The sequence below is a fragment of the Triticum urartu genome, chromosome 4A (assembly GCF_056163025.1).
Source record: "Triticum urartu cultivar PI428250 chromosome 4A, HENAU_Tu73, whole genome shotgun sequence".
NCBI lineage: Eukaryota > Viridiplantae > Streptophyta > Magnoliopsida > Poales > Poaceae > Triticum > Triticum urartu.
Window position 1 is genome coordinate 447475927 of NC_141876.1, and position 72089 is coordinate 447548015.

A 72089-nucleotide genomic window follows, 5' to 3' on the forward strand; every position below is an offset into this window, starting at 1 on the left:
ACCTTAGGTCATCCACTTGAGGGAAAATTGCTACTGTCCTACAAAACTCTGCGCTTGGAGGCCCAACACGTGTCTACAAGAGTAACGTTGCGTAGTAGACATCAAGCTCTTTTCTGGCGCCGTTGCCGGGGAGGTGAGTGCTTGAAGGTATATCTTTAGATCTTGCAATCAAATCTTTTAGTTTCTTGTTTTATCACTAGTTTGGTTTATAAAAGAAAACTACTTGCATCATATTATTGATCATCTTTATAATGTATTTCTTGAAAATGATGGTCCGGAAAATTGTGCTCAATTGTTAGAAGAAGAAATCAATGAAATGTTTGGCACAAAATATTTGAATGATGAGCATGATTGCAATGTTGATAGTATGAATTCTTTGAATATCCATGATGCTAATAATATGCAAAGCCATAAGCTTGGGGATGCTATATTTGATGGATATGATATTTTTGGTCCCCCAAGTTTTGATGAGAAAATTTATTATGATGAAAGCATGCCTCCTATGTATGATGATTATGGTGATGACATGTATGCTATAAGGAATAGTGATAACCATGAAACTTGTCATCATGATTTTAATTTTCAATCACATGATAGTTATTTTGTTGAGTTCGCTCCCACTAATATTCATGAGAATAAATTTTCTTATGTGGAGAGTAACAAAATTTCTATGCTTATGTATCATGATTTTTTTTATGTGATGGTCATATTGTTGAATTCATTCATGATGCTACTGAAAATTACCATGAGAGGGGAACATATGCTTTTACATATTGCAATAATATCAAGTTTCCTCTCTATGTGTTGAAAATTTTGAAGTTGCACTTGTTTAGCCTTCCTATGCTAGTTGATTATTGTTGTCATAAATTACTTGCTCACAAAATCCCTATGCATAGGAAGTGGGTTAGACTTAAGTTTGCTTGCCATGTGATTCATGATGCTCTCTTTATGTTTCAACTCTTATCTTTTATGTGAGCATCATCGAAATCATCATGCCTAGCTTAAAACGCATAAAAGAAAAGCGCTTGTTGGGAGACAACCCAACACTTTTGCCTACTGTTTTTGTGTGTTCACATGATTAGGCTACTTTAGTAATCATGTTTTATTGCTTTCGTTTCAATAAAGTGTCAAGTAAGACCTTTGGGGTGGCTTACAGTGATAGTTGATTTGATCTTGTTGAAAAACAGAAATTTTTGCACTCAGGAAAACAATTCTCATTTTTAACTGAAGCATGATAAAATGCTGATTCTTTATGCAGAAGACCAATAGACAAATTTCTCAGTTGTCCTAATTTTTTAGAATTTTTTGAGTAGCAGAAGTATGGTTGGAGTACAGATTACAGCACACTTTACAGAATGTTCAAAAAGAATGTGATAAAATTCTGAAACTTTTTGCAAAATGAGCTCTGATAAATTTTATTCAGTGTGGTAAATTTTCATAATGTTTGGAGTTAGGGAAGCATTATACTCTTGCATTCTTTACAGAATGTACTGTTTTGGCAGATTGCTGTTATGTTTGCATTGTTCGCATATATTTGCTTGTTTAATGATTATATTTGAGGACATGAGTATTAAATATGCAGAGGCATTTAGTATGCAATGTTGAATAATAATTTTAGTGATTTTCTATAGTAGAGAATGATAAGGTTTTTGCATTAGTTTATACTAACTTATCTCATGAGTTCTTGTTGAATTTTTTGTGGAAGAAGCTTTTTGAGATTTAGGAAAACCGTGATATGAGCAGAATTAAGGAGACACAAAAGCTCAAGCTTGGGGATGCCCAAGGCATCCCAAGATAATATTTCAAGAAGTCTCAAGCATCTAAGCTTGGGGATGCCCCGGTAGGCATCCCACCTTTCTTCTTCAACAATTATTGGTTAGTATCGGTTGAGCCTAAGTGTTTGCTTCTTCACTAGATGTGTGCTCTTCTTAGAATGTCATTTTATATTGCTTTGCTTGTTGTTTTAATAAAGTACTTAGATATGAAAGTTTTTAAATAAAATAGAGTCGTCAAATAGTTGCCAGAGAAGCTAGGTAAGCGGCATTCACATCCCGTCAACAAAGTTCTTTTCTATGTCATTTACTCTTGTGCTTTACTTATTCCCTCTGAGTAAATTGTTGAATAAATTGAATGTCATGAAGTTGAAATCATATCATGCCTAGTGGTAGCTTCACATTGGGTTTAGAAAGTGAAATCTTTTGAGGCTTGACAATCACAATATTGGTCGTACAAGCAATTCACGAATAATTAGTATAAGGAAGAGAACTTACATATAAATACACTATCATGGAAATCATTTGTCATTGTGAGCCCCCATCAAAATATTATATGCCAATTTTTAACGTTGGACAAGGAAGACAACATAATGGTTTATGTTTGTTCATATTCACACAGAAGTTATATTGTCATAGATCCTTCAACATGTGGTGCTTGCCCCCCATCTTTGCTAGCCAAAAATTCTGCACCAAGTAGAGACATCAAGGGCCTCGTGATCCGGTTCGGTGTCGCCAACCGCATCATCACCGAAAACGGTTCCCAGTTTACAAGCAACCTCTACAGGTTATATTGTGCTAACTTGTACGCCTCCAACGTATCTATAATTTTTGATTGTTCCATGCTATTATATTATCTATTTAGGATGTTTAATGGGCTTTAATATACCTTTTCATATTATTTTTGGTACTAACCTACTAACCAAAGGCCCGGTGCAAATTGCAGCTTTTTTTTGCCTATTTCCGTGTTTCGCAGAAAAGGAATATCAAACGGAATCCAAACGGAATGAAACCTTCGGGAGAGTTATTTTTGGAACAGACGTGATCTAGGAGACTTGGAGTTTAAGTCAATAAATAAGTGAGGAAGCCACGCGGTAGGGAGGCGCGCCCAGGGGAACTTTTTAGGTGACTCCGTTAACGATAACTCTACCTGTTTTCCAGGATCCATATGTAGCTCTCCCCTGGTTTCGGCATGTTAAATAGCCTATTGCTTATTGCATTATTTGTATCAATGCGCCTTGACGTACTAATTACATTACAATGAAAAAAGTTTGTAGATGGAGCTTTAGGACCCCAGCTTTTTACCTTTACGTCTTGTCTGTTTTCTTTCTCTCTTTTCTTTTTGACATTCCCTGTCGATAACCCCATCAGGTAGCACCCGTACACTTTGGTATGTCTGATGTTTACCAGGGGCTTTATAGGACCTTACACTACGACAACAAAAGTCCGAACACTTCCTATAAGTATAGTTCGGCACCCCAAATTTAGCATTCTATGCATTGGCTCCGAATCATGTCTTTGGTCATTAGTTGGGTTGCCCGGCTCCTGTGCTTGCTACCCTACGTTCCGCTACATCGTCTAGGGTAGTAAATGGAGAACTACTGCGATTGTGTCCTGGTCTAAACCAGATGAGCAGATCAGTAGAGAATACTGAAAACTGACTGTCATGAGGCGGTGAGAGCTGGTGAGCTGTTCGAAAGTCTCAAATCGTTGGAGATTTTTCTGCATTTTGTGAAGGATCAGTACTTCCCGATCAGACGCTGACAACACTTTGGTTCGTATACCAGGGGCTGCGCCTACGTTTTATTATAAAACTCCTATGGCTAAGTGAGGGCGTTCAAGCCGCATAGTGTGGTTGCCTGGTTCGTTGCGCTAAACAACTCCTTCAAGGACCATATAATTGGATCAAGATTGTTTAGATCCCATCTCGAACACCTCCGTACTACCCACGCGAGGGCAAAAGCCGACGACTGGTTAACCCTCAGATTTCATACAACACGACCGCACAGGAGGAAACAATCAAAACATAATAAAAATTATATATTACAAAGCGGATTTGTTTATACAAGGCAAAACCTGGATGTATTCATTCAAGAATAACATCCTGCCCGCACTGTGTTGCTATAAGTCGAGACCCCTCCAGAACATCTTCAAAATATTGCTCGGGTGTGCGGTGCTCCTTGCCCTCCGGCGGCCCCCTGGCCACCTCGACGACATCCATCTTTGCCCACCACATCTTGCAACGAGCGAAGGCCATGCGGGCATGCTCGATGCAGACGGATCGCTTGATGATGTCTAGCGGCGGACAAGCCTCCACCACCTGCTTCACAAGGCCGAAATAACTACTAGGTATAGCTTCGGCCGGCCATAATCAGATTATGAAATCCTTCATGGCCAGTTCGGCCACCCTATGCAGCTCGACCAACTGCTTCAGCTGATCAGAAAAGGCCACCAGTTGTTCTGGCATAGCATACTGCGACCAGAATAGCTTCTCTGAAGAATCCCATTCCCTGGCTCGGAAGAACTCCGCAGCATCGGATACACTGCGCGGAAGATCCACAAAAGTCCCTGGGCAACTCCAAATCCGTGTTAGTAAAAGGTACTTCCTCTCCACATACTTGCTTTGCATGTTAAATGCCTTGCTTGCTACGATCTTCTTCGCCTCCTGGATCTCATGGAGAGCATCCCGGGCCTCATTCCGTGCAGCCTCTGCGCTCTGACGAGCCTTGGTAAGTTTGGCCTCTCGGGCGGACGCCTCGTGCTCCAAAGCTTCAAACTTCTTCACCACGTCTTGGAGCTCCTGCTGGACCTCCCTGACCCGAGCCTTAAACTTCTTACGGGCGGCTTGCTATTGGACAGCCTTCCCCTCGGCTTCGGCCAGGGCCTTTCTCAGGGCCTTGACCTCGGTCGTCGCTTCTGTACAAATCATGGCATTCTGGTCATCACATACAATTTTCTTCTTTTCGAATATATAACAGGTTATTGCTTACCTTGTTTCTCCTGGAGATGCCTATTCGCTTGGCCCAGCTCCTCCTCGGCCTCCGCTAGTTTCTGCTTCAATCCAGAAACTTCGGCAGTATGCGAGGCCGCGGCTAGCAATGACGCCTGCATTTCAGAAAAATTAAGTCAGTTTCCTGTTAAAACGAGATTGATCCTCCGTCCGGCTTTTTCTTTCCGAACACCGGACAGTGTCTCAGGGGAAACTAGTCTACACTAGGATTTTCTCCTTGTTCGGCGTCTCTTACCTCAAAACCTGTCAGCAAGCTGCTGCAGGCTTCGGTTAATCCGCTCTTGGTGGACTGAACCTTTTCAATCACCATGCCCATAAGGGCATGGTGGTCATCCATAATGGAAGCGCCTCATAGCGCCTCCAGCAGGTTATCCGGTGCCCCTGGTTGGACAGGGGCCACTGGCGCAACAGGCATCCCCCTTATTTCGAAGGAGGGTGCGTACTGGATTCCGGAGCCGCCTCGGTCTCCGGAATTGAGTCCGGTTGAGGGTTGAACTATGTACGGCCCTCCCCGCCAGTCTCATTGGGGATTGAGTCCCCTTGGTGTTCAGCGATGGAGGTTTCGCCTTCAGGCGCCGCCTGAGCCTCTCCCCCACCTAAGACAGTCCTCCAGGACAGCACCTCCACATCCTCCTTGGTCTTGGGGGAGTGTGCGTCTGGCAGGGAGTCGCTGGCCATCGCCTTGGAATCCAGCGAGCCTCCCGACGAAGATCGCTGGGAGCTGTTATGGGCCGGACAACAATAACATTTGCCAATCGTTTCAATACAATGAGGAGGAGCTTTATGGGCGGATAAGGTATTAGTACTTATGATGCGGCCAGAGGCTTATCGCGGGGGCGTCTCTCTGGACTGTCATCCACATCTCATGTGGAGTTACCCGCTAGGGAGCCCTTCCCCTTTTTGGGCGCCTCCGCCTCCAGAGTTGTGGAGGCCGCCTTCTTCTTCCTCCCCCCATCGGCGGGAGAGTCGCTCTCCTCCTCCTCATCCACGTCGTCTTCGGCAGTGGGGGAATGGGCCTTGTCTTCGGACACCGCGTCCGAAGTGCCCTTGCGGCGGGGGCCACTCCGGACCCCCTTGGCCTTTCCCGTGGCCTTCTTCTCTAGTGCCTTGTAAGGCGCCGGCTCCAGCATCTTTTCTAAGCGCGGGGTGACTGGCTCCTCGGGCAGGGGATCCGGACACCGAATCTTCTTCTCTTGCTTCAACCAGTACTGAAAAAGCAATGGTAATGAAAGCATTAGATACCACCCTTGAAACAAGCAAGTAAGGGATGTGTTAAAAATAACATACCTCGTTGGGGAGGTTATTTATGTCGTGGCCACAATTCGAATCGGTGGCCGGCGGTATCTTGTTGCCCTTCAAAAGCAACTTCCAGGCATCTTCATGAGTCGTTTCGAAGAACCTCACCAAGGTATGGTGTTTCTTCGGGTTGAAGTCCCATAGAGGACGGCTTCGGCTCTGGCAGGGGAGGATCCGGCGCACCAGCATCACCTGGATTATGTCGACGATCTTGATATCCCTATCGATCATGCTTTGGATGCACGTTTGCAGCGCAATCAGCTGATCCAACGGACACCAGTTTGGGCTCTTCTCGACCCAAGAGGCGAGCCGCACGGGAGCGCCGGAGTTGAATTCGGCAGCTGCGGCCCAGGTGGCATCGCGGGGTTCGGTGATGTAGAACCATAGCTTCTGCCATTCCTTGACAGATTCCATGAATGTGCCTTTTGGCGAAGAAACATTGGTGAGCTTGCTCACCATTTCTCCCCCGCACTTTGCATGCTGTACGTCCACCACCTTGGGCTTCACGTTGAAGGTTTTGATCTATAACCCGAAGTGGGGGTGGATGCGGAGGAAGGCCTCACACACGATGATGTACGCCGAGATATTGAGGAAGGAGTTCGGGGATAGATTGTGGAAATCTATCCCGTAGTAGAACATAATCCCGCAGACCAAGTGGTGGAGTGGAAACCCTAGCCCGCGGAGGAAGTGTGGGATGAACACTACCCTCTCATTGGGCTTCGGTGTGGGGATGATCTGTCCCCGGGCTGGAAGACGGTGTGCGATTTCCTTCGCCAGGTACCCAGCCGCCCGAAGCTCGGCGACGTTCTCCTCCTTAACGGAGGAGGCCATCCACTTGCCTTGACCTCCGGATCTGGACATGGTTGAGTGCTTTCTCGAGACTAGGGGAATGAGAACTTGGGTGCTAGAGCTCAAGGACGGAGATGCAGGAGGAAAGTGTGGGGGAAGAAGGAGGAATCTTATCTCCTTATAAGGGTGGTGAATATCGAACGCCCCCCATTCTCCTTAAAATTTGCCTGCTCCCAAGGCTGTGTAAACGACACGGTTGGGTTACCCACGCCCATATTGATGAGAATCCCGTGATAAGGGGACATGTTCTCTACTTTGACAAGATGTGCTAATGACAACCACGTCTCGAAACGTGGGGTGAAAAATGGTTCGAAATTATAACCGGACAGGCGTGACATCACATTACTAAAGTTGTTAGTGGATGGGACTCGTGTGTTATTATATTCTCCCTACGATTGTGTGCGGTGTGTGTTATAGGTCCGGACACAATCAATTTGTCCGAAGACTATTCAGGAGTTCGGAAGGAGGAACCCGCCTTGCAATGCCGAAGACAGCACTACGCGCCGGATACCTTGTCATTTAAGCCAGGTTCAGGGGCTACTGAGGGAGTCCTGGACTAAGGGGTCCTCGGGCGTCCGACCTGTTATCTATGGGCCGGACTGATGGGCTGTGAAGATATGAAGACCGAAGACTGTACCCGTGTCCAGATGGGACTATCCTTGGCGTGGAAGGTAAGCTTGGCGAACAACTATGAGGACTCCATATTATGTAACCGACTCTATGTAACCCTAAATCCCCCCAGTGTCTATATAAACCGGAGGACTTAGTCTGGATAGGGGATACTCAATACCTTAGTCATATAGGCTAGACTTCTAGGGTTTAGCCATTATGATCTCGTGGTAGATCAACTCTTGTAATACTCATATTCATCTATATCAATCAAGCAGGACGTAGGGTATTACCTCCATCAAGAGGGCCCGAACCTGGGTAAAACTTCGTGTCCCTTGTATCCTGTTACCATCAACCTTAGACACACAGTTCGGGACCCCCTACCCGAGATCCGCCGGTTTTGACAACGATACTAATCTACTAACCAAACGCCCAGTGCAAATTGCTGTCTTTTTTTCGTATTTCTGTGTTTCACAAAAAAGGAATATAAAATGGAATCCAAACGGAATGAAGCCTTCGGGAGAGTTATTTTTGGAACAAACGTGATCCAGGGGACTTGGAGTTTCCGTCAAGAAAGAAGAGAGGAGGCCATGAGGCAGGGAGGCGTGCCCAGGGGGTAGGCATGCCCCCCACCCTCATGGGCCCCTCGTAGCTCCACCGACGTACTTCTTCCGCCTATATATACCCATACACCTTGAAAACATCTAGGAGCACCACGAAACCCTATTTCCACCGCCGCAACCTTCTGTACCCGTGAGATCCCATCTTGGGGCCTTTTTCGGCGCTCCTCCGGAGGGGGAATCGATCACGGAGGGCTTCTATATCAACACCATAGCCTCTCCGATGATGTGTGAGTAGTTTACCATAGACCTTCGTGTCTATAGTTATTAGCTAGATGGCTTCTTCTCTCTCTTTGGATCTCAATACAAAGTTCTCGTCGATTCTCTTGGAGATCTATTCGATGTATTTCTTTTTGCGGTGTGTTTGTCTAGATCCGATGAATTGTGGGTTTATGATCAAGATTATCTATGAACAATATTTGATTCTTCTCTGAAATATTTTATGCATGATTTTAATATCTTTGCAAGTCTCTTCGAATTATCAGTTTGGTTTGGCCTACTAGATTGATCTTTCTTGCAATGGGAGAAGTTCTTAGCTTTGGGTTCAATCTTGTGGTGTCCTTTCCTAGTGACAGTAGGGGCAGCAAGGCACGTATTGTATTGTTGCCATCGAGGATAAAAAGATGGGGTTTATATCATATTGCTTGAGTTTATCCCTCTACATCATGTCATCTTGCCTAATGCGTTACTCTGTTCTTATGAACATAATACTCCAGATGCATGCTGGATAATGGTCGATGTGTGGAGTAATAGTAGTAGATGCAGAATCACCTCGGTCTACTTGTCGCGGACGTGATGCCTATATACATGATCATGCCTAGATATGCTCATAACTATGCGCTTTTCTATCAATTGCTTGACAGTAATTCGTTCATCCACCGTAGAATTTGCTATCTTGAGAGAAGCCACTAGTGAAACCTATAGCCCCCGGGTCTATCTTCTGTCATATTATTTTCCTATCAATTTGCTATTTCTATTTTGCAATCTTTATTTTCCAATCTATACAACAAAAATACCAAAAATATTTATCTTATTATCTCTATCAGATCTCACTTTCGTAAGTGATCGTGAAGGGATTGACAACCCCTTTATTGCGTTGGTTGCGAGGTTCTTGTTTGTTTGTGCAGGTACTAGGGGACTTGTGTGTTACCTCCTAATAGATTGATACCTTGGTTCTCAAAATTGAGGGAAATACTTACGCTACTATTCTGCATCACCCTTACCTCTTCAAGGGAAAACCAACACAAGCTCAAGAGGTAGCACTAACCTTCAAATGCAGATATGCTACATTTTGCTGGTGCACCCACGGAGCAACGGCCAGGTCGAGCGTGACAACACGGAGGTCCTTAGGGGCCTCAAGGCTAGAAGCTTCAATAAGAAGCTTGAGGCCAGTGCCAGGGGCTGGCTGGATGAGATGCAGCCCGTGTTGTGGTCCATCTGCACCATTGCAACTAAGCCCACCGATGAACCTCCATTCTTCCTCGTCTACAGGGCTGAGGTGGTGCTTCCAGTTGAGATCAAGCTTGGTTCCCCATGGGTCTTAGCATTCGATGTGGCGCACTAGGATGTCGCAAGGGGAACCGATCTCGTGCTCGGCGAGGAGGCTCGTTGCCTAGCCTCCCGCAATGCTGCGAGGTACCAGTAGGCCCTGCGGCGTTACCACGGCCGCAACATCCACTCCCGGACTCTCGAAGTCGGAGACCTCGTCCTGAGGCGGGTCCTCTCCAGGGAGGGCCTTCACAAGCTCTCGCCCATGTTGGAGGGCCCATTCAGGGTTGCCCGCGTCTCCAGGCCTGGCACCGCTTGCCTGTAGACAGAGGACGGGGTCCCCGTGCCAAACGCTTGGAACATCCAGCAACTCCAGAAGTTCTACCCAAGGAACTCTCACATAATAACGAGTTGGGATGTACACGCCCCGGAGTCTCCCGGTGCGCCGTTCCACGCCCAATTGGAAGCCCCATGCTCCGCGTTGGCGAAACAGTCAAACAACGACTATGCCCTCCGGCTTCATGATGGTCTTCATGGCCATCAGGGATGAACTGCGCGATCATATCATCCAGATGGTCCTCAACCCAATCCCCCAGGGCCTCGAAGTCGAAATCAATGTCGGAGCGAAGGAGGTTACTGAAAATGTGCATCGACACCCGTGCCAGGAGATCACGGCTCTCCTTCTCCATGAGTCTGCGCACCCTCTCCGCGCCTCCTTCTAGCCGCTTCACAATCCTGGTGAAGAAGGCAAGGTAACCGGCGTCGTTGGGCACAAGCGGGCTGGAGACGCTATCCCTCTTAGCGTAGTTCAATGCGCGACGAGCCCTTTGCTCGAGGTCGCAGAACATCTCGGAGTGCATGTGTTACAGGCACCGACCTCGGCTAGCCTCGTCCGCTGCTCGTTCTGTGAGGGTGGTGACATCACCCACCTGCTGATAAAGGGATGCTAGCTCGGCTTCGGCCGCGGCCTGGGCGTCTAGCGCGGCCTTCTGGCGCCTCTCTGCCTCGGCCAGCTTCCCCTTGAGGTTGTCAATCTTGCCCCTCAATTCTTCGTGCCGTGCACAGAAACAGGTCTCCTGAAGCTTCAATTTCTGACGATGGTCCTTGATGAGGGCCCGATGGGCTGCCGCGACCCCCTCGTTGATCTCGATCTGAACCTCCGCCTCCCAGGAGGCCTGAGAAGCCTCCGTGGCCATTACTTGGAGCCGCATCACCTCCAGCCACTCATGCTCCAGGCTTTGCTCAGACGCCTCTAGCGCCAGCTGTCCTCGAGAGCACGAAGCCCTACTTCGTGCATCGGTGGCTCTTCTATTGAAGCGCTCAAGCTGGCTCCACGCGCCTGGGCTTGCCGCTCGAGGACGGCGAGTGAAGCCAGAAGTTCCCGCTCGCGATTTTGTACGGCTTCGCACCGTCGTTCTGCGGCCTCGAGCAAAGGTTGACGGCGACCTCGAGCCGGTGCTACTCGCGCGCCAGGCGCTGATCCTCGTCCTCAAGATGCTGGTCAACATGGCGAACCTCCACTTCGAGCCGGTTCAGCACACCCGTCGCGTCCTCAAGGATGCCATGCCAAATGAAGCCACGGCTACGCGCAAGCTCCGATGCCTGACCGGGGCTTTGCTCTATGCTCCAATCCATGGTGGAGGCAAGGGACGGCCCGGGGTCAGCCGCCTCCCCGTCCGACTCTCCTGCCCAGGGCGTGGCCCTACGCGAGATTGACGACCAGTTCGTTGGGGTCGTCGACTCACGAAAGACCGGGCCACTGGCAAGAATTCGTGAGGGGAGCCTCGGGGCCATCCTCGCAAGCCTGATGTTGTGTCTGATGAAGGGAGCTAAAGACGCGGAGCCGAGGCCCGCTAGGAGTCGCCTCAGGAGGGGCTTGACTTCCCCGGCACGCGCGGGCTCGGCCTCGCGACCCACGGGACGCTCTACAACCACGAGCCTTGCACCCACCGGAGTAGGCAGCGGGGATGCCCCCATCTTTTCGCCTAGAGGATACCTGAGAAGCAAGAGATTAAGGGGGTCTTGCTGCATGAAAATCAAGGAGACCAAGGTGCTTACTTGTCCGCAGCGATCCACTTCCTCCTCTTCAAGGGCTGCGAGGCTGGCCGGTGCTGTCTTCGAGCCGACCCCTCCTCCGGGGGACACGTGAATCAGGGGTCGGTGCACCGGAGCTTGGCGTGCAGATCCCCACCCTTGGACTATGGACCGCACCCCCGAGGGAGGTGACGCCGATGGTGTTCAGAGGCGTGGATATGGGCTACCGCGCGACAGGCTGGTCGGTGCGCCCCTCCGCGATCGTTAGTGGTTCCCTGGCTTCAGAGCCCTTAGAGCTTGGGGTCGCCAGGAAGTGGTTGTGTCGAGGTCCCTCATGGCCCTCGGGGACCAACCCCCACTCGTTGAAGCACGGTATTGCCCTCGCGAAGTCTCTCCCATTCGTGTAGTTGTACAGGGGGAGCCCACCCCGAGGGAGCGCAATTGCTTCCTCACCAGTCAAGAGGCGTCGGATACCGTTCAGCATGTTTGGGGGTAGGGAGGCGGCCTGGAGCCTCATGGTGTCATCATGGCTGGTATAGGCCCAGATTGGGTGAGAATGACACTGAAGGGGAGCGATCCGCCAATGGATAAACTCCCTCACCACCATCGTCATTGTTACACCCACCACCCTCAGGCCGGCCAACCACGCCGTGACTCGTGAGAGCCTCGGGTCGATGATGACCCACAATATAGGGGATCAATCATAGTCCTTTCAATAAGAGTGTTGAACCCAACAAGGAGCAGAAGGAAATGACATGTGGTTTTCAGCAAGGTAATTTCCGCAAGCACTGAAATTGTTGGTAATGAGTAGTTTGATAGCAAGGTAATTTGTAACGAGCAAGTGACGGTAACGGTAAATAAAGTTAAGCAAGGTAGCCCAATCCTTTTGTGGTGAAGGACAGGCCAAAACGGTTTCTTATAGTAAGCATAGCGTTCTTGAGGGTACACGGGAATTTCATCTAATCACTTTCATCATGTTGGTTTGATTCATGTACGCTACTTTCACTATAGGAATCACATGATTTGCCATTTTTCATGGCAGACGACAAAGGACAAGAAAGCTGACGGAAAAGGTCTTTGCCATCAGCCGCAAACGGGAAACATTCTAGCACTGTAAGTTATGGTAAAGAGCTTCTCTATCGTATGTTTTTGCACATCAAACAACAAAAAGGTTTGCCATCAGCTTTCCTAGGCAAGCAGACAACAAATAATGTGGACGACAACAAATGGACATTAGCCACATTAGGTGGCTAACGCGATGCTTTGCCGTCTGCCAACTGACGGCAAATGTGTCCTCCCCTTTGCCGTATGCCTTCTGACGTCAGTAGAGGCGTCACTCCTCCCCGCTCTTTGTCGTCTGGCACAGACCGCAAACCCCCGCTATTTGTCGTCTGCCATAGACGACAAACAACACCATCCTTTGTCATGAGCCACCGATGACAAAGTGACCAAATGGGTCAACTCCCAGGTTGCACAGGTTGCTGCCACGTGGCCACTTTACTGTCTGTGGCAGACGACAAAGGGTCGGTGGCAGACAACAAAGAGCCTGCATTGCCTCTTTTTTTGTTTTTCTTATATCCAAGCATTTTCACAACAAATATATGATATATATATTCCACAGGGCAAGTTTCATAGCAAATATATGAAATATCCAACACATAAGTTTCATCCATACATTCATAGTTCCATCCATAAATACATATCAAGTTCCACATACATAGTTCCATCCATATATATTACAATAGTTTCATCCATATAGCAAGTTCCACATTGTTCATCGATAGAAAATCAAAACAGAAAGTAAAAAACCAACTCTCCATCAATGCAAGCTTCCGTGAAGTGAATGAAATCTACAAAATGGGAAATAATAAAGTTAGAGGAAGAAGACTAGAAGAAGAGGAAGACTAGAAGAAGGAGAAAATGAATAAGAAGAAGAAGCATATGACATTTATGAGCTTACCAAGGTTATCATGCCATTTATGAGCTAAGTAAGTTAAGTATATGACATTTATGAGCTTACCAAGGTTATCATGCCATTTTTGACCTATGTAAGCTAGGTATATGACATTTATTGGCATACGAAGGTTATGATGCCATTTATGAGCTAAGTAAGCTAATTATGTCATAAATGAACTAAATAAGCTAAGTATAGGTCATTATTGAGCTAACCTAGGTAATTATGCCATTTTTAGTTAGCTAACCATATTATGCCATTTTTGACATAAGTAAGCTAAGTATAGGTCATTATTGAGCTAACCTAGGTAACTAAGCATATTAGAGCTAACTTAGGTAAAATAGAACATTTTGGAGCGAAGTAAGCTTATTATATCATTTTGGAGGAAAATAAGCTAAGTATATGACATTTATGAGCACTACAAAAAACCCACTTCCGTGATGATACGTGTTTGTCATAGTAGGTCATGTTTTCTGTCATGCATGTACATCCATGACAATTTTATGACAGAATCAAGATAGTCATACTTGTGATGTCGTAGAAGTGTTCCATGACATTACCAAAATTATCATCACAGAAGTGTCCACTTCCATGACGATAAATCACGCATCATAGAAGTGCTTTCGTAAGGGTAACCGATACGTGGCATCCATTGTAACGGGTCGTCGTTAAGCTATAGGGTTCCGGTTTTGATCCAATAACCTGTTAACAGCCCGAACCAATGGTGATTTTCCACATGTAAAATTCTCATTCTCCGGCAGATCCACGTGTCGGCCCGGCGTTCGGACAGGTGTCATCCAGCGAATGGACGGGACGCGCCTATGATATGTCGACACATGTCTCGACCCAACAGTGGCCCATTCAGGTTAAAAGGCCGGGCCTGTCAAAGTAAGCGGGCTGGTCCTTTAGCGGCCTACTTGAGTCAGGCCCATTCACAAGCATGGCCCATACAAGTTACACAGAATCGGCCCATCAAAGGCCCATTTTAGATTTGACAATTTCCAGCCCATCGTTAGTTTTAGCCCGTTAACGGCATGCTATGTCTTTGGGCCCAATTACAACCTGAGCTTCTTTCGGCCTGTTAGCAGCCCATTGCTAGTTCTAGCCCGTTAACAGCCCGGAACGTCTTTCGGCCTTTTCTCAATCCATTCTTCAGTTGGGTCAACTTCTAGCCTGTTGTGACTTTAGGCCTGTCCTCGACCCATTTGGTAAATGGGCCAATTCCTAACCCATTTTGTCTTTTGGCCTGTTAACGACCCACACAACAGTTGGGCATTTGACTATGCAACCTAATTTTGGGTCCATTAGGGGCCCACATTCCGCAGGGCAAAATTTCAGCCCGATGCGACTTTTGGCCTGTTAAAAGCCTAGTTTGCAAATTGGGCCTCCTCTGGCCCATAACACTTTTGGCCTCTTACTGGCCCATAAAGTAAAAGGTCCGAGACAAAATCGACATTTATTTCGGCCTACTAGAGGCATGCGGGCCATTTCCATTTATACGGCCCTATCAAGCTTTCGGCCTATTAACGGCCTGCTAAGAGCCGTTGTTACGGTGGGCCACATCATTTGGGATCCACTAAATATTATTTTCACCAACCCAATTAAGGCCCCCTTTGACTACCCATGTTTGTTTGTTCGTACGACGTCCCGGAAATGTTTGCGAGTGTTGGCCCCCATTTCAACAATATGGCATATTCAAAGAATTATCCTACTCTATACTATCGCCTCTAAAAAACATACACTATACAATAAAAAGACTAAGACATAGAAATGTAGAATAATCCTACACCATACACTACTTCAGGATGGTCCAAACGTGACACTACGATCAGAGACCCTTCGACGAAACTGTGTGTGATGCCATAATCGCAAACAGTGGTGTAAAAAACCCGTCAAAAAAGGTGCAAAACATTTGCGATTACGGATGCATCAAACACGGTTCAGATTTTAGTTGTGTGTGCGATGTAAGGCATACGGTTCAGTTCAATTAAATGTTTGGGATGAGGAGGAACAAAAGTAATGGGCAGCCAGATGAAGGCGTGTGCAATATATAGCATACGATTCACTAGGATGAACTGTGTGTGATTAGGCAACAAAATGGAAACGGTTCAACTGAACAAGATGTGTGTGATACGCGGCAAACAGGTCCGTAATCACAAATGTGTGTGAAGACCAATAATAACACAGACGATTGTTGCTAATAAGCCATGTGATTTGATCTGTCTACAGCAGAATAACATGTATATATATATAACTGAAATAAACATCCAATTACATAAGTGACTATACAGATCATTCGCACACACCTCAATAAACAATTGCATGCATTCTAAAGTAGGAGAAACGATCGTCTAGTCATCTACTTCTTGTGACGCTCCCGCCACTGCTATGTGACTCGATCCCTTGTCTAGGTCAGGAACAAGACAGTTCCTCATGTCAACAATCCGCCTGTACATCTCGTAGCTCGTGTACGTGTCCATGGCCGCGTACTTGACATGTTGATCATCCATTCTCTCACGCCACACACTGTGCCAGGCGTTCCTATCCTTATTGCTGTCATTCTTCATCTTCATGTAGTAGGAGTCGATGATGGCCGAGGCGAGGTCAACCAGGGAGTTCTGTTTGTTTTTGTTGCTACCCAGACCTTCTAGTGGCGCTAGATGTTGACAAGATTCGGGCATTTCAAGCCCGAAACCTTGAGCGCTTTTAGATCATTTGTGGTGTCCACCTCAGCGAAACTGAAGTCGAAGCTGTTGATAAACCTGGAGAAACGCTCGCAAGCCATTGTGGCTAGGTGGTAGTGGAAGACAAGGATGTCATGTCGCACGCACAACTGGGGAACGACAACCTTTTGATCGTGCCCGGCACGACCGATGTTGTACTCGAGGTTGAAGCCGACCACTTTGTACTTATCCTCAGCAAGGAACTGCTCCATAGTTTGGATGGACCTCTCCACTGTAACTGGATCGTTCGTGTACACCACCGAGAGAGCCTTCCCCCTCACGTGGGTGTCCACGACGTGTTGTGTGGTGAACTGCTTGCCGTTGTCGTCGTCGGCCGTTGGGAGCGCCATTGGAGCCATGGGGAGCGCCATTGGAACCGCTAGATGTCCTCTCTGTATGTGTCCTCGTGCATGTGATTATTGTGTCGTGTGAGACGATAGATGAAGGTAAGTGGCCGCAGGAATAAAAGGAGGCCGGGCAGCGTGGATTCTCGGTGCGTCCGCATGGCAGTTTTTGTAGCGGGTAAGTGCATCATCACGCCACGCTCGGCGCAACCGCATGCACACCAATGTGCGTGATCATGCGCCAGCCCCAAACACTAGTAGAGCGCATGGTGGGACGAGGGCAGAGCACCCGAAGGGACGCGAGATCAGAGCACGCGTGGCGGGACGCGAGCAGAGCGCGCCGCGGCCGCCTGAACTAATAGAGGAGTTGAACACGCAGGAAATGGTCGCCTACAAGCCGGCCGACAGTTGCGTCACTGCGTAGAGAGTGGCCGTTTGCTACCACCTCCGTCTAGTCTATAGTCCCTGTCGGTGTCAAAACTGGCGGATCTCGGGTAGGGGGTCCCGAACTGTGCGTCTAAGGCGGATGGTAACAGGACGCAGGGGACACGATGTTTTACCCAGGTTCGGGCCCTCTTGATGGATGTAAAACCCTACGTCCTGCTTGATTTATTCTTGATAATATGAGTATTACAAGAGTTGATCTACTACGAGATCGGAGAGGCTAAACCCTAGAAGCTAGCCTATGGTATGATTGTATGTTGTCCTACGGACTAAAACCCTCCAGTTTATATAGACACAGGAGGGGGCTAGGGTTACACAAGGTCGGTTACAAAGGAGGAGATATACATATCCGTATTGCCTAGCTTGCCTTCCACGCCAATTAGAGTCCCATCCGGACACGGGACGAAGTCTTCAATCTTGTATCTTCATAGTCCAACAGTCCGGTTGTCCGGAGACCCCCTAATCCAGGACTCCCTCAGTAGCCCCTGAACCAGGCTTCAATGATGATGTGTCCGGCGCGCAGTGTTGTCTTCGGCATTGCAAGGCGGGTTCCTCCTCCGGATACACCACAGAAGCGTTTGAATAAAAGGATTGTGTCCGACCCTGGTTTGATGTTCTATTACGGGCTTGATTTCCACGATCTAGCCCCGGATTCCTTCCTCCACATCTCGGCATTTATTATCGTATGTCAGGCCTTCCTCCGCATTACCCCTCACTTCGGCCTGTGGCTCAAGACCTTTGATGTGAAGCTGAAGACGGTTGATGGGCAGTATGCAGCGTGCGGAGGTGCATTAATAAGTAAGATTGCTGGAGCTCTGTGGCCAAAGGGTTCCTTTCCGGAGGTGTCCAGATTATGGCAACGGGAGTGGTTCTACATCACCGCCCCCAGAAGTGCCAAGTAGGTAGCTTCCCCTGCCTTTCGCTCGGGCCCTCCACCACAACTGATGTCATGGATCAGCAGGGGGCTGAGCTGGGGTCCAGCCAAGGATGTGCCCATACTGCAGAGCCGCATACAAGATCTCTTCGAGGGAGATTTTAGTTTGGTTATGGTAGTGCAAGTCATGCTGGTTCGTCAAGTCCAGCCTTGCAAATGCCGGCCCCTCCGCTTGTGGGAATTCAACCCAGAAGGACTGCGCGCTATTCAGAATTTCCTCGGCCTGACGCACGAGGAGATGTACAAGTCGTTCTTCGGACCCCAAATAGAGTGTCCGGACACCTCCAAGGACGTGGGCCTAAGCATCAACCGCACCACGGCCCAAGTAAGTAATCCTAGTCGAACACACTATCTTTCATTTATCACGACGTCATTCTGAAGAATCGCTTTTTTACCAGGACTGGATAACAAAAGCGAAGATGATATGGTGTTCGGCCCCCCTTCTCGAAGGCTTGGACAACCCGGTGCTGGAAAAGATGCTCGAGCCAGCACCTTGCCCGATGCCCTCAAATGAAGATGAAGGGGGAATAAAGAGAGCGAAAGCGGGCCTCCACCACTACCTATTCCAACCGAGGGAACGAGCGCATCCATGAGGGAGGATAACCAAGGGAAGGAATCCGACATTCCCTCGCCCCGGGGGAGGAAGAGGACTACCTCTGATGATCCGGAAACCAAGGTTTCCAAACGGGAGAAGAAAACTCCACCAGAGGATCCCGCCTCGGAGGGTGCTCTTGCCGCACAAAGTCCGTGCGGGGATCAGCCCTCTAACGAGCTGTAAGTAATCAAAAAGTACTTAATAGTGAAGATATACTACCTTACTTCTGAGAAAGATAACCGAAGCATTTATCTTGTAGTTCGGATCTGGGCCCTTCTCAATTGAGCTCGTCTTCGGGGGATCTTCTTCCGGAGATGATGGAGAGCCAAACGCCTCCCCCGGACTCCCCAGCTCAAGAAGTGGGCGACCTTGAAATGTCATCACGGAGAGTTTCTCTGGATCCGGCAAGGCTTGAAGGTAATCCCATGGTCACCCGAAGCCCTCAGTATCCAGCTCTTGAAGAGAGCAATCAAAAGAGTCCGGCACCATCTGGGACGCGGTCGGACGTACTGAAGGGTCTGCTAGAGTGAGCGACTATCTCAGAAGAGCACCGTACATTAATGTGTACGGTCATTGAAAGGATTTCGTCCGCCGAAAACGGGTTTCATGAAGCCTTTATGAGTCTACCGACGGGCTTTGAGGTGCGTGAAATGATATACATTTGTGATGGTACCGCACATTTTAGGTGTGCCCTGTGTAGATAGTAGCCCCTGAGACTCTGGTTGTCGTCGACAACGGCGGCGAACAGAGGATCATTGTTCCAGGTAATAACCAGACCACCTTTATGTGCAGGTGTCTGAAGCTCCGGTGGCCAGCCGGACTGGTGGGGTTGCCGAACTAAAGCGGCGACTGGATGCGGCGGATGCCGACATCGAGCTTGTTAACAAGAGGCTTGATGAGGCACATGGTAGGTGATGTTTATAATGAATGTCACATAGGAAGAGCAGCGTGATGCCAGTATCTTTAATATATTGTGACTGCAGATGGAGCTACCACCATGGAGGCCCTGCGGGCGGAGCTTGCCCGAGCCAAGGAGCAAGCAAGGAGTAGTAATGCGGCCGCTTTGAAGGCGGCCGAAGAGTTGAGAGCCGACAAGGCCGCGCATAGCGAGAGCAAAGAGAAAATGGCCAAAATGGCGGTGAAGTTAAAAGACACTGCCGACCGCTGCCAGTTTCTTGAAGAAGAAAACCGAGCGAAGGCTACTGACCTTGAAAAGGCCACCATGGAGACCAAAGACACCCGCTCTGCAATTACAGCGAAGAAGGAGGAACTGCGTGAAGCCGGGGACATTGTGGCAGGGAAGCCCTTTATGCTACGGAGGAAGTTCGGTGATCCGCGGTATGCCCCTCTGGATCGGCTGTGGAGTTCGGCCGACGCATATCTGGACCTAGCGGCGAGCACCGTCGATGCGGCCGAATACTTCCGAGATCAAACAAACTGTGAAGCGGACAAGCTGTTCTGGTTGCAATTTAACGTTCCAGAGCGTCCGCTTCCATTGACTAATCAGCTTGCCGAATGGGCCGAACTCAATAGATTGTCCGGACTCGCCATGATTGTCCGAACATCTATTTTAGCTTGGTGCAGCAGTTCCTTGGTGCGGTGCCACGCATTAATGCGATGAAGAGGTCGGCATGCATAGAAGGCTCGGGGATGGCCCTTGCCTGTGTCAAAACATACTGGGCAGAGATGGATGCCACCACTATCGCGGCGCAGGGTTCGGCCATAGGCCGAGTGGCTGCCGGGCACTATTTTGAAGAAGTTCTTGAGGGCGCTCGTTTGATAGAGGCCCAGTGCTCGAAGAATGTTATGTTTGAGTGACATGTATTCCTATTGCAAAAACGACGTTTTATTGAATTTATCAAGGCTGTATTTATACTTTTGCCCGAAAGTATTGTGATGCCTCCTGTGCGGCTGTTTATGTATACCTGTATATAACCTGAAAGATTGCAGTCGTCGGCTTCTGCCCCCACGCATATAATGTGGGGGTGTTCGCAGAAGACGCATATTCACACTTAATCCAACGTCTTGGTCCTATTAAGGAGGTGATAGCGCAGCGAACTAGGCAACCAGATTATAATGCTTTAAGACTTTCACTTAGCCATAGGAGTTTGACGGTGGGGCTACTATATAGCCCCTGGTGGCTCCGCACTCATCCGGATCCGGGGAGCGTACATGCCTGGCCGGGAAACGCCCTTCGTTAATGGGGAGGAATCCCGAAGATTCCAATAGGTCATCGAGTGGTTGACCAGTTTCACGCTATATCATGACAGTCAGTTTTCGGCTTTCTCTACTGAGGTGCTCGTCCGGATGAACTAGGGCACAATCGCAGTAGTTCTCCTGGTGCCGCCATAGCTGATAGAGCAGAATGTAAGGCAGCAAAACACAGGAGCCGGGCAAACCCAACATTTGACCAAAGACATGATTCGGAGCTGATGCATATAAGGCCAAACTCGCGACGCCGAACACTCCCCAAGGTATTCGGTCTTTATGGTGTAAACCGGGTCTAAACAGTACCCTTTGTAAGAAGCCCCTGGCGTCTAGGTAGGTGCATTATTCTGGCATGGCCACATTCCAAGACGTCAGCATCCTTCTCGATTATACTGAGAATCCAAGGGATGTAAATCAACAAGAGACAGTAAAAGAGGTTTACACATGGTCTTAATCTACAAAGAATCCTTGGAACGGGTCCCTGCTCCACGTCTGCGCCTGTGTCTCCATTGTGCCGTATCCTGGACGGGTGTAGCACGATGGTCATCTGAAAAAGAGAGGAACTTAATTGCCGTGCAAAAGTTAAGTTATACTAGATAAACAATATATAGTTGAAATTGAGTAAAGGTGAGCCTTATTGCCACTTTTGCGCGCGCGTTGAGCCCCTTGTATTGTAATAGGGGTATGGCCATCAAACCTGTATTAATTACGTATAGCTGCACCAGACTTGTCTAACCGCGTCCGCGGTCTTAATGATCTATCAAATGCTTGAGTTGGTGAGGCCGTTTAGTGTGCGGCGGCCAAGGCGGCTGCACCGTCTTCGGCGCGCAAGGAGCGCTCAATATTTCCATTTACTGTAATGATGCCGCGTGGACCGGGCATCTTGAGCTTGAGGGAAGCGTAATGTGGTATTGCGTTAAAGCGAGCGAAAGCTTCACGTCCGAGTAGTGCTTGATAGCCACTTTGGAACGGAGCGACGTGGAAAGTTAAATTTTCGCTGCGGAAGTTATGAGGGAAGCCGAATATAACCTCTAGTAGCAGGGAGCCCCTGCAATGAGCCTCCGGGCCTGGCGTCACTCCTTTAAAGGTAGCATTGCTATGACAAAATTTTGTTGGGTCTATCCCCATTTTGCGGACTGTGTCCTGATATATCAGATTTAAACTACTGCCGCCGTCCATCAGGACTCGTGTGAAGTGGTATCTGTCAATTTTTGGATCTAATACCAAGGCAGCCCATCCTGCACGCCGGATACTTGCCGAGTAATCCCGATGGTCGAAGGTGATCGGCTGGGGCATGTTTCTCTAAAGGTGCCGCTTTGTTTCTCCCTTTTATCACGTGTAACACATTGACTGTTTTGACTTCTGGTGGGAATTTCTTCTGTTCCCCTGTGCTTTGCTTGCGAGGCTCGTCCTTGTCTTCACTTGGTGTATCCTACCCCTTGTGTTCGGCGTTGAGCTTGCCGGACTGTTTGAAGACCCAACATTCTTTGTGGGTATGATTTGCAGGTTTATCAAGGGAGCTATGGATCTGACATATTTGGTCCAGAATTTTGTTTAGGGTGGACAGTTCGTCTCTGTTTCCTTTGGAGGGCGGCTTCTGCTGCCTTGGCCGAGAGCTTCTAAATCCGGCGTTTACCGCCATGCTCTTCGGGCTGTCTTCTTTATTCCGGCTCTTATTCTTGCTGCGTCGTGATTTCCCGTTTCCATCCCTGACTTCGGATGTACTTGGGTCGCTGGTGCTGCATCGGGCTAACTAGCTGTCCCCGCCCGCGCAAAAACAAGTCATGAGGCTTGTTAATGCTGCCATTGTTCTCGACTTTTCTTGACCGAGGTGTCTGGCAAGCCATTCGTCTCGAACGCTATGCTTGAAAGCTGCTAAGGCTTCGGCATCCGGACAGTCGACTATTTGGTTCTTTTTAGTGAGGAACCTGTTCCAAAGTTTTTGGGCTGACTCACCGGGCTGTTGAGTTATATGACTTAAATCATCTGCATCCGGTGGTCGGACATATGTCCCTTGAAAATTTGCCCGAAAGGCGTCTTCGAGCTCTTTCCAGCTTCTGATGGAGTTTTCGGGGAGGCTTTTAAGCCAGTGTCGGGCTAGCCCTTTGAGCTTGAGGGGTAAGTACTTGATGGCGTGGAGATCATCTCCTCGAGCCATATGGATATGGAGGATGTAGTCCTCAATCCAGACCCCAGGGTCTGTTGTTCCGTCGTATGCGTCTATGTTTACGGGTTTGAATCCCTCTAGAAATTCATGATCCAGCACCTCGTCGGTGAAACATAGAGGGTGTGCAGCACCCCTGTATTTGGGTGTACCATGGTGTTCGGATGTTTGTTGTGTTGCATTGTATGTTGGAGCGCGCTTGCGTGGTCCATAGATGGATCTAGTTGCGCCATCCTTTTGATGCGATCCCTGACGCGGATCGTGTATTGGTTTGTGTGCGGCGTCGTTTGCCGCTTTATGTTGGCTATGCGGTCGTCTATCCGACCGGATGACCATTTTATTTTTTAATTGTGGAGGATCTAAGGCCTCCTCATCAAATTTAGGTAGCAACTTTCGCTTCGGATAGCTCTTGGTGTGGCGGTTACTGCCGTACTTCGTTGCAGTGTTGAGTACTTCACTCCATTTGATTTTGACTCTGTCTCGTGCAGCCTTGAGCCTTTGCTTCAGTTTTTTCAGGATCCTCGCCGTGGCAACAAGCCTTTGGTGGGCGTTATGTTGCTCCTCGCGCCTGTCCGGTGTGGTTTCGTCCGGACTGTTATCTTCGACAGAGTTGGGTTGTTCGGTTTGATTCCCCGTGTTGCCCTGGTCGGGCAATGGTTCACCCTGCTCTATTGCTGGGTCTATATGATCGTTATTTCTGCCGAGGCGGGATTTGGAGCAGCACTTACGCCGCCGCTTTGACTGCTTCTCGAGGGAACAACCCTTTGCTGCGTCCTTCCGTTCCTCGTCGTTGTTTTCTTTGGGTGTGTCCACCATGTATACGTCATATGATGAAGTGGGCGTCCAGTGCCCTGTGGGCAGTGGTCCATACCGTCGATGTCTTCGGAGTCGAAGTCGAGCATGTCGGTTAAGTCATCCACAGTGGCTACTAAGTGGGTGGTGGGTGGGCGGTGAATTTCTTCATCATCCGCATCCCAATCCTGCCGAACATAGTTCGGCTAGGACCCTCCTAAGGAGAGAGACCTTAGTGAGTTCAGTATGTCGCCGAACGGCGAGTGCTGAAAAATATCCGCGGAGGTAAACTCCATGATCGGCGACCAATCGGATTCGACAGGAACGGGCGCACAAGGTAGGGGCTTGAATCTGTCGAAGATAAAGTCTCTATGGATATCGGCCGTGTAGTTTAAGCTTCCAAACCTGACCTGGTGGCCAGGGGCGTAACTTTCCATCTGCTCCAGATGGCCAAGCGAGTTGGCCCGCAGTGGGAAGCCGCCGAACACAAAGATCTGTCCGGGGAGAAAAGTCTCACCCTGGACTGCATCGCTATCGATGATCGTAGGAGCCATCAAGCCTAACGGCGACGACACAGAGGAACTCTCAATGAAAGCACCAATGTCGGTGTCAAAACCGACGGATCTCGGGTAGGGGGTCCCGAACTGTGCGTCTAAGGCGGATGGTAACAGGAGGCAGGGGACACGATGTTTTACCCAGGTTCGGGCCCTCTTGATGGAGGTAAAACCCTACGTCCTACTTGATTTATTCTTGATGATATGAGTATTACAAGAGTTGATCTACCACGAGACCGGAGAGGCTAAACCCTAGAAGCTAGCCTATGGTATGATTGTATGTTGTCCTACGGACTAAAACCCTCCGGTTTATATAGACACCAGAGGGGGCTAGGGTTACACAAGGTCGGTTACAAAGGAGGACATATACATATCCGTATTACCTAGCTTGCCTTCCACGCCAAGTAGAGTCCCATCCGAACATAGGACGAAGTCTTCAATCTTGTATCTTCATAGTCCAACAGTCCGGCCAAAGGATATAGTCCGACTGTCCGGAGACCCCCTAATCCAGGACTCCCTCAGTCCCCTTTATATTATCTACCATACTTTGCCCTCATATTTAACTAACAAAATGTTAATGCATGTTATAAAAATTATATAATTGGAAACTATGTTCAAATATGAATCCAACTATATAATCTTTGGCGACATGCATTCGTATTTTATTAGTTAAATCATACTTATAAACCAGGATGTGGGTATAGTAGGTATTTAAATCGCAAATGTTTTTTTATTAACCGTGTGTGTACGTGGCATTTCGTCCTCCTCTCGCACGTCTTGTCACCCCGCTGCCGCAGACAGCTTAGAGCGCAAGCTTACACAGCACACGGGGGCGTTCTTTTGGCCAAACGGTGGCGCCAATGAATCGTCGATGAGCCCGTTCCCGCGCAACCTCGTAGGTTCCCGCGCAAGCTTCCCGCCCGACTTGCTGAAATCCCCCAAAATCCCAATGCTTACCGGCCTGCTATAAAAATCCTCACGGCCGGTGAGTCATGCGTCGCATTTTCCCCTCCCTCCCTGTAGCTTAACTTGTTTGCTTCTCCCACAATCGCCAATGGCACCGGTCCGTCGTTGTCGCTCAGCCACTCTGCCGTCATCAGAGGACAGCTCTAGCTGGGAGGCTACCGCGGTGGTGACACAGTCCCCGGTGTAGTGTAGTGCGCGTGGCGTCCCTGTTGGGTGTGCGCGTAACACCCACCTCACGCTCCTCCGCCGGTGCCCGTCGGCAACTCTTGCCGGCCTGCGGTGCCGCCACACCACCGTCGAAAGCTAGGGCCATCGGCCGCTCCGCCGCCGCTGCCCGAAGGCGGGAGGTGGCCGTCGTGGCCGGCAGTGCGCGTGGCCATCACCCGCTCTGCCACCGCGGCCCGAAGGCGGGAGGTGGTGGTCATGGCCGCCACCCCATCGTCGCCCGCTGTGGCCACCAGCCACCGTCGACCGCGGGGGTCATCACCCGCTCCGCCACCGCCACCTGAAGGCGGGAGGCGGAGGTTGATGCCCGCACGTGCGTCAGCGACCTTGCACGCTACAGCGAGTTCCTGCAGGAGGAGGAGGAGCGCCTCGTCGAGCACGCAAAGAGCCTTACTGCCGCCGTGGCCGCGGCACACTCTGCCTCCGAGGTGAGGAATCAAGAGATCTACGAGGAGAACCACCGCTTCGAGAGGGGTTGTCTGGAGCGGCAGAGGGCGTTCGAGGTGAGCATCACTGAAGCTGCAACGGTAGAGGAGAGGGAGCCAGAAGTAGTACAAAGCCCCTCTGAAGTAGTAGTAGTATTTAGGGGCTATTTTGTTCAGTTCATCTGACTATAGATGTGGTGGAACTATATAATGTACTTAAAATTAGCTAGTATATATAGTTGAACTAGCTATTTCAGTACGTGGTTGGCAACAATTGGGGAAAAAGTTTGGTCGGTTCAGCTATCGAGTTGAACTGTTTATATAAATTAAGAATGACAGCTTAATCTATGAATGAAATCTATGCTTAATTACTGAATTTTAGTTGCAAAAATTAGATATTGCTAGTGTTTTTTAGCTTCATATTTTGAAAAATCGCAGTGTTACAAGGTTGACAAATGGCAATGTTACTAGATCAACAAATGTCAATCTTTCCTGTTTGACAAATGGTAACATACCCAATATGGTAGATGCAAATCGCACCAAATTGTTTATAAGTGGTTGCACACGGGTCATCCGAAAGAACCATTTGCGTTGAAGAGATGCACAAATCCTGCTCCCACTTAGCATCATGTCGTCCCGGGGTCGACGGGCGGGGGACGGGAGGACGGCAACTGGCGGCGCTGAGAGGTAGCATTCGATGCTGGCGTCCCATGCCGCTGTGGGGGCATGCGCACGGAGAGGAAGGCGGGCGGCCATGGAAGTCAAAGGGCTCGCTTCCTAGTGAGCCTGCGCAGCGTATAGCTCGCATGCTTCCTGATGAGCCCGCGCATTCGAGGACAGCTTGCACGCCTCTCGGTCTGCCTACACACTGGACTGCGCTCACACGCCTCCTGTTCAATCAAGGTCAAGCAGCTGTCCGCACGACACCTCCTACAACCATTAAAACCAAGACACATGGCGTCACGTGAATGGTTAACAGAACGCACATGGTTTGAATTATACAAACGTTTGAGATATTAAAGTGGCAACTATTTTTCAAAATGCATTTATTGGCTGTCATTATTCGAGTGCGCCTTCTCTCAAAATGGACACGAAAAATACCACAGCATGTCGGGTGCCATTCCATGATAGCATGCCAAGTTTCATGAATTTCAGACGAGTTTTGCATTTACTAGAATTTAAAAATAAAGTATCTCAACGTTTTGCCGGCAATCAGCGGTGCCTTGGTGTTTGAAATTCATTCCCATTCTTGCATGGGACCTAAGCATGCACCCAAGGACACATATTTGATTTTTCAACCAATTTATATGCACTGGAGCATGTGCATGTATTTCAAATTTGAATTATGCACATAAATGCATTGAAAACTCAGTTAATGCATAAAAATGTCCAAACGAACCCCGAAAAATCACAAAAATTGACACAACACTCCTGTTGTTCTATGTTGACACGAGAAAAAATTTGAAAGCAATAAGAGGCAACGGATATCGTTTCGTCCCCAAAGGTACTGTAACACCCACAATGCGGCTATATCTCCCATGTGTCGGGGCATGACTTAGAGGCATAGCCGCATGGTAGGAATGTCGCAAGATGGGTAATCTTTACACATCCCATGTACAGAATAAGAAAGGGATAAAGAGTCGACTTACAATCGCCACTTCACACAATACACAAATAGTCATACATCATCCAGAATACAAACAAGGTCCGACTATGGAACCAAAATAAAGAAAGACAACCCCAAATGCTAGATCACCGATCATCCCAACTGGGCTCCACTACTGATCATCGGGAAATGAAACATAGTAACGGCCCGAATCCTTGTTGAACTCCCACTTGAGTTCGGTAGCATCCCCTGCACTGGCATCATCGGCACCTGCATCTGTTTGGAAGTATCTGTGAGTCATGGGGACTCAGTAATCTCACACACACGAGATCAAGACTATTTAAGCTTAAGGGGTAGGAAAAGGAAGTTAGGTGGAGCTGCAGCAAGCACTAGCTTATATGGTGGCTAACATATGAAAATGAGAGCGAGAAGAGAAGAAACGAACGGTCGAGAAGCTATAAGTGATCAAGAAATGATCCTGAAGCTACTTATGTTCAAGCATAACACAAGACCGTGTTCTCTTTCCGGACTCTATCGAAAAGAGACCATCACGGCTACACACGCGGTTGATTCATTTTAATTAAGTTAAGTGTCAAGTTTTCTACAACCGGATACCAACAAATTCCCATCTGCCCATAACCGCGGGCACGGCTTTTGAAAGTTCAAAACCCTGCAGGGGTGTCCCAACTTAGCCCATCACAAGCTCTCACGGTCAACGAAGGGTATTCCTTCTCCCGGGAAGACCCCATCAGTCTCGGAATGCCGATTACAAGACATTTTGACAATGGTAAAACAAGACCAGCAAAGCCTCCCGATGTGCCGACAAATCCCGATAGGAGCTGCACATATCTCGTTCTCAAGGCACACCGGATGAACACTACGTACAAATAAAACCAACACTCAAGTTTCCCCGAGGTAGCGCTGCAAGTGGCTCTGTTTTGGACCAACACTCAAAGGAGCACTGGCCTGGGGATTTAAAATAAAGATGACCCTTGAGTCCACGGAACCCAAGGGAAAATGCTTAGATGGAAAATGGTAAAACCAAGGTTGGGGCTTGCTGGAGGAGTTTTATTCAAGGCGAACTGTCAAGGGGTTCCCATAACACCCAACCGCGTAAGGAACGCAAAATCAAGGAACATAGCGCCGGTATGACGGAAAACTAGGGCGGCAAGAGTGCAGCAAAATACCAAGCATAAGGCCGAGCCTTCCACCCTTTACCAAGTATATAGATGCATTAACGTAAATAAGAGATAATAATGATATCCCAACAATATCCATGTTCCAACATGGAACAAGCTTCATCTTCACCTGCAACTAGCAACGCTATAAGAGGGGCTGAGCAAAAGCGGTAACATTGCCAAAGAACGGTTTGCTAGGAAAGGTGGGTTAGAGGCTTGACATGGCAATATGGGAGGCATGATATAGCAAGTGGTAGGTAGCGCGACATAGCAAAAGAGCGAACAACTAGCAAGCAAAGATAGAAGTTATTTTGAGGGTATGGTCATCTTGCCTGCAAAGTTCTCAGAGTTGTCAAAAGCTTGATCCTCGTAAGCATTCTCAACAGGTTCCTCGGTCACATACTCATCTCCTGGCTCTACCCAAAGCAAGAACACAAGAAAAGGATCAAAAATCAATCACGGTGCAATGCCCAAGCATCATGATGCAATACATGACATGATATGCGAGATGGGACATGCAATGCATATGCATGCTCCGGAAGAGAGGGAATGATCAAGGCATCAACTTGGCAAACCAAGTGTGCCGCTGGAAAGATGAGATGATTTTGGTCAAAATCAATATAAAGATCACCGGAAACGGATGCATGGTTTGCAAATGGCAAGCAAAACAAGGATGGCACAATTCTGCGATTAACAGCACGATGCCATCTAGACTGCAACAAGAAACTAATCTACTGCACTCGAACATAGCAACAAAGTATATGGTAGTGATGTACTCAAAATGCTTGACAAAACATGAACACTGAGCTACGGCTAAAACACACAAGAGCTGGTTCAAACAAGCATGGCAAAAGTGCAAAAGTGAAAATACTAACATGCCAGAAATAACATCAGGAAGCCATGTTTAGAGCAAGCAAACAACATGCTACAGGAACATATCAAAGCAGACAAAGGCATGGCATGAACCTACTAAATGCATAGATCAAAAGTCCCTTACTGATCATGAGACAAAAAGGCACAGAAGATATGATGGCACCCATGTAAACATAGCAAGTTTTATTAAGAGTTTAAGACTTAGCAGAAAACAGAGCATGGCAAAAACAGAATTTTGAAGGCATCTTTGCGAGCTCAAATCACTCATCACGAAGCCTTGCATGAGAAAACAAGCATACCAACAGCAAGATGACATGTTCATTAAGCCAACCATGGCAAGATCAAGGTCATAGCATGTATGGATCAATAGAAACAACCATGGCAAAATTGATTAACATGTAAACATCTGCCAGGAAAATTTTATAGCAAAAGCAGAGCAAGAACAAGACATGCTAGTGCACTCTATAATTGCAAACAGGGGCATGGATGGATAGAGCATAACCATATGTTGCAAAGACCCTTATTGAAGATACTCAAAACAAGCATAGATCTCACTGTAGCATCATGTTTACATCGTAAGTCCCTGAAAACAGCAATATTACGAAGACTATTTTGCATGCTTGTGCTAGTCACCACATTGAACAAAAAAATACATGGCAAGCACCACTTTAAAGATGGCATGGCATATCTCAAAACACATGTAGAGCTCATGCCCATGTGAAGCAAACATCAAATGTGACAAAAATGACAAATCATCATAATCTGCTAAGTAACAAGAGTAAACATATTATAGCACTCTTGCATCAATGATTAGGGTATCAAGATGAACTCAAACAAGCCTGCCACAATCGAGTGAAATGAAGAGCATCTCCCAATGAACATTTGATATCTCATGCGCATGAAAGAGAGCTACGGTCACGGAGATATGGCATGATGAACAGAGGCATAAAAATTTACAGGGAAAAGACAGACGAAAATCAACCTCCGGATCTCGGATCTAGGGTTTGGGGCACGCTGTACGAGGTTCGCCAGAAGTGGCCGGAGTTCGAGGAGATGGACGCCAGCGGGTCATGCTCGCCGGATCCGGCCCTCCTGCGGCCGGATCTGGCCGGAGGTGGAGGAGGAAGGCGCGGGGCGGCGACCTCGGGCAACAGGGAGGCGCGGGGCGACGTGGCGGACGCTGGCGCCGGCTGGAGCGGCAGCGAGCTCGGCCGCTGGCAGCAGCGAGGCGGAGAGCGGAGCGCCAGCGCGCGGGCGCTCGGGGCGGCGGCGGCGGATGGGCCGGATGGGCCCCTCCTGGGCCCGGCGGGCCTACGCGGAAAGAGCGGTGAAGTGGGCGCGGATCGCCACTTTTCTCCCCCTGATTCGTCTATTGGCGGCGCGGACACATCCGTCCTTGGCGGGGAAGGTGTCCGGCGGAGCGAGGTGTATTTCTAGGGTTTCAATCGTGAATTTGGAGGGAGAGATGCATTTATATAGGTAGATGGAGTTTGGAGTGTCCAAATGAGGTGTAGTTTTCGCCCACATGATCATGATCCGACAACGGAGGAAATGGAAGTGGTTTGGTTGGTTATTGGGCCGTTTTGGAGGGGTGTTGGGCTGCAACACACAAGAGGCCTTCCCGAATACCCGGTTAACCGTTGGAGTATCAAACGGACTCCAAATGGAATGAAATTTGACAGGCGGTCTACCGGTGGTGTACCGAGGACACTTGGAAAATCTCGGTCCATTCCGAGAACGTTGAGCACCCGCTCACGAAAAGAGACAAGAGGGGTGCGCCGGTGCACGTAGGAGTGTCGGATTGCAAAACGGACAACGGGGAAAATGCTCGGATGCATGAGACGAGCACGTATGCAAATGCGATGCACATGATGACATGATATGAAATGCATGACATGAACAAAATGAAAAACGAAGAAAAAACCCAACCACGAAGGGAATCTCATAACTTAAATCCGAAAATGGCAAGATTCGGAGTTACAAATATGCCAAGTTACATCTGGGGTGTTACAACACTCCACCACTACGAAAGGATCTTGTCCCGAGATCTATGACTAAAAGAACTCTGGATATTCAGAATGGAGATGGTCCTCGCGTTCCCAGGTGGCTTCTCGGTCGGAATGATGTGACCACTTTACTTTCAGGAATTTGATAGACTTGTTGCGAGTCTTGCACTCAGTTTCTTCAATAATAGCAACGGGATGCTCATGGTAAGACAAATATTCTTGGAGACCAATCCCTTCGAAGTTGATGGTGCGCTTAGGAGTCTTGAAGCACTTGCGAAGCTGTGACACGTGAAACACATCATGCACATTTGCGAAGTTGGACGGAAGCTCAAGTTGATAGGCGAGATCGCCTCTTTTTCCAATGATCTTGAAAGGACCCATGTATCTAGGGGCAAGCTTCCCTTTGATACCGAAGCGATGAGTGCCTTTCATTGGAGAGACGCGGAGGTAGACATGGTCTCCGATCTCGAAAGCCAAGTAACGGTGCTTGCTATCATAGTAACTCTTCTGGCGCGATTGCGCGGCTTTGAGATTTTCACGGATGACTTTACACATTTCTTCAGCCTCTGTGATTAAGTCATTGCCAAGAAGTTGGCGTTCACTAGTCTCTGACCAATTGAGAGGAGTACGACACTTTCTACCATAGAGAATTCCGAATGGGGCCTTGCCCGAACTCACTTGGAAACTGTTGTTGTAGGAGAACTCGGCATATGGAAGACGATCTTCCCACTTCATACCGAAGGAAATGACACAAGCCCTGAGCATATCTTCAAGGATTTTATTGACTGGCTCGACTTGGCCACTAGTTTGAGGATGGAAGGCTCTGCTGAAGGGAATGTTGGTGCCCATGGCCTTCTGAAAGGAGTCCCAAAACTTGGAAGTGAAGATGCTTCCATGATCTGAAGATATCAACTGTGGAATGCCATGCAAAGAGACAATCCTGGAGGTGTATAGCTCTGCCAGCTGAGCTGCTGTGATAGATTCTTTGATTGGAAGGAAATGAGCCACTTTAGTAAGCTTGTCAATGACAACAAAGATAACATCATTTCCGCTCTTGGACTTGGCAAATCCAGTCACGAAGTCCATTTCAATATGGTCAAATTTCCATTATGGAATAGCAAGAGGTTGGAGGAGACCAGCTGGCCGTTGGTGTTCTGCTTTCACCCTTCTGGAGACATCACATTCATTCACGAATTGAGCAACTTCTCGCTTCATTCAAGTCCACCAATACGACTGCTTGAGGTCATGGTACATCTTTGTACTTCTAGGATGAATGGATAGGAGAGAATTGTGCACCTCGTTCATAATGACTTTCCTTAGATCACCTTTAGGAACCACAATCCGATCCTCGAAGAATAGAGTGTCTTTGTCATCAATGCGATAGCACTTGTACTTGGGTTGGCTCTTGGCAATCCAATTTTTCACCTTCTTCACCATGGAATCAAGAAGTTGTGGCTCACGAATTTGAACTTCCAAGTAGGAGGGACTATGAGGTTGGCAAGAAAGCCTTGAGGAACAACTTGGAGATTCAGTTTGCGGAAAGCTTCACAAAGGTCCAGTTGGAAGGGTCTGAGAATTAAGCTGTTGCAGTAAGCCTTCCTGCTCAAAGCATCTGCAATGACATTGGCCTTGCCTGGAGTATATTCAATACTTAGATTGTATTCTTGAATCATTTTGACCCAATGAGTCTGCCTGAGGTTGAGGTTGGGCTGAGTGAAGATGTACTTGAGGCTCTTATGATCTGTGAAGATGTCCACCTTCCTTCCCAACAAGAGATGTCTTCACGTTAATAATGCATGGACAACTGCCGCCAACTCGAGGTCGTGAGTGGGGTAGTTCCTTTCGTTGGGCTTCAACTGGCGAGAGGTATAAGCCACAACTTTCTTCTCTTGCATTAACACAACACCGAGACCTTGCAGGGAGGCATCACAGAAAACTTCAAATGGTTTGGATTCATGAGGAGGAGTCAAGACAGGAGCTGTGGCCAGCTTCTCTTTGAGGGTGTTGAAAGCAACGTCACACTCAGGCGTCCAGACATACTTGACATGCTTCTGGAGGTGGTTGGAAAAAGGCTTTGCAATCTTAGAGAAATTCTGAACGAATCTTTGACAATAGCTTGCAAACCCAAGAAAACTGCGGAGCTGCTTGACATTCTGAGGAGGTTCCCAATTCACAATTGCGGACACCTTCTCGGGATTAACAGTGATGCCCTTGGCTGAGATGATATGACCAAGGTAAAGAACTTTGTCAAGCCAGAACTCACACTTGGAAAACTTCGCATAGAATTGATGATCTCTGAGTTTGTCGAGTACCAATCTCAAATGCTTGGCATGATCCTCCTTATTCTTGGAACAGACCAAGATATCATCAAGATATACCAGGACGAAATCATTTGTGTAAGGGTTGAAGATGAAGTTCATCATGCGAGAGAACATTGGAGGAGCATTGACAAGGCCGAAAGACATGATAGTATATTCATAAGAACTATAGCTTGTTCTGAATGCTGTCTTGGGGATATCTTGTTCACGAATGCGAATCTGATGATAACCCAGATGGAGGTCAAGCTTGGAGAATACTTTGGCACCCTTAAGTTTCTCGAAAAGCTCATTGATGTTGGGAAGTGGATACTTGTTCTTTATTGTCTTCTTGTTCAATGGACGGTAATCGACACAGAGTCATTTAGTTCCATCCTTCTTCTTGACAAAAAGAACACCACAACCCCATGGAGATGAACTCGGTCTGATCAGACCCATACGCTCTTGTTCATCGAGTTGTTTCTTCAACTCCTCTGGTCCAAGCTTGTAAGGACGTTTGCAAAAAGGTTTCATGCCAGGCTCAAGATCGATAATGAATTCAACTGGCCGGTGAGGAGGCATTCCTGGAAGCTCTTCTGGAAAGATGTCTTGATATTCATAAACAACTGGAATCTCAGAGATGGCATTCAACTCGCCCTTCTCATTGAGAGAAAACAGTCGAATGGTATCATCCCGAGCGGCATAGATGATCACATCCTTAGACGAGTGTGTTAATTGAATCTGCCTGACAGCATAATCAAGATGAGCCTTGTGCTTAGAAAGCCAGTCCATGCCGAGAATTAGATCAATATACGAGTCAACAAGAACAATTGGAGAAGACAGAAACTTATAGTCGCCCATCTCGATAGACACATCTGAGATGCAATTATTAGATGCCATTTTCTTACCTAGGGACACAATCTTTAACAGGAAAGGAATCTTTTCGGTCACAAACTCATGCTTGGCAACAAAAGGTCTTGAAATGAAAGAAAGCGATGCACTAGTATCAAACAATACTTTTGCAGGAAAGGAGTTAACTGGAAGGTTACCCATGATCACTTCTGAAGAATCCTCTGCCTGAGATGTGTTCATCGTGTTGACCTTAGCATGGGATTATGCTTGACCACTGCATTACTTGAAGATCTCACAGGAGGGGGAGGCGGAAGGCGCCTTTGGTTGAAGCATTTGTTTGCATAGTGCCCTTTCTGCTGACACTTGTTGCAAGTAACCTCTGAGAGCGGAAGGTGCTAAGGAGCACTTGAACTTGGAGCTTGAGACTGAGCTTTGTTCTGATAGACTGGGTTGGGTGGGTGGGAAGATCCATTGCCACCTTTGCTCTTCTGCTGATAAGGCTAACGAAACGGAGGAGGAGGAGGCAACCAGAACTTCTGTTGCTTAGCTTCCACTTGTGATGAAGAAGATTGAACTGCATCCCTGACTCTCTTCTTAGATGCCTCACACTTGAGCTGAGCAGCTTCTTGCTTTTGTGCCATGTTGTAGAATTCATCAAACTTAGTCGGCTCAAGAAGCACGAGTGCTAATTGCAGATCTTCCCTTAGGCCACCTTTGAATTAATAAATCATACTCTTTTCATCAGGGACGTCTTGTTTAGCGAAGCGAGCAAGTTTCTGAAACTGGATATTGTATTGACACACAGACATGCTGCCTTGCTTGAGATTGTGGAACTCCTCATGCTTACTCTCAGCAACACTTTGTGGAATGTGATGAGCTTTGAAGTCTCGGCGGAAATCATCCTAGGTAATCACACAACCTCCCCTGGAATCCCTGTATTGTTGATACCACTCAGCAGCTTGGTCTTTGAGTTGAAACGAAGAAAACTTGACAAACTCCTCATGCCTGACATTCCTACAGTCAAAATGTTTGCAGATATCCACGAGCCAGTCGTCAGCGTCTGTGGCCTCGACACAGTTGTTGAAGGACTTAGGCTGGTTTGCAAGGAATTGGTTGAGGGTAGCAAACTAAGGCTGATTGTTGCCTTGGCCTTGATTTCCTTGGTTACGCTCTTTCAAGAGTTGCATAAGCATCTGAGTGTTGGCGTTGGTGGCTGCCATGACAGCTTGCCATGCCTCCGGAGGTGGAGGTGGTGGCGGAGGGTCCGGATTCTGACGCGTTGGAGGAGCCATCCTGAAGAGGTTGCCATCCATTAAAATCTTGAAAAATAGATATTCAAGCTGAATCAATGGATCGAAACTGCAACATAAAGTCTTAACATTCGAACAAGGATGAATGAATGAATTCCAAAGTAAATCATGACACTTCCATTAAGGTTGAGAAGCCACTTAGATAAAGGTAGATGAATAAAGCAACAAGGTACGTATATGAAGAAATAAGTGGTAAGGATTACCTAATCACAAACCAAATATCTGCAAGAAGAAATACTAGAGCTACTTGAATTCCCACCTATGATACTCCCGAAAGTTTCTGGTTATGCAATCAGGTGTTGGGGATACAGGGGAAGCATAATATCTCACCCAAAACTAGCAAATCCTACATCCAGCTGTATCCATCCTTCAACACATAACCAAGAAACCTTTGGAAATCATGTACCTCAACCTTCGAAAAGCATCCATTATACAAGTTATGGCAATACTCCCGAACTCCTGCCATAGTATTGGGAGGCGTCGAGGTTATCTCACCAACAACTACATAAAAGAGATATTCGATGTCGGCGAACTCAGGTATTCCAGAACTGCAATGATAAAATTGTGACGACAACACCTCGGAGCTCAACTCCCTGGGACACTGCCACAACCCCTAAATGTCAGGAGGCACCAAGAACAATGTTCTCGTCACAAAACCATCGGAACGATTCCAAGATACCCACGTGATCCTAAATTTTTTTTCGTGAAATTTGAGAAGAGAAGAGTCAAAACTCTACGTCAGGAGGCCTCACTAGAGCGATGATGGGACTGATGGGTAAAAAGAATCCTACTCTCCGATATATATAATCGTAAGACTCAAAACATTTGTTCTAGACTCAACAACATTAGTGATTCGATCAAGCAGGGGGCTCCTAAGTTGGGGAAGGCTCTGATACCAACTTGTAACACCCACAATGTGGCTATATCTCCCACGTGTCGGGGCACGACTTAGAGGCATAGCCGCATAGTAGGCATGTCGCAAGAGGGGTAATCATTACACATCCCATGTACTGAATAAGAAAGGGATAAAGAGTCGGCTTACAATCGCCACTTCACACAATACATAAATAGTCATACATCATCCAGAATACAAACAAGGTCCGACTACGGAACCAAAATAAAGAAAGACAACCCCAAATGCTAGATCCCCGATCGTCCCAACTGGGCTCCACTACTGATCATCCGGAAATGAAACATAGTAATGGCCCGAATCCTCGTCGAACTCCCACTTAAGTTCGGTAGCGTCCCCTGCACTGGCATCATCGGCACCTGCATCTGTTTGGAAGTATCTGTGAGTCACGGGGACTCAGCAATCACACCCGCGAGATCAAGACTATTTAAGCTTAAGGGGTAGGAAAAGGAAGTGAGGTGGAGCTGAAGGAAGCACTAGCTTATATGGTGGCTAACATACGCAGATGAGAGCAAGAAGAGAAGCAAGGCACAGTCGAGAAGCTATAAGTGATTAAGAAATGATCCTGAATCTACTTACATTCAAGCATAACACAAGACCGTGTTCTCTTCCTGGACTCCGCCGAAAAGAGATCATCACGGCTACACACGCGGTTGATTCATTTTAATTAAGTTAAGTGTCAAGTTTTCTACAACCGGATATTAACAAATTACCATCTTCCCATAACCGCGGGCACGGCTTTTGAAAGTTCAAAACCCTACAGGGGTGTCCCAACTTAGCCCATCACAAGCTCTCACGGTCAACGAAGGATATTCCTTCTCCCGGGAAGACCCGATCAGTCTTGGAATCCCGGTTACAAGACATATTGACAATGGTAAAACAAGACCAGCAAAGCATCCCGATGTGCCCACACCGATAGGAGCTGCATATATCTCGTTCTCAGGGCACACCGGATGAACAGTACGTACAACTAAAACCAACCCTCAAGTTTCCCCGAGGTAGCGCTGCAAGTGGCTCTGTTTAGGACCAACACTCAGAGGAGCACTAGCCCGGGCGTTTAAAATAAAGATGACCCTTGAGTCCGCGGAACCCAACGGAATATGCTTAGGTGGCAAATGGTAAACCCAAGGTTGGGCCTTGCTGGCGGAGTTTTATTCAAGGCGAACTGTCAAGGGGTACCCATAACACCCAACCGCGTAAGGAACGCAAAATCAAGGAACATAACAACGGTATGACGGAAACTAGGGCGGCAAGAGTGGAACAAAATACCAGGCATAAGGCCGAGCCTTCCACCCTTTAACAAATATATAGATGCATTAATGTAAGTAAGAGATAATAATGATATACCAACAATATCCATGTTCCAACATGGAACAAGCTTCATCTTCACCTGCAACTAGCAACGTTATAAGAGGGGCTGAGCAAAAGCAGTAACATAGCCAAACAATGATTTGCTAGGAAAGGTGGTTAGAGGCTTGACATGGAACTATGGGAGGCATGATATAGAAATTGGTAGGTAGCGCGGCATAGCAAAAGAGCGAACAACTAGCATGCAAAGATAGAAGTGATTTTGAGGGTATGGTCATCTTGCCTGCAAAGTTGTCAGAGTTGTCGAAAGCTTGATCCTCGTAAGCGTTCTCAACAGGTTCCTTGGTCACATACGCGTCTCCCGGCTCTACTCAAAGCAAGAACACAAGCAAAGTACCAACAATCAATCACGGTGCAATGCCCAAGCATCATGATGCAATACGTGGCATGATATGCGAGATGGGATATGCAATGCATATGCATGCTCCGAAAGAGAAAGAATGATCAAGGCATCAACTTGGCAAACCAAGTGTGCCGCTGGAAAGATGAGATGATTTCGGTCGAAATCGATATAAAGATCACCAGAAAAGGATGCACGGTTTGCAAATGGCAAGCAAAACAAGGATGGCACAATTCTGCGATTAACAACACGACATGCTACGGGAACATATCATAGAAAACAAAGGCATGGCATGAACCTACTAAATGCATAGATCAAAAGTCCCTTACTGATGATGAGCCAAAAAGGCACAGAAGATATGATGGCACCCATATAAACATAGCAAGTTTTATTAACAGTTTCAGACTTAGCTGAAAACAGAGCATGGCAAAAACAGAATTATGAAGGCATCTTTGCGAGCTCAAATCACTCATCACAAAGCCTTGCATGACAAAACAAGCATACCAACAACAAGATGACATGTTCATGACGCTAACCATGGCAAGAGAAAGTTCATAGCATGTATGGATCAATAGGAATAACCATGGCAAAATAGATTAACATGTAAACAATCTACTAGGAACATTTTATAGCAAAAGCAGAGCAAGAACAAGACATGCTAGGGCACTCCATAATTGCAAACAGGGTCATGGATGTATAGAGCATAACCATATGTTCCGAACACCCTTACTGAAGATACTCAAAACAAGGATGGATCTCACTGTAGCATCATGTTTACATGGCATCAAAATAACAGCAGGCACAAGACTTAGCAAAATCCTAAGTCCCTGAAAACAGCAATATTATGAAGCCTAGTTTGCATGCTTGTGCTAGTCACCACATTGATCAAAAAAATACATGGCAAGCACCACTGTAAAGATGGCATGGCATATCTCAAAACACATGAATAGATCATGCCCATATGAAGCACACATCAAATGTGATAAAAATGACAAATCATCATAATCTGCTAAGTAACAGGAGTAAACATTTTATAGCACTCTTGCATCAATGATTATGGCATCAAGATGAACTAAAACAAGCATGCCACAATAGAATGAAATGAAGAGCATCTCTCAATGATCATTTTGATATCTCATGTGCATGAAACAGAGCTATGGTCACGGAGATATGGCATGATGAACAGGGGCATAAAAAATTACAGGGAAAACACTTAGACGAAAATCAACCTCCGGATCTCAGATCTAGGGTTCGGGGCACGCCGTACGAGGTTCACCGGAAGCGGCTGGAGTTCGAGGAGATGGACGCCGGCGGGTCGTGCTCGCCGGATCCGACCCTCCCGCGGCCGGATCTGGCCGGAGATGGAGGAAGGCGCGGGGCGGCGACCTCGGGCGACGGGGAGGCGCGGGGCGACGGGGCGGACGCCGGCGCCGGCTGGAGCGGCGGCGAGCTCGGCCGCTGGCAGCAGCGAGGCGGAGGGCAGAGCGCCGGCGCGCGTGCGAGGCAGAGTGCGGCACGCGGACGCTCGGGGCGGCGGCGGCGGATGGGTCGGACGGGCCCCGCCTGGGCCCGGCGGGCCTGCTTAGAAGGGGCGGCGAAGTGGGCACGGATCACCATGTGTCGCCCCTGGATTCGTCGGGTGGTGGCCCAGACAAGTCCGTCGGTGGCGGGGAAGGTGTCTGGCGGCGCGAGGGTGATTTCTAGGGTTTTAACCGTGAATTTGGAGGGGGAGATGCATTTATATAGGTAGAGGGAGTTTGGAGTGTCCAAATGAGGTGTTGTTTTTGCCCACACGGTCGTGATCCGATGAGGGAGGATATGGAAGTGGTTTGGATGGGTTATTGGGCCGTTTTGGAGGGGTGTTGGGCTGCAACACACAAGAGGCCTCCCCGGATACCCGGTTAACCGCTGGAGTATCAAACGGACTCCGAATGGAACGAGATTTGTCAGGCGGTCTACCGGTGGTGTTCCAAGGCCACTTGGAAAATCTAGGTCCATTCCGAGAACGTTTAGCACCTGCTCACGAAAATAGAAAAGAGGGGTGCGCCCGTGCACGTAGGAGTGTCGGATGGCAAAACGGACAACAGGGAAAATGCTCGCATGCATGAGACGAGCACGTATGCAAATGCGATGCACATGATGACATGATATGAAATGCATGACATGAACAAAATGAAAAACAAAGACAAAACCCAACCACGAAGGGAATCTCATAACTTAAAGCCGAAAATGGCAAGAGTCAAAGTTACAAATATGGCAAGTTACATCCGGGGTGTTACAGGGACGTTCCCTACCGAAACCATCATGCTCGTTGTGAGAGTCTCTGGTTTGTGAGAAGCATATACCCGAACCTGCCCCAAATGGGAAAAACATTAACCACGGCATGTTGATGCCACTCCATGATAGCATGCCAAGTTTCATGAATTTCAGACAAGTTTTGGATTTAGTAGAATTTAAAAACCAGGCATCTCAATGTTTTGCCGGTAATCAACAGTACCATGGTGTTTGAAATTCATTCCCATTTCATGCATGGGACCTAAGCATGCACCCAAGGACATTTATTTGATTTTTCAACCAATTTATATGCACTAGAGCATGTGCATGTAGTTCAAAAGTTCAAATTTGAAATATGCACATAAATGCATTGAAAACTCTGCTAATGCATAAAAATGTCCAAACGAACCCCGAAAAATCACAAAAATTGACACAACTCTCCAGTTGTTGTATGTTGGCACGAGAAAAAATTGAAAGAAATAAGAGGCAATGGATATCGTTTCGTCCCCAAAGGTGGGAGGTTCCCTACCAAAACCATCATGCTTCTCGTGAGAAGCTCTGGTTTGTGAGAAGCATATACCGAAACCTGCCCCAAATGGGACAAAAAATTTACCACGGCATGTTGATGCCGCTCCATGATAGCATGCCAAGTTTCATGAATTTCAGACGAGTTTTGGATTTACTAGAATTTTAAAATCAGGTATCTCAATGTTTTGCCGGTAATCAACGGTGCCCTGGTGTTTGAAATTCATTGCCATTTCTTGCATGGGACCTAAGCATGCACCCAAGGACACAGATTTGATTTTTCAACCAATTTATATGCACTGGAACTTGTGCATGTAGTTCAAATTTGAATTATGCACATAAATGCATTGAAAACTCAGTTAATGCATAAAAATGTCCAAATGAACCCCGAAAAATCTCAAAAATTGACACAACATTCCTATTGTTCTATGTTGACACGAGAAATTTTTTGGAAGCAATAAGAGGCAATGGATATTGTTTCGTCCCCAAAGGTGGGACGTTCCCTACCGAAACCATCATGCTTGTTGTGAGAAGCTCTGGTTTGTGAGAAGCATATACCCAAAGCTGCCCCAAATGGGACAAAAAATTTACCACGACATGTTGATGCTGCTCCATGATAGCATGTCAAGTTTCATGAATTTCAGACGAGTTATGGATTTACTAGAATTTTAAAGTCAGGTATCTTAATGTTTTGCCGGCATCCAGCGGTGCCCTGGTGTTTGAAATGCATTCCCATTTCTTGCATGGGACATAACCATGCACCCAAGGACACATATTTGATTTTCGAACCAATTTATATGCACTTGAGCATGTGCATGTAGTTCAAATTTGAATTATGCACATAAATGCATTGAAAACTCAGTTAATGCATAACAATGACCAAACGAACCCCGAAAAATCACAAAAATTGACACAACACTCTAGTTGTTCTATGTTGACACCAGAAAAACTTTGGAAGAAATAAGAGGCAGTGATTATCGTTTCGTCCCCAAAGGTGGGACGTTCCCTACCGAAACCATCATGCTTGTGGTGAGAAGCTCTGGTTTGTGAGAAGCATATACCCAAACCTGCCCCAAATGGGACAAATTTTTTACCACAACATGTTGATGCCACTGCATGATAGCATGCCAAGTTTCATGAATTTCAGACGAGTTTTGGATTTACTAGAATTTAAAAACCAGGTATCTCATTGTTTTGCAGCCGAGTGATAGTGGCAGGGTGTTTGACATTCATTCCTATTTCTTGCATGGGACCTAAGCAGGCAACCAAGGACACATATTTGAATTTTCAACTAATTTATATGCATTAGAGCATGTGCTTGTAGTTCAAATTTGAATTATGCACATGAAAAATGCACAGAAAACTCAGTTAATGTATAAAAATGTCCAAGCGAACCCCGAAAAATCCCAAAAATTGACACAACACTCCTATTGTTCTATGTTGACACTAGGAAAAAAATTAAAATCGAGAAGAGGCAATGGATATCGTTTCGTCCAGAAAGGTGAAACGTTCCCTATAGAAACCATCACACTTGTTGTGAGAAGCTCTGGTTTATGAGAAGCTTATACGCAAACCTACCCCCAATGGGACAAATTTTTTACCATGAAATGTTGATGCCGGTCCATGATAGCATGCCAAGTTTCATGAATTTCGGACGGATTTTGGATTTACTAGAATTACAAAAGCAGGTACGTCAACGTTTGCCGAAGAGCCACAGTGCTGTGGTGTTCGAATTTCAGCCCCATTTCTTGCATGGGAGATAAAGCATAAACCCATGGACATAGATATGATTTTACAACCCATGTTGGTGCACCGGAGCATATGCATGTAGTTTAATTTTGAATTGTGCACCTGAAATGGCTATAAAACCAATTTAATGTATAAAATGTTCAAACGAACCCTGAATAATTCCAATTCTTTTAGGATACACATATAGTTGCATGTTCACTCCAGATAAAAGGTCTACCAATTCAAACACCGTCCATTGCCACTGTGACCCCATTATGTAATTCAAATCAAGATGAAAAATCAAGTAGATCGCACACAGTTTATTATCACCAACCGTGTGAGATGGAGCAAAAAATAACCTGGAGCACCGTCGGTGTATAGTACGCATATGGCTTACAGGAGAAGGTGCATCGGCTACAGTCCACAGCGGGCGCCTGAAGCACACCAGCTCGCTCCACAAATATCATTTCACTATTCAAATATCGCCGCTAAAAGATGGGCACGTGGTCCCGCATCGTGAGGGCAACTTCGGTGGCCCACTCCGGTGAGAGCGCAGTCGCAGCCGCCATGTACGTTCTAACAAGGTGCATGAGCGCGGCCGCAATCTGTGACCGGGCAGCCATGGCAGCCCAAACGGCCGCTATTGCTTCTCAGGTGGCGGCAGCAACATCTGGCTCAGGGATAACAACTCGCAAGAGCGGCACAGCAGTTGTCCGTTCCGCAGCGGCGGCCTTAGCCCTAATGGAGGCCGCCCATGACCATGTCGAGGCTGCCTGTCGGTGTCAAAACCGGCGGCTCTTGGGTAGGGGTTCCCGAACTGTGCGTCTAAGGCGGATGGTAACAGGAGTCAGGGGACATGATGTTTACCCAGGTTCGGGGCCTCTTGATGGAGGTAATACCCTACGTCCTGCTTGATTGTTCTTGATGATATGAGTATTACAAGATTTGATCTACCACGAGATCGTAGAGGCTAAACCCTAGAAGCTAGCCTATGGTATGATTGTATCTTGTCCAACGGACTAAACCCTCCGGTTTATATAGAGACCGGTGGGGGCTAGGGTTACACAGAGTCGGTTACAAGGGAGGAGATCCACATATCCGTATTGCCTAGCTTGCCTTCCACGCTAAGGAGAGTCCCATCCAGACACGGGATGAAGTCTTCAATCTTCTATCTTCATAGTTCAACAGTCCGGCCAAAGGATATAGTCCGTCCGTCTGGAGACCCCCTAATCTAGGACTCCCTCAGTAGCCCCTGAACCAGGCTTTAATGACGATGAGTCCGGCGCGCAGTTTTGTCTTCGACATTGCAAGGCGGGTTCCTCCTCCGAATACTCCATAGAAGATTTTGAACACAAGGATAGTGTCCAGCTCTGCAAAATAAGTTCCGCATACCATCATAGAGAGAATAATATTTCCACAAATCTAACCTGCTGACACGTTTGGCAACATGACATCATGTCACGGCCCGGTCATTATTCGAACCATTTTTCTCAACCAGCACTGCACATATCATGAGGTGATTTTCTTGACACGTCTTGTCAAGGCAGAGATCGTGTCCCCCTATCATGGGATTCTCATCAATACGGATGCGGGTAACCCAACCGCGCCATCAATTATGGCGCTTGGGGAATAAGAGGTTTTACCAGGTGAGTGGGGAGGCACACCGCCTCTTTTTCCCTTATAAAGGGACAATGATTCACTCTTTTCACCCACGCCTTCTTCCCGATTCATTCCCTTCTACTCAGGCTCTAGCGCCCAAGCGTTCATCTTCTCTGCCCACAAAAGGCCTTCCAAAGATGTTCGGATCCAGAGTAGGAGGCAAATGGATGGCCTCTACCGTTCGAGAGAAGGATATCAAAAAGCTTCGGGAGGCCGGGTATCTGGCCAAGAAAATCAGCCATCGTCTCCCGACGGCGGGACAGATCATCCCTACACCAGACCCCCATGAGAGGGTTGTATTCCTCCCTCATTTTGTCCGGGTCTAGGGTTTCCCCTCCACCCGTTTGTTCGCGGCATCATGTACTATTATGGGATCAATCTTCATGATCTGTGATCTGTCCCCTAATTCCTTCCTCAACATATCGACATTTATTGTCATGTGCGAGGCTTTCCTCCACATTTTTCCGCACTTCAGTTTATGGCTGAAGATTTTTAATGTGAAGCCCAAGATGGTGGGCGGCGAGCACGCCGAGTGCGGGGGCGCTATGGTGAGCAAGATGCCCAACGTCATATGGCCAACGGGAACCTTTAATGATTCTATCAAGGAGTGGCAACAACAGTGGTTTTACATCACTGAGCCGTGCGGCAAGGAATGGGCCGCCTCTCCCGAGTTTTGATCCGGCGCCCCTCTACGGCTTATATCCTAGGTCAAGAAAGGCCTGGACTGGTCCTCGTCCGACAAACTGTCGGTGCTTCAGACGCGCGTTAAAGATATGGGAGATAAGAGCATTGAACTTTTCAACGTAATCCAGGTGATGTTAGTCCATCGGATACTGCCTTGTCAACACCGGACTTGGAATCTATGGGATTTCGATCCGGCCAGGCACCAAACTTTGTGAAGGTTCTTCGGCTCCTCGCACGAGGACATTTGGAAGGTGCTTTTCAAGTCCAGCAAATCATGGCCGGACTCCGCCGAAGACCGCGGGTACCAACTGTCCCGCCCTGCAAGTTCGATGAGTTTATCAAACTTTCCTATCTGCATGACCCAAAGGAAGCGCTTAACGCATGTTTATTCAACTCCCCCAGAGTTGGACGAAGAAGGCGGAGCGGATCCATTGTCCGGCCCCGCTGCCCGAAGACCCGGCCATCCCACTTCTAACGAAGATGCTGGTCCCGGCGCCCTACAAGGTGCCGAAGAAGATGGCCAAAAAGGAGGCCAAAAAGACCCGGGGTGGCCTTCGTCGTCGCGGCACTTCGGACATAATACCCGAAGGATCTGATGCCCGTTTCGCCTCCGAAGAGGATAAAAAGGAGGAGGAAGATGAATCCCCTGCGGGGGGAAGGAGGAAGAGGACGGCCTCCGCACCCTTGGAGGCCAAGCTGCCCAAAAGGGGAAGGGCTTCTCTTCTGGAGGAGTCCACTACCGCCGCCAACAGCGACCTGGCATGGGATCCCAGGGCCCAGCCCCTGGTCAACTCGTAAGTATATAAAATCCGAGTACGTTTAAGCGTCCGAACTCATCGTGGCTTAGTATTTTGACCTTAAGCCATATTTTTTGGTAGTCCGGTGAGGTCCCGTACCAAATAATCCTCATCAGAGGACCTGCTGAGCTCGAATTCTATGGAGAGCGGGACGCCCCAAAAGGCCCCTTCCTCCAAATAGGTACATAACACCGAGGCTTCGTCCCAGGAGGACCCCGGCCAAGGAGGAAAGGAAGAAACCGTGAAGGCGGCGCCTGGAGGTCAAACCGCAAGGGCCGGACACGTGGGGGAAAAGATTCCCATAGGGTCTGACGGCGGGGGCGACCTTGAGTTCGGCTCCTCACCGGATGCGATTCCCGAGGTTTATACGGCTCCAGAATCAAGAAGGCAGCCTCCTTCAGCTGGAGGGAGCGTGCATGTTCCGCCGGCAACCTCTGTCCATCCGGAGGTGTCGGATGCTTTGTTGGTGGCGTTACGAGACGCCTCCATTGTTAACGAACACCATGCCCTTATGGGTGCGGTGATTGAGAAGATTCAGTCAACCGAGAGTGGACTGAATGAAGCCTGTATCAGCCTTATAAGAGGCTTTGAGGTATGTTTTATAAGTTGCCGAAGAGTGTCATAGTATAGATAGTAGACCCTGATACCCTGTTCGGTGAAAGAAGGAACTGGACAGGGGATCACATTGATGATCACAGGAAGACTCATTGAGTGATATTGATTTCTCTTCTGTTCCAAGCAGATATCTGTATCGGCTGCTGCCTCTCGTACTGCGGAGATCTCCGGACTGAATCAAAGTCTGGAGCGGGCCATAGAAGAAATTGGCCAATTAAAAATGCAGTCGAGGGATAAACAAGGTATGCACAAGCGTTGCACGCATTTATTGTGAAATAAATGTTCAGTATGAAATAAGCCGCATAATTTGTGCTAGGGGTTATGACCGAAGTCGAGGCCCTCAAAAGGGCCATTGCCGAGGCAGAGAAAAAGGCGGCCATGGTGTGGACTCTTCGTGAGAAACACGAAGCCAGAATTATTAAAGGTGAGCAGGAGCTGCAAAGAGGCCGTAAGTAAATGCGAGGCCTTGGAGCAGAGTTTAACGGAGAAAGAGTCTGAACTCACCAAGGCGTGTCAAGCCACGAGCGACGCCCGTGGGGAAACCCAAAGCACCCTGCAGGGGATCCAAGAGACGAGGAAGATCGCGGCGGGTAAGGCTTTTCCCATGTAAAGCAAGTATTTGAAGGGAAAACTATGTTTCTGACTGTGAATCCGGACTTCTCAGGTGTATTTGCCGAGCTACCTCACATTATATCAGATGCCGCTCAATTCTACCGAGCCGAAGGAAGGAACACCGCTGATAAGCTCTGTTGGTCGCAGTATTTGGCACCGAATTATCCGGTGCCTTTTGCCGATCAACTGAAACTGCTGATCGAACTGCATAAGGCGGCGGTACTAGCCATGAAAGATATGGTTATCCGGCTATGGCCTGCCGAGCCGATTCCAAGCAGCTACTTCGGGCTCGTGAGGCAGCTTGTAAGTGCTTGCCCTCGACTTGACTTCATCAGGCGGTCGGTCTGTATAGAAGGAGCGCGAATGGCCTTCGCCCTCGCAAAGGTGCACTAAGGGAAGAATGGATGCCGAAAAGCTAGTGACCGAGGGACCGCCAGAGGGAAGGAGCACCGCAAGCCCGAATTGTATTATAAGAGTGTCCAGAAAGGATGCTACCTTGCAGCGGAGCTATGTACCAAGGACAGTGAATTCTTCGTCGTCCGCATCCCATTCTAGCCGGACATAGTTCGGCCAAGGTTCTCCTGACAAGGAGAGAGACCTTAATGAATTTAGCACATCGCCGAAAGGCGAATGCTGAAAGATATCCGCGGAGGCGAACTCCATGATCGGCCCCAGTCGGATTCAATAGGCACGGATGCAGGTGGCTCGGAGCTCGTGGCCGGAGACGAATCTCGCGGTTCGGGGACACGACTCTCGTAAGGGGTGAAGTCAGTATCTGGCTCCATCGCCGCTGAGACTACGGCCTCCATGGCGGGGTCTATCCCTCCATCCTTGGATGGTGCAATTTGCTCCTGATTGAAGGCCGGAGTAGTTGTAGATGCGATCTCCCGAACACTGTCCGATGGCAGAGTTACGTCGTGCTCGTCGTGATTGTGCAGTGCACCTGACACGGGCTCGAATCCATCAAAGATCAAGTCTCTGCGGAAATCGACAGTGTAGTTTAAGTTTCCGAATCTGACCTAATGGCCAGGGGCGTAGCTCTCGATCTGCTCCAGATGGCCAAGCGAATTGGCCCGTAGTGCGAAGCCGCCGAATACAAAGATCTGTTCGGGGAGGAAAACCTCACCCTGGACCGCATCGCTACCGATGATTGAAAGAGCCATCGAGCCTTACGGTGACGACACAGTGGAACTCTCAATGAAAGCACCAATGTCAGTGTCAAAACTGGCGGATATCGGGTAGGGGGTCCCGAACTGTGCGTCTAAGGCGGATGGTAACAGGAGGCAGGGGACACGATGTTTACCCAGGTTCGGGCCCTCTTGATGGAGGTAATACCATACGTCCTACTAGATTGTTCTTGATGATATGAGTATTACAAGAGTTGATCTACCACGAGATCGTAGAGGCTAAACCCTAGAAGCTAGCCTATGGTATGATTGTATCTTGTCCTATGGACTAAACCCTCCGGTTTATATAGACACCGGAGGGGGCTAGGGTTACACAGAGTCGGTTACAAGGGAGGAGATCCACATATCCGTATTTCCTAGCTTGCCTTCCACGCCAAGGAGAGTCCCATCCGGACACGGGACAAAGTCTTCAATCTTGTATCTTCATAGTCCAATAGTCCAGCCAAAGGATATAGTCCGGCTGTCTGGAGACCCCCTAATCCAGGACTCCCTCACTGCCCACGCCCAGTTCCTAGAGGTCACCGCACAAATCAAAGGAAGCTTCTCCGAGAACGGTCGGCAACCCACGGCCGAAGAGCTGGCAATCGCTAAGAGCGTTGGGCAGCCGTCCGTTCCTCCGCCGCATACCTTGCGATGATGGAGCCCGTCCAAGCCCAGATCACGTCCGCCCACACCCAGCTCGTGGCGGCCTTTTCCAAAGAGATGGCGGATGCGGATGGTGAGATGCTTGCCGAGTATGGTGCGATGGATGCCATGGAGCCCCTTCCCCGGGAGACCGTCGGGCACGAGCTGGACATGGAGGAGGCAGCGGAGATTGACGAGCACCAGCTGTAGTAGTACTCTTTGTTTTTTTTAATTAAGAGAGCCAATCTTTAATTTGTTAGAGTAATGTTTATGTCAGCTCGCTCTGTTTAATTGCTGAACTTGCTCGATTAAGAAGTGTGGGTGTGATGTAGTCTCCTTTGTGTACCCAAATTATGCAATGACGGGGATGACCACTGTAACCATGGAAATTCGAACCAAAATTTTTGACGTTCAAACTCATCACACACGGGTTGTGCTATCTGAATCGTTTGTGCTGTTCACAAATCGTACATAGTTATGAATAAGGGACCGTGTCTGATGACACTTTGCACGCCAGTTTTTTCGCTGAAGCGATTCCAAATTTTTGGCTTCTGCAGAAACATCTACCTCCCCGCTCCCTCCTTTCCAAAAGCCACATTTCCCCTGTTTCCGCCTTCCTTTCCAAGTTGAAACCTTCACTCCTTGATTGCAGCGCCGCCTCCTCGTCGGTGACCCTCCTTCATGCTTCTCGGCCTCGTCTATCCAGGCAGGTAATCCACACCCGCCCCCATCCTCCTCCTCCTTCCACATCCCACATGCCCCAACCGCCGGTGCGAGCGTGACACCATCCACCCAAATCACCAACCACTCCACCAAATAAGCACGGCCCTAAGCCATGGTGCACGCAGTATAGCCAGGATCTCAAGAATCATTTGGCACCGGAGAAGCAAATCGTGGCTGCACGCGCGGATGAGGTCGCGATGGCTGCCATTCATGCCGACCCCCAGATCTTGGAGGAGCACCTTGCCATTTGCTAGCTACGCCAGTTAAGCATGCTCGGTTTACCCGTTGTGTGTGCTGCTCCTACCTTTCCTTCACAAATTCTTGTGAATTGTGCTATCTAATTTTACCATGCAATCTGTTGCTCTAGTTGATATGTTCTATATGTCGTGCAGTGTGGTGCTCACTTATTAACTATTTTGTTAATTAGTTGGCGTCTTCAGTTAACTGTTTGGTTCGAATCTGTAAATGTGATGTTCAATTCTTCAGGCTGCAATCTTGTATTGTCTTCCATGTGAGAAATAAATCGAATTTATCTTTAGAAAATACATGAGAAATGAATACAATTGCTATATTTCCAAGTTGTCAAGCATGCTTGGTTTGGTTATACATTGTGCAATGTGGTGCTCAGTTAACGTTTGGTTCATTTGTGTTGTGGTGCTTAGTTAACTGTTTGGTTCAATTCTGCAATGCGATGTTCAATAGTTGTGGGTGCATTCTGTCATTGTATGCCATGTGATGAATAAATTGAATTTGGCTGTAGTAAATACATGAGAAACAAATACAATTTCTACAATTGGCTGTAGTTAACTGTTTGGTTAACTGTCTGATCTTCTATTAGGAGTTTGTTATATTGTGCAATGTGGTGCTCAGTTATTGTTGGTTCATTTATTGTGGTGTTTATTTAACTGCTTGGTTCAATTCTGCAATGCGATGTCCAATTGTCGTGGGTAGAATTTTGTATTGTTGTGCATGTGAGGAATAAATCGAATTTGCTGCACTTAATACATGAGAAACATATACAAGTGCTATATTTACTAGTTCTTAATCATGCTTGGTTTGGATAAATGGGTTTTCCATGTGGCCTGAATTAATCTGATGAATCTGCAATGTGCTTATTTTTCATCAACATATTTTACTGATAGCATGCGAACCCTTACTTAACCTGATGACAAACTACCTTATATGTGTTGCAGGGAAACAATGGGAAGTACCGAGGTTTACAGTCGAGGTTAGCACGTGCATGGTCCGTTGTCAAATAGCACATTATTGTGCCAATGCAGGAACCATTCTAATATTTTGGTTTTTAACAATTTGGTCTTGCACATGTAGGTCCTGCTGTCAGAGGTTTTGAACCACTGTTCGACCCTTTCTGCATATGAGGAAATGAGTTGTCCATGAATATCAATCAAATCAAGAAACTCAGAAAGATTGTTAGGATAAAGAAATTAGCGACAAAAAATAACAAAATCTTTGTCTGCACAATGAAGAAGACATCAGTTCACTACAATATGGTACTAACTATTATACCTTGCCTTTTTATTGCTTTGCCCCATTTCCAATATAGCGAAGATATTTATGGGCATCCTTGTTTTCAGGCCTTTCCAAAACAGTTCACTGATGATTACCTCTCAACCCACCTCTATGGCCAGGAGGCGAGGATGGTTTTCATACGACACCCACGGTTCAATATTGAAGTGTTCCTGAAGAGGACGAAGGACGGACGATCAATCATCCACAGGCACTGGCCTAAAGTTGCAAAGACCTTCAACATGAATGAAGGCTCAATATTTGCCTTCCGCTTCAGCAGTTTTCCAGATGAGATGCACATTTCTATATACCATCTATGATGCTAATTTCGAAAGGTTCTACATGTTGCATGTGAACCTTGGTGCTGGTGCAGTTGTGTAATGGGGTAGCTGAGGTCTGAAGCTATATCATGTTGTACTCTTATGTATTTCAATTATGAAATTCTGCTTCCTTAATATGGAAATGAAATATATTATGTGCTTAATATGAATGTCAATTATATTAATAAATGGATTATTAATAATAGGGCAATTAGCCTACTAATGGCGAATTAGCCTGCTAATTGGGTTTTGCTATTGCAAACGGTTGTTGAAAAAATATTGTGGGCGATGACCTCAGGCAACGCACACAGTTTCTAGGAATAAACCATGTTGGATCAATGAACAATCACACATGACTTTCTCTTGAAAACTATTTGTGTTAGGCCATCTTGCGCAAACGTTTACCACATAAAAACTGTGTGTGATGGACAACCTTTGCTACACAGTTTCTTCTACGGACCGTGTGTGATACATTCAATAACACAAACGGTTTAATGGGAAAAATTGTGTGTGATGTACCTGTGAACGGAAATGTTTTCCTTGGAGCGACTATGTGTGATGTACATATGAACGGAAATGTTTAGCGGAGACTGATTGTGTGGGATGTACTTGCGACCAGAAACAATTTTGCCGTATAATTGTAATTTTTTAGCTCTACTGTAGGTATTTCCGCATTTGAGCGCTCGCCGGTCGCACATGACCTCATTTCGTTGAGCGTGTGTGCCAGGAGGGCATATCCCCGATGGTTTCTTAGCCGTGTGGGAAGGACCCCCCCTATCGCCCACACTCACTAGGCAACGGTACCAAATGCTGTCGCAGAAAGGGGTTAAAAACCGTTTGTATAGGACCGACGCGTACCAGTTATACAATAAAGAAATTACAGCCAATTATACCGACTGGGCATTATAGTTTGGCACCAGTGATAATAAAGCATATACACAAACAACAAATTATGTACACTAGGCAAATAAAGCTCATACATCATGGATACGCATCAACAAAACTTACCATTTGAACTATAATCTCTTCAGAAAATAGGATTGGCCGGATTCAGACAGCACAAATTTCAGTCTGCAAAATCTCCAATTCCTTCGTGGTTACCTCAATGTCTCATTTCATTTTTGACTCCTATATCTAATATATGCAAGTCCAGTCTCAACTTGTTGATTGCACATTGAGAATCATGTACACATTGTCTTGCCTCCTCTAGTTAATGCTCAAGAACATTAGCACATTCCAATCCATAATCATTTGGTGATGGCCATGTCGCACAGCTCGCAGATCTTTGTGTTGGTGTCGCTTCATCCTGAAATGTTTCTATAAGTACACATGACTAGGGAAAATATATAGTTACAACAGTGAAGTGAGCAAGACAGACTATTTTGTACATGGCAAAACATGACTAACAATAATGTTACACGTCATGAAGCATAAGTAGGTGATATTTTAAAAATTATTAGAATGGTAGTCTGTGCAACCCGCATACAAAAATCTCTCTTAGCTCACCAAAGGAGCATGATGTTGGGGCCAAGTCCAAAACACAGACATGTTACAAATCTAGACAGCATGTTGTGTATAAGTAAGCAAGCAGTTGGCCATTATTTACCTCAATTAAAGTCTTAGGGAGCATAACGAACAGTAGAGGGATTCATACAAACCTACTATAGCAAGCAAAACTATGCAATCATTAGCCTAGTATAAAATAGATTGTGAGCCTCATGCAGTAATAGTTGGTTAATAGACTTCAAAGCTTCAGGAACACTTCACCAGAGTAATTAAATAGTAAGGCTAATTATGCCAACTAATAGTTATACAAGTACCAAAGATCAGGCATCATTGTTTGGGCATCTCATTAACTGAGGACAAATAAAGCAATTGGAAAGAGCAATTTAACTATGCTTGAAACAAACAAACAATTGAACCAGTGAGTTGGCAGCATGCATACATGCACGCCTCAATAACATCCATGGCCTATCTACATTTACTATATAAAGTAACAAGCAATGTAATATTGTTTGCCCCTATGAAGTATCTCGACTAGTATGTAACCAATATCCTAGTAATGATAGGGAGGCTAATGATGTGAATATGCGTTTGGTTTTGAAATTTATGACATCGACAACTCTACCATGGCAGGAAGCAGTTTCACACTGTTCACTACTATAAGATGTTTTAGATATTTAAAAGTAGACTACATCCATAATTAGTGAACAGATACATTAAAATGTTTTTACATACATCTGATTTACAAAAAAGTTAGAACATCATATAGTAGTGATTGGATGGGGTTTTAATCAATGGCCCAATGACTGGGTTACGGGTGAACAACGCTACACAAGCACAATGTTAGACAAATAAGATGTCCTGGTAATTGTAATACAGTGTGACATACCTTAACTGGTTGAACAGGCTCAACACTGCTCCTCCTTCTCTTGGAAGGCTCCTTCCTAACATCTTGTACATGGAAATCCTAAATCTTATCTTCATTGCACCCCCTCTGCATGGTGACACAAACTAGTTACTAGTCTCCTTGGAAGATAAATATGCATACTTTCCAGTCTATGAACAACACAAAAAGATGATATAATAACAAAACAACACCACATAATGAAACAGGCCACATCTCTTGCACACAATGAAATGAGCATTTACTATGTGTGCACTATGTAAAAACTAGGCATACCTTCGACTGGATCTTCGAGTACTCTTGGAGAGCCTAATTTAGTGTACAACCAAACCTTTATGTCACCTGTCAGTTATACAAGCCCCCACTACAGCAGTCCTTAGTGTTTAAATCGCTGAGAAGCTCTATTAGGTCAAGAACAACAAGTAATCAAAGCAAACAGTCCTAGTATGGCTAGCTGACACAAACGAGCAATTGAACAGATGTGTGAGCAACTCTTACATATCAAGAAAAGAAGCATAAAAGGAGGCTTAAAGACCATCACTTGACTGACCAGATTTAAGGGGCATTTAAAGATCATTTGCAACGTAAGAACTAACTTAAACATTGCATATTGCATATTCTATAATGAAATGCACAAGTATTAGGTTTTGCCATGTATGATGATGCCTAAATGTACACTATAGCAGGCAGGAAAGATTCATCATTGCACGCACAATTGAACTACAGGTCAAGGGCCAGTTCTATTCTGCCTTTTTAGAGCTTATTATCAAAATAAGCCATAAAAGATGGAAATAAGTCATTTTTGAGTTATGGGCTTGGGCTTAACTTATTTCACTATAGAGGGGGGTGTTTCGGGTAGAAGCTTAATAAAAATTGAAGGGAAGGGGAATAGTGAAATGGCTGTGATGTCTACCTATATTACACTCAAAATGCCACTGATCACGCTCGCGTCACACTTGACCCTAAAGTAAAAACAAACACACAAGCATTCATTGCCCTGCCCTCTTACATATCCTCTCCCCTTTCCCACTACCTTGATCCCCTGCCTGTAGTGCTAGGTTTCATCCAGTGAGCCGTCGCCATTGGTCCCATCTGGCCTGGTCCTCGACGATGCTCTGCCCAGCTAGGCTACATGGCCGGCGGGTAGGGCCAAATCTCCCCGGCTACTCCTCCCTCTGGCGCTGCCCCTCATTCTCATGGTCTCCAACAACTGCTCCGATGTGGTCCGTCCAACGCACTACTCCGACGGGCGCCCCACAACTACGGCCGATGCCATATTGCGGGAGAAGGCACCTCGTTCCACCTCCCCTCCTCCCAGGCCGAGTCCTTGAGGTGCTATTGAAGGATGAGCTCATCCAACAAGGTGAGGATCTCCTTTGATTTTTTGCCAAATTTTCATTTTGATCCGCTATATGATGAATTCCCATAAGCTGCTTCTGTTGCTGCAATATGATGCATTCCTATGAGCCGCTCCAGCTGCTATATGATGAATTGCTATGAGCTGCTACTACTGTATGATGAATTGCTATGAGCTGCTACTGCTATATGATGAGTTGCTATAAGTTGCTCCTGTTGCTACTATATGATGAATAGCTATGAGCTGCTCCTGCTGCTCCTATATGGTGAATTGCTATGAGCTGCTCCTGCTGCTGGTATATGATGAATTGCTATGAGCTACTGTTGGTATATGATGAATTGCACACCATTGCTGCTGTATGATGAGTTGCTATGGGCTGCTACTGCTATATGATAATAACCAGCCACTTGGACCATCAATTTTTAATAAATAATTGTTCTTCATTTAAATTTAAGTCATGTGTTCTTTGTTTAAATTAGGCAATGAGATCTCTATGGAAGCCATTGACCAAATTAGTGAAGGAAATATGTCCTAGAGGCAATAATAAAGTTGTTATTTATATTTCCTTATATCATGATAAATGTTTATTATTCTTGCTAGAATTGTATCAACCGGAAACTTAGTACATGTGTGAATACATAGACAAACAGAGTGTCCCTAGTATGCCTCTACTTGACTAGCTCGTTAATCAAAGATGGTTAAGTTTCCTGACCATAGACATGTGTTTTCATTTGATGAACAGGATCACATCATTAGAGAATGATGTGATGGACAAGACCCATCCGTTAGCTTAGCATAATGATCATTTAGTTTTGTTGCTATTGCTTTCTTCATGACTTATACATATTTCTCTGACTATGAGATTATGCAACTCCTGAATACCGGAGGAACACCTTGTGTGCTATCAAACGTCACAACGTAACCGGGTGATTATAAAGATGCTATACAGGTGTCCCCGACGGTGTTTGTTGAGTTGTCATAGATCAAGATTAGGATTTGTCACTCCGTGTATCGGACATGTATCTCTGGGCCCTCTTAGTAATGCACATCACTATAAGCCTTGCAAGCAATGTGACTAATGAGTTAGTTGCAGGATTATGCATTACGGAATGAGTTAAGAGACTTGCTGTTAACGAGATTGAACTAGGTATGATGATACCGATGATCGAATCTCGGGCAAGCAACATACGGGTGACAAAGGGAATAACATATGTTGTTATGCGGTTTGACCGATAAAGATCTTCGTAGAATATGTAGGATCCAATATAAGCATCCAAGTTCCGCTATTGGTTATTGACCAGGGATGTGTCTCGGTCATGTCTACATAGTTCTCGAACCCGTAGGGTCCAGACGCTTAACGTCCGATGATGATCTCTATTATGAGTTATGTGTTTTGGTGGCCAGAGTATGTTCGGAGTCCTGGATGAGATCACGGACATAATGAGGAGTCTCGAAATGGTCGAGAGGTAAAGATTGATATATTGGAAGGTTATATACGGACACCGGAAAGGTTTTCGATAAGGTTCGGGGAGTTTTGGAGTACCAGGAGGCTACCGGAACCCCCCGGGAAAGTTAATGGGCCTAATGGGCCATAGTGGAGGAGAGGAGGCAGGCCACGGGAGGAGGCGCGCCCCCCTTGCCCAATCCTAATTGGACAAGGGGAGGGGGCGTGCGCCCCCCCTCTTTCCTTCTCCTTCTCCCTCGTTTCCCCTTCCCCCATCTCCGTTGGAAGGGAAGTGGTGGGGGCGAATCCTAGCACTAAAAAAAAATACACTTCCGTGATGATACGTGTTTGTCACAGTAGGTCACGTTTTCTATCATGCATGTACATCCATGACAAATTTATGACAGAATCAAGATAGTCATACCTGTGCTGTCGTAGAAGTGTTCCATGACATTACCAAAATTATCATCACGGAAGTGTCCACTTCCATGACGATAAATGGCGTGTCATGGAAGTGCTTTCGTCAAGGGTGACCGACACGTGGCATCCACCGTAACTGGTCGCCGTTAAGCTATTAGGTCCGGTTTTGGATCCGATAACCCGCTAACAGGCTGGACCAATGAGGATTTTCCACGTGTAAAATTCTCATTGGCCGGAGGAAACACGTGTTGGCTCACCGTTGGGATAGATGTCATCCATTCATTGGACAGGAGGCGCGTATGATACGTCAACACGTGGCACGGCCCAACAGAGGCCCATTTCGGTGAAAAGGCCAGCCCGTTTGACTTGGTCAAAAGGTAATGGGACGGCAGTGAACGGCATGTTCGTATATAGCCCATTTACGGCCCGCTAACTCACGGCCCGTTACGGCCTATTGGAATTAAGCCCAGTAGCTTCATCTGGGCCTTCCAATATGATTCCATCCCGGCCGTTGTAACTTCCGGCCCATGTATTGCCCATCATGTCTTTCGGCCCATACGAGGCCATTTGTAACTCTTGGCCCATTAATGGCCCGAGGTGAATCTAGCCCGCGATGAACAGTGTACCCCTTTATACCTATTAACGGCCCATTATTCTATTGTGCCGTTTCCAGCCCGTGTTATCTTTCATCCTTCTCATGGCCCATTTATTCTTGGGCTCATTTCCAGCATTCGGTTACTTACGACCCGTCATTGGCCTTTTCTGCTTGTGGGCCAAATTCAGCCCGTGATTACAATCGGTCCATTTGCGGCTAGTTAATCCATTGGGCCGTTTTCATAACGTCATCAAATACGGAAGATAAACGACGGCCTGTTATTGTCGACCCATGAACGAACGATTACGACCCATAATGCGGTCTGTTATTGGCCCATGTTTGGCCTATCGATCATATGAAGCGTCGAAGGCCCATTGATGCTACGGCCCTTAGAACGCCCATTGATGCTACGACACGTAGAAGGCCCATTCTTTCTACGGCCCTAAGAAGCCCCACTAGTGCGTGTCTGTCCTAAACAAACGGTTTTTAACCCCTTTCTACGATGACATTCGGAACCGTCGCCAAGTGAGTGTGGGCAATAGGGGGGTCCTTCCCACACGACCCAGAAACCGTTGGGGATATGCCCTCCTGGCACACACGGTCGGCAAAATGAGGTCGTGTGCGACCGGTGAGCACTCAAATACAAAAATACGTACAATGGTGCTAAAAAAATACAATTATACAGGCTAAATCATTTCCAGTCGTAAGTACATCCCATACAGTCAGTCACCACTAAATGTTTCCATTCGTATATACATCCCTCACAGTCACTACAAGGAACACATTTTTGCAAGTTGGCATAACTCAAACAGTTTTGAAGAGAATGTCGTGTGTGATTGTTCATTGATCCAACACGGTTTATTCCTAGAAACTGTGTGCATTGCCTGAAGTCATCGCCCACGGTGGTTTCTCATTAACCGTTTGCAATAGGAAAACCCAATTAGCAAGCTAATTGGCGGGCAAATTGCCCTATTATTAATAATCCATTTACTAATCTAATTGACATTCATATTAAGCACATAATATATTCCATTTCCATATTAAGGAAGCATGATTTCATAATTGAAATACCTCAGAGTACAACATGATATAGCTTCAGCACTCAGCTACCCATTACACAACTGCACCGACAACAAGTTTCACATGCAACATCTAGAACCTTTTGAAATTAGCATCATAGACGGTACATAGAGAGATGCATCTCATCGAGAAAACTTCTGAAGTGGAAGGCGAATATTGAGCCTTCATTCATGTTGAAGGTCTTTGCAACTTTAGGCCAGTGCCTGTGGATGATTGACCGTCCATCGTTCGACCTCTTCAGGAAAACTTCAATATTGAACCATGGGTGTTATATGAAAACTTTCCTCGCCTCCTGGGCACAGAGGTGGTTTGAGAGGTAATCATCAGTGAAGCCTGAAAACTAGGATGTGCATAAATATCTTCTCTATATTGGAAATGGGGTAAAGGAATACAAAAAGGCAAGGTATAATAGTTAGTACCATCTTGTAAACCTCAGTGCTTCCCATTGTTTCCCTGCAACACATATAAGGTTGTTAGTCATCAGGTTAAGTAAGGGTCCGCATGCTATAAGTAAAATATGTTGATGATAAATAAGCACACTGCAGATTCATCATATTAATTCAAGCCACATGGAAAACCCATTTATCTGAACCAAGCATGATTAAGAACTAGGAAGTATAGCACTTGTATATGTTTCTCATGTATTAAGTACAGCCAAATTCGATTTATTACTCACATGGTATATAATAACAGAATGCATCCACATCAATTGAACATCGCATTGCAGAATTGAACCAAGCAGTTAACTAAAAACCACAACAAATGAACCAAACGTTAACTGAGCACCACATTGCACAATATAACATACTCCTAATAGAAGATCAGACAGTTAAGCAAACCAAGCATGCTTAACAACTTGGAAATATAGCAATTGTATTTCTTTCTCATGTATTAGTACAGCCAAATTCGATTTATTTCTCACATGGTATACAATAACAAAATGCAGCCACAACAATTGAACATCGCATTGCAGAATTGAACCAAGCAGTTAACTAAACACCACAACAAGTGAACCAAGCCACAACAAATGAACCAAGCAGTTAACTAAACACCTTGAGGTCCTGGCTATACCGCGTGCACCATGGCTTACGCTGGCGCTTTTTTGGTGGAGGGGTCGGTGATTTGGGTGGAAGGTGTCGCGCTCGCGCCGGCGGTCGGGGCATGTGGGATGTGGAAGGAGGAGGAGGATGGGGGTCGGATGTGGATTACCTTCCTGGATAGAGGAGGCCGAGCAGCGTGAAGGAGGGTCACAAGTGTAACGCCCCGACACCATTGCGCCAGGTGTCTTCCAGTTATTCGCTGTTGTTGCCTTGTCATTGCTTGCGTGTTGCATCTTGTCATGTCATCATCTGCATTGCATCATCATATTTTCAAAACTTGCATCTGCCCCGGTCTCCTCGTCCTCTTCTGTTATCCGTTCTGAGCCCAGACACACTTGCACGCGCCCGCGGCATGTCCGAAATATTATTTTATAAGTGGCCGGAAAATATTCTCGGATTGGGTTGAAAGTTGGCGTGTGGTCTTATTATAGTGTAGATAGACCGCCTGTCAAGTTTCATCGCATTCGGAGTTCGTTTGATAGCCCAACCGTTAAACTATAGCGGCAGTATAGTCGGTCTATCGTCGGACGTTTTCGGTCTCCGAAAACTGCTGCCGGGCCCTCTCTCTATTCTCTCCTCTCAGCCCACCTAGTCCATCCACCTATCCCCTCTTCGCGTCCGGTGCCGTCCGATGCGACCGCATGGTCCGAAAACCCCTCTCTACTCAGTTCTTAGACCCCTTCGCACGTCCGAAAACCTTCCCCAAACCTGCACCGGACTTTTGTCACCGTTGGATCCGAAACATCCCCAAACGTCTACAAAACATCTCCATTTTGTAAATTGGGGCCCCTAACCTATGTATCCGGGATCGTCCAATTACGATCGGATGGACCGAGTAGCCCCTAACCTAACCTATCTACCTATATAAACAGTCAACCCTAATTTCTAGGGGAGTTGTCCCATCCATCCCTCTCGGCCGCCGCCACTAATCCTCTCGGGATCCCCTCATTCCAAATCCCCCTCGAAACCTCCCTCTACCCGATCCAACCAACCAGTGCTCCTCCTTCGATCCCGAGCGCAGCTACCTGCCCAAACTCCGAGAATCCCCATGATCCTACCCACGCCTCCCCTGGATCCCCTCGTCCAGCCATCGCCCCGTGCCCCACGCTCATGCTCGTCTTCCACACACTGACAGGAGAGGAGCTCCCGATCCGTGTGTCCAAGGCGTCCTCGTCGCCGTTGCTCAAGCCTCCTCCGGCAGCCGTCGCCGGCGACCACCTGCAGGACCCCATCGTGCACATCACCTTCCTCCTCCTTTCTTGTTTCCTCCTTCCCGCCTCACTTCTCTCCCCTGTTTCTCTTGACAGGCATCGAGCCACCAAGTCCGCCGCCAAGGTCCTGCCGGGAGCGACGCCGCCCGGATCCGACTGTCTCTGCGTCGTCCGTGCCCCTGCCTCACCATGGACGCGCCTCCCCAGCTTGCCGGAGTCCCAGCGGCCCGCCTGCTCCCCTGATGATGCCGCTGTCAGGCTCTGTCAAAGACGGCAAGCCCCGCCTCATCTGCGCCCAGATCTGCCGCAGGCTGCCCTCAGAACGGAGTTCCACCGCCACCTAGCCTCGGATCCGGCCGGTTCCTGTATGCCCCCGCCGGAGCAAGTCCCATCGCCGCCGGCACCAGTGCTGCCCTGCTTCCCCTGCATCTCCTCCGCTTCAGGTCGAACAGCAAGGAGCTCGTCCGGTCCAGCCCCGCGCCTGACCGCGCTGGCCAACTGCGTGGGTCGGCCTCCTCTTCAGCTACGGCCCAGCAACGCTTCCAGCTAAGCCCAGCCGCGCGCCCCTACCGGCCTCACCTCTTTCGCCGACTTGGGCTTGGCCCATGGTGAGGCCCACTGCAGCGCCTCTTTTGTTTTTTTCTTTCTTTATTTTATGCTGGCCCAACATGCTTAGATTTGGCCTGTTTAGGTTTTTGCCCAGATTTGTGAATTTAGTTATTTTTCCAGGATCTGTGGTTTTGCAGAAAAACCCTTGTACATCATGCATATAATAACTTTTCACCCGTTCATCGGAACCCAATAAACTTTATATGTAAAATGCTTAGAATTTTGTGTAGATCAATAATATGCAATTTTCAACCATGTTTAAACTTATTTCATAACTAAATAACCGTAACTCGGATTTTAATAAACTTTTTATGTAAATGGGGTGGAAAAATGCCTAGTTTAACGTGGTGACCTTACTTTGCATGTTAATTAACTCTAAAATTGTGTTTAAGGCATATCAGTACCAAACCTTAAAATATGCATATGGGGATTTTTCCGGACTTGTTGCTTGTTGTTCCGGCCTCATTTAAACTTGCCTAGATAGGTAGTTTTGTTTTGCTTCACCCTCATGCCATGTTTAACAACATTTAATATTGATGGGTACATAAACGAGATCGGACTAAATAACTTTTTGTGTTGTTTCGTCAATATGCAACTCGTTGCATAGTGAGCTCCAGTTAATTTGTAGAATTGCTTGTGCACTTTGCCATGCCATGCTTCATTAAACCGGACATGCATCATACTTGGTTGTGCATCATGCCATGGTCATGTGTTGGTTGTTTACTATGTTGTTTGCTCCTTTCCGGTGTTGCTTCTTCGGGTTGGTTCCGATTACGTCGTGTGTGTGTGAGGATCCGGTCGACTACGTCCGTTTGTCTTCTTCATGGACTCGTTCTTCTTCCTTGTGGGATCTCAGGCAACATGACCATACCCTCGAAATCACTTTTATCTTTGCTTGCTAGTTGCTCACTCTTTTGCTATGCCTATGCTACGATGCCTACCACTTGCTTATCATGCCTCCTATATTGTTGAGCCAAGCCTCTAACCCACCTTGTCCTAGCAAACCATTGTTTGGCTATGTTACCGCTTTGCTCAGCCCCTCTTATAGCGTTGTTAGTTGCAGGTGAAGATTGGAGCTTGTTCCATGTTGGAACATGGATATTTTGTTGGGATATCACAATATCTCTTATTTAATTAATGCATCTATATACTTGGTAAAGGGTGGAAGGCTCGGCCTTATGCCTGGTGTTTTGTTCCACTCTTGCCGCCCTAGTTTTCGTCATATCGGTGTTATGTTCCCGGATTTTGCGCTCCTCACGCGGTTGGGTTATAATGGGAAACCCTTGACAGTTCGCCTTGAATAAAACTCCTCCAGCAATGCCCAACATTGGTTTTACCATTCGCCACCTAGCCTTGGTTTCGCGGACCCAAGGGTCATCTTTATTTTAACCCCCCCCCCCCCCCCCCGTGCCAGTGCTTCTCTAAGTGTTGGTCCGAAATGGGCAGCCTGCGGGGCCACCTCGGGGACACTCGAGGGATGGTTTTACTCGTAGCTTGACCTATCTGAGTGTGCCCTGAGAACGAGATTTGTGCAGCTCCTATCGGGATTTGTCGGCACATTCAGGCGGTGTTGCTGGACTTGTTTTTACCATTGTCGAGGATGTCTTGTAACCGGGACGCCGAGCCTGATCGGATTTTCTTAGGAGAAGGAATATCCTTCGTTGACCGTGAGAGCTTGAGATGGGCTAAGTTGGGACACCCCTGCAGGGATTTGAACTTTCAAAAGCCCTGCCCGCGGTTATGGGAAGATGGGAATTTTTTAATGTCCGGTTGTAGAAAACCTGAAGTTGACCTTAATTAAAATGCATCAACCGCGTGTGTTACCGTGATGGTCTGTTCTCGGCGGAGTCCGGGAAGTGAACACGGTGTTGGAGTAATGCTTGACGTAGGTTGTTCTAGGATCACTACTTGATCATAGTTGTTCGATCGTGCTTTTGCCTTCTCTTCTCGCTCTCTTTTGTGAATAAGTTAGCCACCATATATGCTAGTCGCTTGCTGCAGCTCCACATCATACCTTTGCCTTACCTATAAGCTTTAAATAGTCTTGATCGCGAGGGTGTGAGATTGCTGAGTCCCCGTGACTCACAGATACTTCCAAAACCAGTTTGCAGGTGCTGATGTTACCGAGCAGATGACGCAACCAAGCTCAAGGAGGAGCTGGATGAAGATCTTGTCCTTTGTGTTGATCCGTTTCTAGTTGATCAGTAGTGGAGCCCAGTTGGGGTCGATCGGGGATCTGTGTTGCATTTGTGGTAGTCTTCTTTTATTTTGGTTCCGTAGTCGGACCTTGATTGTATCTCGATGATGTAATGCTTTATTCATGTATTGTGTAACGTGGCGATTGTAAGCCAACTATGTATCTCTTTCCCTTATGTATTACATGGATTGTGTGAAGATTACCTCACTTGCGACATTGCTTTCAATGCGGTTATGCCTCTAAGTCGTGCTTCGACACGTGGGAGATATAGCCGCATCGAGGGCGTTACTAGTTGGTAATCAGAGCCTTCCCCGACCTTAGGAGCCCCCTTCTTGATCGAATCGTTGGCGTTGTGGAATCTAGAAAAATGTTTTGAGTCATTTAGGAATTATATATATTGGGGAGTTAGGACTTCTTTTTACTCCTCAGTCCCTTCGTCGCTCTGGTGAGGCATCCTGACGTAGAGTTTTGGCTCTTCTCTTCTCAAATTTCACTAATTTTTTTAGGATCATGCGGGTATCTTGGAATCGTTCCGATCGATTTGTGACGAGAACATTGTTCTTGGTGCCTCCTGACATTTAGGGGTTGTCACAGTGTCCCGAGGAGTTGAGCTCCGAGGTGTTGTCGCCACAATTTTATCATTGCAGTTCTGGAATACCTGAGTTTAGTTTCGCCGAGATCGAAAATCTCTTTTATGCAGTTGTTGGTGAGATAACCTCGACGCCACCCAGTACTGGGGCGGGAGTTCGGGAGTATTGCCATAACTCGTATAACGGATGCTTTTCGAAGGTTGATGTAGATGATTTCCGAAGGTTTCTTGGTTATGTGTTGAAGGATGGATACAGCTGGATGTAGGATTTGCTAGTTTGGGTGAGATATTATGCTTCCCCTGTATCCCCAACACCTGACTGCATAACCGAAAAATTTCGGGAGTTTATAAGTGGGAATTCAAGTAGCTCTTAGGATTTCTTTCCGACAGATGTATGATATGAAATTGGGGTTCGACGTCTAGTGGTCCGCCTATTCACGATTGGTTTTACAGTGGTCTTGTTGTGTCTTAAAGAGTCCTTGGCTATGGCAACTCAGGGACGCTTCGTATGTCATGTGCACTGCCTTGTACATGATCATGTTGTACGATCGAGCCCGTGTAGGCCCCACCACGAAAACTTCGGATGAAATCTCTATCATATGTTTGTTCCGGCTTATTCTGCAAGCCAATCCTTTGTTTTTGTTTTGAGTTGTGGTATTCGAGTTGCTTCGAAGTCAAATGTTGATTCCATACCTTTTCCTAAGCGGTGATCTCATACCCCGATGTGAACACTAATCCTTCTCGATCATTGAGTTTGTCATGTAAATCCTTTTTAACCGGTGTGCTTCTCTTCAAGTGGATCCCATCATTGCAACATCCGCAAGATCAAGTATCAGTTCTTCTCAAGGGTGTTTGTTTTATCCGTCCCCAAGTTGCCTTTGTTTTCCCGCCCACCCACCCTTTTTCTTCAAGGAATCCGATGTTTTAATCTAGTATCCTTTATATTCTTGTGAAGTCTCTCCATTCCTTTTTCCGTCAATGTTCTTATCCGGTGATTCTCAGGAAGATTCTAATGGAGCTACAAGTTCGTCATTGTTCATTCTTTTCATCTCCGGTGGTTTCAAGTCAAGATTTGTTGATCATATCCTTTCCTCGTTTCAATGCTTTCTTATGCCGGTGCAATTCTTAATCATTCACCTCTCGCTATTCAATTGTTCCGGAGTGGTCAAGATATCTCGAAGATTTGTGTTTCCACTCTGTTTTCGTAATCCTTTCAAACTCTTTCGAGGACGTTCTCTCATGCAAGCCTTTTAATTCAACCGGGGCAATCTCTCTCTTTAAATCATTTCAACGGTGTTTCTTTTGAGTGGGCCCTAACCCACAGGTCTTTTCCCAGGATCTTACCTGACTCTTCTAATCTTCCCGGATTTCATCTCAAATCCATTTTTCAAAGTTGACGTAAGAATGAGTTATCATCCATCAAATGCCTTTCTCCAAGATATGTCAAATTCTATCACCGTTGGCTCAACCTTTCTATTCGTCATCCCGGAGTATCTCAACAATTCTTCATGGTGTGTCACGTCATAATTCTCAGAATTTGAACACCGAAGGAGAGTTTTACATCCATATCTTATCTGTTCTCTCAGAGATTCCTGGCTCTAGTTCGAGACCATCCTCTCATAATCGTTTTCGATTGTCAGAATTCTTTTCACCCACCCGGAGAATTTCATGAGTTGGTTTCCATTTATTTTCCTCTGAAGGCCATCTTTTCAAATATTATTCATTCTCATCCTGCAGCTATCATGCTCCAAATCTCACCGGTGCATCATTCAATATTCTTTAATCAGCGCGTGATCTCTTCGTTTCAGTTGTATCTAAATCCTTTCAAGCATCTTCGTTCATTTTTTCTTCTTGGTGTTTTTTATCTTCTCTTCGTTCATTTTCAATTCTTGCGGTGGTTCGTTCAAGAGTTCTTCTTCCTTCGTTATCATATCAATTCTATCGTTCTTTCAAATCCTACCGGTGGATCATTGAAGGCCTCTTCAAGTTTGCGCAATATCTATCTTAATCCTTTCTAAGAGAGTAAGTAGTATGCCAAATCCATCGTTTGTCATCAATTTAATTGGTGAAGGATACGCATAACATAATTCTTACTCTTGTTTCACTCAAGTGATTAATTCCTTATTCCGGAGGTTCATCAAATTCTTGATTCAAGTTGTCCATCTTTCTTTTCCGGAGCTCAAAGTTATTTCAATTATCATTCCAAAGATCCATCAAATCATTGTAAGATTTCACCTTGTGCTTTTTGACCTCTCTTTCCTTTTGTTTGATCATTCTTTTTGTTTACCGGAGGTGGTATTATGTCATTCTTGATAATTGGAGTTCATGTTTCATGATTCACATGTTGTCAAGAATGTGGTATTTTATATCCATCAACCCCTTCATTGGAATTATCTTGGGTTATATTTCACCTAAAGCCTTCCCTAAGGATTTTGCTATTATGGTGCTTATAAACGATCCAAGTTCTTCTTTTATCCTCCCGGTGAAATAGTTTCTCCTCTCTTTGTTCTTATCCAATCTTGTTCCCGTTAGTGGCAAGTTGTCACCTCATAATTTTGAGATGCCTTCTATAAGTCCATATCAAGCTTTTCCTTTCATTCTGGTAAGGGGGAGGGGGCGGGGAGGTAGATATTTCCGCGGAAGCCGAAAATTTGGAATCCCTTCAGACAAAAAACTGGCGCGCAAAGTGTCATCAGACACGGTCCCTTATTTAGACACGGTCCGAAGATATTTTGTGCTGCATCTCACACGGTTGGTTATAATAAACTGTGTGGGATCTACTTGATTTTTGGTCTTGATTTGAATTACATAATGGGGTCACAGCGGCCATGGATGGTGTTTGAATTGCTAGACCTTTTATTTGCAGTCATCATAAAAGAATTGGAATTATTCGGGGTTCGTTTTGACATTTTTATGCATTAAGTGAGTTTTCAATGCATTTATGTGCATAATTCAAATTTGAACTACGTGCACATGCTACAGTGCATATAAATTCATTGAAAAATCAAATCTTTTTCCTTGGGTGCATGCTTAGGTCGCATGCAAGAAATGGTAATGAATTTCAAACACCATGGCACCGCTGATTGCCGGAAAAACATTGTGATGCCTGGTTTTTAAATTCTATTCAATCCAAAACCCGTCTGAGATTCATGAAACTTGGCATGCTAACATGGAGCTGCATCAACATGTCGTGGTACAAATTTTGTCCCATTTGGGGCAAGTTTGGGTATATGCTTCTCACAAACCGGAGCTTCTCACAACAAGCATGATGGTTTTCGGTAGGGAACGTCCCACCTTTGGTGACGAAACCATATCAATTGCCTCTTATTGCCTTCATGTTTTTTTCTCGTGTCAACATAAAACAACATGAGTGTTGTGTGAATTTTTGTGATTTTTCGGGGTTCGTTTGGACATTTTTATGCATTAACTGAGTTTTCAATGCATTTATGTGCATAATTCAAATTTGAACTACATGCGCATGCTCCAGTGCATATAAATTGGTTGAAAAATCAAAACTGTGTCCATGGGTGCATGCTTAGGTCCCATTCAAGACATGGGAATGAATTTCAAATGCCACTGCATAGTTGATTGCCGGCAAAACATTGAGATGCCTGTTTTTTAAATTATAGTTAGTCCAAAACTCGTCTGAAATTCATGAAACTTGGCATGCTATCATGGAGCAGCATCAACATGCCGTGGTACAAAATTTGTCCCATTTGGGGCAGGTTTGGGTATATGCTTCTCACAAACCGGAGCTTCTCACAACAAGCATGGTGGCTTTCGGTAGGGAACGTCCCACCTTTGTGGACGAAACGATATCCATTCCCTCTTTTTTTGCTTTCAATTTTGTTCTCGTGTCAAAATAGAACAACAGGAGTGTTTTGTGAATTTTTGTGATTTTTCGGGGTTCGTTTGGACATTTTTATGCATTAACTGAGTTTTCAATGCATTTTATGTGCATAATTCAAATTTGAACTACATGCACATGCTCCAGTGCATATAAATTGGTTGGAAAATCAAATATGTGTTGTTGGGTGCATGCTTAGGTCCCATGCAAGAAATGTGAATGAATTTCAAACACCGGGGCACCGTTGATTGCCGGCAAAACATTGAGATGCCTGGTTTTTAAATTCTATTAAATCCAAAACTCGTCTGAAATTCAAGAAACTGGGCATGCTATCGTGGAGCGGCATCAACATGTCGTGGTACAAATTTAGTCCCATTTGGAACAGGTTTGAATATATGCTTCTCACAAACCGGAGCTTCTCACAACAAGCATGATGGTTTTCAGTAGGGAACATCCCACCTTTGGCGACGAAATGATATCCATTGCCTCTTATTGCTTTCAATTTTTTGTCGTGTCAACATGGAACAACAGGAGTGTTGTGTGATTTGTTTTAGATTTTCCGGGGTTCGTTTGGACATTTTTATGCATTTACTGAGTTTTCAATGCATTTATGTGCATAATTCAAATTTGAACCACATGCACATGCTCCAGTGCATATAAATTGGTTGAAAAATCAAATATGTGCACTTGGGTGCATGCTTAGGTCCCATGCAAGAAATGGGAATGAATTTCAAACACCGAGGCACCGTTGATTGCCGGCAAAACGTTGAGATGCCTGGTTTTTAAATTCTAGTTAATCCAAAACTCGTCTGAAATTCATGAAACTTGGCATGCTATCATGGAGCGGCATCAACTTGCTGTGGTACAAATTTTGTCCCATTTGGGGCAGGTTTGGGTATATGCTTCTCACAAACCAGAGCTTCTCACAACAAGCATGGTGGCTTTCGGTAGGGAACATCCCACCTTTGGGGACGAAACAATATCCATTGCCTCTTCTTGCTTTCAGTTTTTTTCTCGTGTCAACATAGAACAACAGGAGTGTTGTGTCAATTTTTGTGATTTTTCGGGGTTCGTTTGGACATATTTACGCATTAACTAAGTTTTGATGCATTTTACGTGCATAATTCAAATCTGAACTACATGCACATGCTCCAGTGCAAATAAATTGGTTGAAAAATCAAATATGTGTCCTTGCATGCATGCTTAGGTCCCATGCAAGAAATGGGAATGAATTTCAAACACCGGGCACCGTTGATTGCCGGCAAAACATTGAGATGCCTGGTTTTTTAAATTCTAGTTAATCCAAAACTCGTCTAAAATTCTGGAAACTTGGCATGTTATCATGGAGCGGTATCAACATGCTGTGGTACAAATTTTGTCCCATTTGGGGCAGGTTTGGGTATATGCTTCTCACAAACCGGAGCTTCTCACTACAAGCATCATGGTTTTCGGTAGGGAACGGCCCACCTTTGAGGACAAAATGATATCCATTCCCTCTTATTGCTTTCAATTTTTTTCCCATGTGAACATAGAACAACAGGAGTGTTGTGTGAATTTTTGGGGTTCGTTTGGACATTTTTATTCATTAACTGAGTTTTCAATGCGTTTTATGTTCATAATTCAAATTTGAACTACATGAACATGCTCCAGTGCATATAAATTGGTTGGAATATCAAATCTGTATCCTTGCGTGCATGCTTAGGTCCCATGCAAGAAATGGGAATGAATTTCAAACAGCGGGGCACCGTTGATTGCCGGCAAAACATTGAGATGCCTAGTTTTTTAAATCCTAGTTAATCCAAAACTCGTCTGAAATTCATGAAACTTGGCATGTTATCATGGAGCGGTATCAACATGTTGTGGTACAAATTTTGTCCCATTTGGGGCAGGTTTGGGTATATGCTTCTCACAAACCGGAGCTTATCAGTACAAGCATCATGGTTTTCGGTAGGGAACGTCCCACCTTTCGGACGAAACGATATCCATTCCCTCTTATTGATTTCAATTTTTTCTCTCATGTCAACATAGAACAACAGGAGTGTTGTGTGAATTTTTGGGGTTCGTTTGGACATTTTTATTCATTAACTGAGTTTTCAATGCATTTTATGTTCATAATTCAAATTTGAACTACATGAACATGCTCCATTGCATATAAATTGGTTGGAATATCAAATCTGTATCCTTGGGTGCATGCTTAGGTCCCATGCAAGAAATGGGAATGAATTTCAAAAACCGGGGCACCGTTGATTGCCGGGAAAACATTGAGATGCCTGGTTTTTAAATTCTAGTTACTCGAACACTCGTCTAAAATTCATGAAACTTGGCATTCTATCTTGGAGCGGCATCAACATGCTGTTGTACAAATTTTGTCCCATTTGGGGCAGGTTTGGGTATATGCTTCTCACAAACCGGAGATTCTCACAACAAGCATGATGGTTTTCGGTAGGGAATGTCCCACCTTTGGGGACGAAACGATATCCATTGCCTCTTATTGCTTTCAATTTTTTTTATTGTGTGAACAAAGAACAACAGGAGTGTTGTGTGAATTTTTGTGATTTTTAGGGTTCGTTTGGACATTTTTATGCTTTAAGTGAGTTTTCAATGCATTTTATGTGCATAATTCAAATTTGAACTACATGCGCATGCTCCATTGGATATAAATTGGTTGAAAAATCAAATATGTGTCCTTGGGTGCATGCTTAGGTCCCATTCAAGACATGGGAATGAATTGCAAACTCCGGGGCACAGTTGATTGCCGGCAAAACATTGAGATGCCTGGTTTTTAAATTCTATTAAATCGAAAACTCGTGTGAAATTCATGAAACTCGGCATGCTATACATGCTGTGGTACAAATTTTGTCCCATTTGGGGCATGTTTGGGTATATGCTTCTCACAAACCGGAGCTTCTCACAACAAGCATGGTGGCTTTCGGTAGGGAACATGGACGAAACGATATCCATTGCCTCTTCTTGCTTTCAATTTTTTTCCCGTGTCAACATAGAACAACAGGAGTGTTGTGTGAATTTTTATGATTTTTCGGGGTTCGTTTGGACATTTTTATGCATTAACTGAGTTTTGATGCATTTTATGTGCATAATTCAAAGTTGAACTACATGCACATGCTCCAATGCATATAAATAGGTTAAAAATCAAATCTGTGTCCTTGGGTGCATGCTTAGGTCCCATGCAAGAAATGGGAATGAATTTCAAACAC

General features: G+C 46.4%; 1 pseudogene; it reads right to left on the reverse strand.

Moving 5' to 3' along the window:
• Positions 1-9768: 9768 nt before the first annotated feature.
• LOC147976126 (uncharacterized) lies at positions 9769-10941 on the reverse strand (annotated as a pseudogene).
• Positions 10942-72089: the final 61148 nt, after the last annotated feature.